The 72,089-nt window shown below is 33.5% G+C and overlaps 4 protein-coding genes across 6 annotated transcripts; 2 read left to right on the top strand and 2 right to left on the bottom strand.

Moving 5' to 3' along the window:
* Positions 1 to 34,759: 34,759 nt before the first annotated feature.
* Positions 34,760 to 43,445, bottom strand: LOC109788506 (Calcineurin-like metallo-phosphoesterase superfamily protein). 3 transcript variants are annotated; one of them, XM_020347246.2, is made up of 14 exons: positions 43,143 to 43,445; positions 42,533 to 42,598; positions 42,196 to 42,374; positions 39,512 to 39,647; positions 38,324 to 38,420; positions 37,717 to 37,821; positions 37,535 to 37,632; positions 37,326 to 37,366; positions 37,162 to 37,219; positions 36,779 to 36,853; positions 36,546 to 36,706; positions 36,182 to 36,448; positions 35,364 to 35,621; positions 34,760 to 35,224 (listed from the first exon to the last, which is right to left on the bottom strand). In XM_020347246.2, the coding sequence occupies exons 1-13, from the start codon at positions 43,281 to 43,283 to the stop codon at positions 35,390 to 35,392; spliced, it is 1,656 nt and encodes a 551-aa protein (XP_020202835.1). In that variant the 5' UTR covers positions 43,284 to 43,445; the 3' UTR covers positions 34,760 to 35,224; positions 35,364 to 35,389. The 3 variants fall into 3 exon arrangements, with proteins under 3 accessions (XP_020202835.1, XP_020202834.1, XP_082930976.1); XM_020347245.2 differs by having other exon boundaries at positions 35,353 to 35,621; XM_083074850.1 differs by having other exon boundaries at positions 34,760 to 35,621.
* Positions 43,446 to 47,076: 3,631 nt separating this feature from the next.
* Positions 47,077 to 50,767, bottom strand: LOC109788503 (tyrosine-sulfated glycopeptide receptor 1). Its single transcript, XM_083074851.1, has one exon. The coding sequence runs from the start codon at positions 50,577 to 50,579 to the stop codon at positions 47,268 to 47,270; it is 3,312 nt and encodes a 1,103-aa protein (XP_082930977.1). The 5' UTR covers positions 50,580 to 50,767; the 3' UTR covers positions 47,077 to 47,267.
* Positions 50,768 to 59,983: 9,216 nt separating this feature from the next.
* Positions 59,984 to 64,764, top strand: LOC109788505 (transcription factor-like protein). Its single transcript, XM_020347244.3, has 4 exons — positions 59,984 to 60,290; positions 60,867 to 61,396; positions 62,735 to 63,643; positions 64,187 to 64,764. The coding sequence occupies exons 1-4, from the start codon at positions 60,132 to 60,134 to the stop codon at positions 64,470 to 64,472; spliced, it is 1,884 nt and encodes a 627-aa protein (XP_020202833.1). The 5' UTR covers positions 59,984 to 60,131; the 3' UTR covers positions 64,473 to 64,764.
* A 3,879-nt stretch (positions 64,765 to 68,643) lies between these two features.
* Positions 68,644 to 70,929, top strand: LOC109788504 (3-oxo-5-alpha-steroid 4-dehydrogenase (DUF1295)). Its single transcript, XM_020347243.3, has 3 exons — positions 68,644 to 68,966; positions 69,062 to 69,325; positions 70,291 to 70,929. Exons 1-3 carry the CDS (start codon positions 68,730 to 68,732, stop codon positions 70,768 to 70,770), a joined length of 981 nt encoding a protein of 326 aa, XP_020202832.1. The 5' UTR covers positions 68,644 to 68,729; the 3' UTR covers positions 70,771 to 70,929.
* Positions 70,930 to 72,089: the final 1,160 nt, after the last annotated feature.

Below are 72,089 nucleotides of genomic sequence, written 5' to 3' on the forward strand. Positions count from 1 at the left end.
TATTGGATGTTGGTATCAAGGCGAAAATCGAAGGTCAGCATTCCGCGTAAATGAACTGGGTTTCGTCCATGCAATCAACATCTTATTATTATTATTATAATTATTATTATTATTGTTATTATTATTATAATAATAGCAAGAAGTGATATTTGGAGAAGTTCACATAATTGTATATTAAAGAAATAATACGGTTGTATAAAGTGTCTTTCAATATTATTTTTAACAGAATCAAAAGTTTACTTCTAGATTCTGGTAAAGTTTGCATCAAATTTTAAAAATGTGGTTGAGGTTGAGTTTCATTTATCATCCACAAATGGATGGACATTCAAGGAGGACAATTCAATGGATGAAGGATTTTTTGAGGGTTTGTATTTTGGATCATCTAAGTAGTTGAGAGAAAGTGTTGCCTCTAGTGAAGTTTACACATAACAATTGTTTTCAGGCCAATATTGGGATGAGTCTTTTTTAGGCATGGTATGATAAGAGGTACAAGACTCCATTATGTTGGTACCAGGAGGGTGAGTCAATGGATGTAGAACTCGAATTAGTTCTACAAATTATCGAGAAGGTGAAACTGATTCAAGAAAGAATAATAACTACCTAGAGTAGGCATAAGTCTTATGCGGACAGAACGAGGAAACCATTAGAGTTTGAGGAGGGGAAACATGTATTCCTGAAGGTGACACCCACTACTAAAGTAAGAAGGATTGTAAGGGCCAAGAAATTGACTCCAAAATTTATTGATTCTTACCAAATTTTTTGTCGTGTAGGTCTAGTGACATATCAGTTAGCAATTTAGAGTTTAATACCTTTTTCTTTTTCCAAGTAAGTCTATTTTTGGGACGAAAATTCTTATTTGTTGGAGAGGATTATAACACTATATGTTTTAATCACTAGTACAAAATAGGTCTTTTACGTCGGCTATTTTAAGGCTTTTATGTCAGAAAAGGCTCCGACGTTAATGCGGGAAACGTAAATTTATGTCGCTTCTGAGACACGACGTAAATTTACATCGGACATGCCCTATGCCCGACGTAAAAAGGGCCTAAGATTTTATGTCGGCCAGTGCTAGGTCCGATGTAAATTTACGTCGGACATAGTGTAGTCCGACGTAAAATCTGGCATTTTTTTTAAATTTTTTATTATTTTTTTATTTTTGATATACCCAATATAAAACCTGCATATATAAACCAGGCAATCCAGAATACAAATTCAAATTATATTTCAAAATTGAATGACAAAAAGAAAATAATATATAAATTTTAAAAAGCATAAATTATGACAATGTAAATCCTATTATCCTAAAAAACCTATAAAACATATGTTTGTCAATCCTATTAAACTAGAAACATAATATCTAACTAACTAAACTTAGAAATTTAACTATTGTATACTTTGAAGAAAAAAATTGTCCATTGTTCTCTTATCTTGATGATCTCATCTTCGGGCAATGGAGATGGATCTTGAAAGACCTGAAACATTAATTTAAGTGTCATTAATATGCAATGTTAATTATCGTAAAGGTAAATATACTTAAATAAAGGTAAACATAATATCTAACTAACTAAACTTAGAAATCTAACTATTGTATACTTTGAAGAAAAAAAATTGCCCATTGTTATCTTATCTTGATGATCTCATCTTCGGGCAATGGAGATGGATCTTGAAAGACCTGAAACATTAATTTAAGTGTCATTAATATGCAATGTTAATTATCGTAAAGGTAAATATACTTAAATAAATTTTTATGTGAATTACCTGCACCCAAGAATCAGTAATACCCGCAGAAACTATGGCTCTCATCCAATACATGATGTAATAGCCACATTCAAACGAGTCTTGTTGCTTATTACACTAAAATGAGAAACAAATAACTATTATTTCCAAAGTCAATAAATTTAAATATTATTGCCTGTATTAATTAATTTGCTAACCTTAGGGTATATGAAGTGCAATGTCTTTGATGATCTGCTTCTTCCACTTAAAATATTAGCTCCAGACACGATTCTAATTAATTGAAATAAAAACAGATGTTAGCGAATATATATAATTACAGTTTTAAAACATAATGAAAAATTTTAGTTACCCTTGTAATTGACATTTAATTTCGTGGCTTGGTTTTCGATGTAGTGAACAAAACCCCACCACGGTGTATTCCTTAGGAATGATTACCATTAACTGCCAATGGGACCTATATTGTATGACAAACAAATTAGTTATAAAATTACCATGATTAAAAAACCAATTAAAAAACTAACCCGTCAATGTATGGAGCCATGTATATATATCTTCCTGATTCACTCATCCATGTTTGCATATATTGTTGGATGTGGACCTGAGTGTTTCCTGATTTTTGGATGGATTGAGGCTCAATAAATCCATATACTTGTGCTTGTGCTTGCTCCACACTCAATTTGTCCATGTACCTAACACAAATAATTATTAAAAGTAAAATGTAATTATTATAAATTTAGACTCATAAAAGAAAATATGACTTACATGGCCCACAGTTGTATGATAGATATATTTAACATGGAGTTTCCCCCAACAATCTCTAATGCATCAGGCAGGGATATGTATAGTGGAACATCAGAGCTATCAACTCCAAAAACTCCAATGTCCCACTGCAATTGAATTGGATTCTTCTTTAGTCGTGGTAATATGGTCAGAAGCCTAGATATGAGATCATCCTCAGCTTCTGCGATATTAACATGATCAACATGAGGTTCTCTCATGACCTCCTTACCACGATTGATAAAATCCTAAAGAAATAATCAAAATTAGTTAAAAAATAATAGAATTATAAGAATATAAAAGAGCAATAATAGAATTACCTTTGCTCGTGCTGAAAGCGGCATCACCAAATGTTTTGGCCAAGCTAAGAATGTGCCGGTTGCCTGCCCCACTAGTTGAACCTCTGTATTGGGCAAAGGCACTGGAGCAGCAACATCTTGAACTTGGTCAACCACAACCCGTGTCTAGTCTGGTTGTAGAGGGACACCATGGATGGTTGAGCCACCCTCAAATACTCGGCCAATAGCCACTAAGCGTGGGGGGACATCCTCAACATATAACTCACACTGGTTTGGTACATCAGTGTGAGTCTATTCCCCTGAGGGATATGGAGCAGCACAACTCCCTTTAGTGTTGACTCAAACACCATCATGAGCAACTGTAGTCTGTTGCTGAGAACGAGCCAAAAGTTTAAACTTATGTTCAAACTCTTCTCGAATGTTCTTCAATTTCTCTTCAAACTGCATCTCCATTCTCTGCATAGCCTCTTGACTACAAGAGTCAACAGTACTGCTCCTCGATGATTGTGCACTAAAGAAATCTCGGTGGCTCCAAGAACCACCAACACCATGCACACGGCCTGCGTGCTCTAGCCTTCCTATGACCGTTGGGAGGATATCATCCCGACCATGGAAAACAAATGAGCCTTGGGTGGTCTGCTCAACTAAACCCTCCTACAATATATTAACAATACGTATACGCTAAATTACACTTATGAATTAAATGAGTTGAAATGAAGAGTCTTAATTTGTATATTTTTACTTACTATTTTATCAGCAACAACCCTTGCAGACTCAGAAGTCAGTTGTCCATCTGATTTTGTTCGGGCTGCTATCCACATCTCATCGCGGGGAGGTGACTCCACACGGTCAGCAGACTCAACCCCTGCTGCCTCTGCCCTAGCCTTCATCATTTTCTTTTTTTTTTAATTCATATCCCCCTCTTGACAATAGATGGGGTGCATCATTCTTGCTCTATCGTTCTTGGGTAGCTATTCTTTTGGCTTGCAATAATACAAAAAAGAAAATGAGATTAATTAAAATATACCTTAAGTATTTGTGTCAATGTAAGAGTTATCAATAACTAACCTGCCAAGAAGGGCCCAATCGAGTGGCACGAAATTGCATCCACTCCTCATCAGTGATCTGGTACTTTAGACAGGGAGTCTCATTTTGTCGCTCTCCAAATACATACTCCCGTGTCAAGGAAGTCTTGAAGTCTCTCCACCTGGTAGCAAGTGCAGATAACATCTTCCTCCTTATGACCTCAGTATTGGGAATGTCAAAATTTTGCTATGAAAATAACAACAAATAATAAATAATGTATTTAAGTTATATAATATTGAAGGGATGTGAAAGTATATACCTGAATATCCTGCCACATGAGGTTCTTGTTAGCCTCCGGAACGTCATCCCATGATGGAATGATAATAGAAACATGTCGTCGAGCTAGGACTCCCAAATAGCTCTTAAATTTGGCAGCATTTGGGCCTGACGCCTTGCCAGAACGAGGATCCACCTCAACCGGTGTCCTCTCCTTGGCAATGCGTCCAGCTGTCAACCCAGACAATCGGGTGACAGATCTACCTTCCCTCCTTCCACTACCAGACCCTGAATCCTCCATAATCCTGAAAAAATTAAACTCTCATTATTAAAATAACGAATTAACTGAATAGACAAATAAAGTAAAAATGACAATAACAATATAACAACAAAAAAACTAATAAAAAATAAATAATACACAAACAGAAACCTAAGATTAATGCCTAAAAAGTCTTTCTTTAATGCATCTGGAACGGCCCGTACTGAAACCAGAACGGGCCGTTCCAGATACACAATTAACATAGATTTATGCGTCTGGAACGACCCATTCTAAAATCAGAACGGTCCGTTCCAGATGCAATACTTTTGTGTTAATTTTTTATCTGGAACGACCCGTTCAGGTTTCAGAACGGCCCGTTCCAGATCAACAATTAACAAACAAAACAATCAAGCAGAACGGCCCGTTCTGGTTGGAGAACAGGCTGTTCCAGATGAACATTCAACTGAAAATGAAGAAAAAATTGCATAGAGAATAAGATAAGAACTAACCTCAAACGTGCAATGTGAAGATTCCTAGAGACTTAGAAACGTGCAATGTGCAAACAAAGGCGTAGAGAATAAGAGAAGAATGTTTTGAAAACAATGGCGCGCGGGGGAAGATACTGAAAGGTTAGGGGGAATATAAGCACTAATGTACGTCGGACAAGGGGGGGCCCGACGTAAATTAGTTAGCTTTTATTTACGACAATGCCACCGCGTATTTATAACGTCGTATTTTGGGTTTTCTGACGTAAATAGGGTGATGTAAAATCCTATTTTTGTACTAGTGAATTATTATCTTTTAGAAATAATTATTTATCTATGTGAAGTTGAGGTGTGTTGTGGGGCTTTGAAAGTTGAAAAACTCTTAAGAGTCTGGTTAGTTTTGGAGGTTTATGATCAAAGATTTAGTTCACTCAAAGGGAGGAAAGTATATAAGGTTTCTAGTTAAGACTAAGTCTCATAAGTTCATATCCTTACTAATCTTAGAGAGAGGGAAATCTAGAGAGATGGACTTTGGTTCTTGATTTCCTTCTTTTCTCCTCTTCCTCCTAGATTCCTCTGGTGTGTGAGGAGTGTGATTACGTGGTGGATTTGAAGCTCGTGGCTGATGATTCAAGGCATTATGGTGTGGAGCTCTTCAGATTTGAAAGCTCAAAGCTAGTTCCTCCTTCTTCCTTTTCTTTGTTCTTAGCGGGCTCAAAATCAATGCAATGGAAGCTAGAACTTGAATGTTATAGTAGAATTTGGTGTTGCATGTACCTTGGTTTTGGTTGAATGCTTGTTGGTTTGCTTAATTTGGGGTGAGAGTTGGATTTTAAAGAACTTGTTGTTCTTGGCATTCTTGGTGAAAAAGGAAAGATTTGAAGATCTAATTTGTGTGTTGTTGTTACATGTTTGATTTTCTTCAAAATATGAGTTATATGTTGCTACAAGTGATAAATATTGAATTACAAGCATGAACTTCTGGTTGAATGAGAGGATTTTGGAGATTTGATAGTGTTCATAGTTGTTGGATTTGTTCTTCATGTATGCAAAACTTTCTAGGTTTGTGATGCTAAGCGTGAGCCTCACACTTAGCGTGGTGATTGGAGAATGCCTCTGAAAAGCTGGTTGTATTTGTTTTTATGACTCTTTGGGAGGCTAACGCTCAGTGTGAGTTTCCATGCTCAACGTGAAAACTTGTATTTGTTTTTATAACTCTTTAAGAGTCAGTGCTTAGTGTGAGTTTCCACGCTAAGCATGAAAACTTAACCAAATATTGTCTTCTTTGTTTGAATTGGTTGCTCACATGATGTATGATGAAGGTGGCTTATATGTTATTTGTTTTTTTATACATTGATCTAGGATAATATATATTAATGACTAATTATTGATTAGTGAGTTGGATGGTGAACATGAATAACATTGTTTAATCTATGCATATGTAGGATAATGATAATAAGCATTGACATGTTATACTTATGTAGTTGAAATGGTGATGAGCATTAATATGTTATGTATGATTGATATATTATAAATTACATGGTTGGAGTGTTGAAATTGGCATTAGTACGTTATTAATGAATAAGTTGTCGAGCATTGGTATGTTAATTTTGGATGAATTGTGGAGTATTGATATATATGCTAAGTATAATTGGTGTGATTTGATCACTATATGCATTGACCTAGGGTAATTTATATAAATGATGTATGTTGAGGCATTGGTGCTGAGAATGTTGTAGGTATTAAATCATATTGATTGACTTAGGATTAGAAGAAAGAGTAATGTTTGAATGTTAAAGATCTCAAATATGAAATCTTGTTTTTGGTGTTCTAGGAGGCCTATTATTAAAACCCTCATTGAGTAGGTGTAAAACTCTTAGAGTGAATTTTGTTGAGTCTCATCTAGGTCTTTAGTTAATGTGGAGTAAAGTATGAATTCGAGGACTACAACCCTTAATTAATTACTAGAAAGGTTATGTGGTTCCTTGAGGATAGCTAGTGGGCTAATTTCACAAGTGATGTGGTTATGCATATATACCATGGTCATGGTACACATATACCCAATTATAATATTCCCAAATAAGAATGATAGAAGAAAATAAAAAAGAAATAAAAAAATAAGTAAATAAAAATGCAATAGAAGAGTCCGGATTCCAAACTCAAAAATTCAAACTTGATTTAAAAAGATCTTTCTGATTATCGAAGAATGGGGACAAAAGGATTGATCGAGAAATAATTCTTGTTCTTATTTTCGAATCAAATTTTCCTAGTGTAAGTGGCAAAACTTGAGAAATCAATGGAGAGATTGATGTTCCATTATAGTTGTCAATCTAATAGGTGCATTGGGCATGAAAAAAATCATGGTTGGTTTAGTAGGGCCAAAATTGCTCAAGTGTATTAGGAGATCTTTGTAGGTGAATGCATGATGATGCATTAGTTGTGGAGTATGCATATGATGTGGTGTGAGTTGTTCTTCATATGCTTTGGATGAGTATGTTGTTGTGTGATATGATCATGGTGTAAGTTTGATTGCTTAGGTGTTTTAGCTTTCAAACATGGTGATTGTTGTTGGATGTGAATCTTGTGATGTGCTTGCTTGATTTGCATGATGTTGTTGAGTATAAATGCTTAATTCCTATATTTGTTTATTTTAAAATTATAGCTTACCTTTACTTGTTTTCATATGGTTGGATTGTGATGATCAAACTTGGTATGAGAGCAGAACATGGTTAGACTAGTAGAAGTGCATAGTGGAGGTCATCAAGTGAATGTGATACTTGTGAATGTTGTGTTACTTCATGTGATAGTTGTATAGTTATGTTTAACCAACACTTAGGTCATATATTTAACTTTTACTAGACGATTGTACTTATGTCATTTATATTTGTATGGTTGTCTTTATACTTATATGCATGTTATATATTACATATTTAAACATTGAATGTATGACTTTAAGTAGTAGTAATTTTACTGCTAGTAGAAGATTTCACAAGATATACCGATCATATATCTCGTTATAATTAAAATATGTGACTTTAAATTTGTTGTTAATGAATTTATGTTAAATGATAATGTAGTTAGTAAAATGTTACATAATCATGTAATTAATAAATGAGAATAAAAAGAAAATTGATACATGCATATAATATATAATATAAAAAAAAGGTAGAAATATATATATATAAGAAAAATAATAAGAGATCGATGAAATTAAGTGAGTTGAAAAAAGTATAGATATTTTTGTTATCATTTCCTTTTATATTTTCTATATACATTAGTCATACTAAAATAGAATTTATATCTTCATCAATATTACTTCAACTTCTACAATTAAGTTTACCTTAATAGTTACATGCATGTTACCATAAAAAGATGTTCATGGCTTTATCCAACATGTTGCCATAAAACTCTCATTTTAATTTGAGGTCTACTTACTCCACAGTGGGAGCTAGGGTTCTTAGCTTTATCCAACGTCAACATTTAACATTGGATTTCCACACGTGCAAAGGCTTGATGTGGAGACCAACCAACCACTATTGCTTTTACAATTTTTCTTCCCGATAAAAGCTAATGCATCACAACATATAAATGAGGAAAATTTTCTTAACTAGGGCAACAAACCTGTCATGTGACATTAATTTTTCATTTTTGCCAACCTTAAAATTCACTTGCAAGTCACTTTTTACATCTCAATAAAGTTTTCCTTGTAATATCAGTCATGGCATAACCTCTCATTAATTAACAAAGACTCATCAACATGAGAGACCAAGGTTAAGTTACTTATTTTAATAAAATGGGGGATTAGATGCTTATGTTGGTAACACATTCACACAATGCAAGCTTTATTTATTTTGATAAAATATTTTTTTTAGTCAAGTGCAGTATTATTTTAAACTCACATTCAGTTGAAAAATGTTTTTCATTGATAAATTTTTAATATATTAGAATTTACTAGAAATTTCCTATTGACCAAGTTTAATTTTGATTAAAATTAATGTATTCAAAACTAAATTTATTATAAATAGTTGTTTGATAGTAACAAGTTATTTGTTCGTGTAAAATATAACTAAATCTCTTAAATAAAATTTTGAATTTGAGTTTTGTAAATAAAAAATATGTGATTAGAATTGAAGACATTACTCAAAATTGTCGATTAATTTTTTAGTAAAAATTAATCATTAAAAAATCAGTAAATATTTGTTATCAATAATATGATTAAAAAAGAAATACATACCTAATAAATAAAAATAATTTTTTTTAACTGTATCTAAAAATAAGTTGTGTAGAAATCACATGTATCATTGGTAGAATATTATTTCTAGCTAGAATTCAAAACTCAAATATTTTATTTAACAAAATTACACATATAACATCTAAACTTGAAAGTTAGTGAATTAATGTATGTGGTGGATTGTTTGAAAAAAGATTTATATGCATTAGGAAGTAAACAAGTTTGGGAGTGATTTGGGCATTTTGCTTTAAGTTAAAGGCATTGGATTAAAAATGATATGCGCGTCCGTCATGTGAAAAAAACAGCACAACTATGTACACCAACATCGTAACAGACAGCATCTATGACATGATATATAGCGTTCCACGTTCTCGAACCAATCTCTTTCTGATGTTGACAATTAAGACTTTCCACAAAGCAAACCAAATCTGCAAATATACGTGTTCATTGCGTACTCAATCCACAAAATGTTCCCAGAAAAGCTATATTGTAAATTAAATAAAAAAAGGTTACAAAGTCACTATATAATTTAAAGTCGTTGGTGAGTTTGTGGGTTTTGATTTTAATCTAATTGTATTTTTTTAAATAAAATCTATAACATGTTAGAATATGTTGTTCTTTTCAAAATTGGACCAAAGTAAGGCTAAGAAATTAATAAGATTTTTGGGTTATTGATTATCTTGTTGACGAGAACAATGAAAGTTGCATGAGGTAAAGGGGAAAAAAGAATAATTGATTGTGTGGGCCATTTGTTTTATGGAAGAAAAAGGGTTATATTTTTTAATTGAAGGAGGTAGGAAATAGGGCAGAACATGTTGCGTTCTTTGTCAGACAAGCTGTGATCAACTGCCACGTAACATGCCGCCAACAACCGCTCACTCATCTCACCCACAAAATCACATTCATGTGCGTCGGTGCCTCTTTTATCATCATTCACTCTTTTTTTTCTTCATAATATATTATATTTTCAAAGCAACTTTAAATATTTATTCATTCAGTTTTAAGATAAATTTGTGTTAGCCATCTCCAATTTAAAATTAATATTTTTAATTCATATAATTTATAAATTATTATTTTAACCTCTTAAAATCTACAATAATATAATTGATAATAATATATTAATTTAATAAAATAATATTAATTTAATTTAATTTAATATTTTTATTGTAACGACCCACCTGGCCGTTTCACAACAAACAACACCACGCAAAATAGAGTATGCATGTATAAAAATAAAATATATACACATATGTCTAGCCTGGGGCTCAACAAGTCAATATACAAAATACAGTCAGAATGCTACACTAAGTAGCCTACAACAACAAAATATCAACTCTATCTGCCAGCTACAGACCTGCAAATGTCCTCCAACCTAACCCTGCTCTGCTCCCATACACAGTATAATCATTGCAGTCCAATCCACATGGAAACATACAAGGGTAAGCTAGTGAAAAAAATCAGCATATATATATATATATATATATATATATATATATATATATATATAGAAAATATAAACAGTTATAGCTTATCAGCCCATCATTAAGTTCAATAAGATCAACATACAACACATCACATATACAGCTCACATCATTAAGCAAAAACAACATCAAACACACAATACGTCGTCACGCATTTCAGCTCGGAAATCTCCTACAACAGCTTAGCCTTACGGCCTATAACAGCTCAGTCTTACGGCCTACAATAGCTTATATTCAGCATTCAACACAGCACAACATAGCAGCATTAACAACATAAACAACATTAACAACATAACTTCATACAGCGTAGCTTAAACATCATACGACATTAACAACTTAAACAACATACAACTCAACTCGGCTCAACAACATAATTCAGCATGAACACCTCACAGCACAACTCATCATTAATCAACAACATACAACATTAACAGCTTTAATCAGCACAACTAAAACAAAGCACATCCGCGCCCGGCGTGGACCAACCAGAGAGCTCCAAAGCTCTCGCGCACCCGGCGCAATTCCAATTGCGCCCAGCGTGCTAGAAGGCAGAGACTCTCAGGAGTCTCACCCACCCGGCGTACCTAACCCGCGCTTGGCGCTATTAAGGCAGAGACCTCCCTAAGGTCTCACGCCCGACACAATACCAATTGCGCCTCGGTGCCCCCCTGGCAGAGACTCCCAGGGAGTCTCCACGCCCAGCGAGACATAGTCACGCCTGGTGCCACAAACAACATGCAACCATGAAAACCTCAAAAACCCCAAATTTTCACCATGACCCCGAAAACACCATTTTTCATCAATCAGCTCATCAATTGAGAATCAAACAATCCGTGAGTTTCTAACCCACTTCCAAACAACCAGTACGAATCTAGCTTCCCTTACCTCGGGGAGGGGGGGGGGGAGAAATCCGAGCTCCGGGAAGAGAAAGGAGAAATGGAGAAATGGAGAAAAGTATGTCCGCGCTCTCAGCTAGCAATCACCCTCTACTCAGCACCACCACCTAATGGTTCCAGAGAAATTGAGACCAAAGGCAAAGAGAGGGAGGAGAGATATGAGAAAAGAGAAAAGGGAAAGAGAGGAGTGTTGAGTGAGAAAGAAAGAGTAGCGGGAGGGGTCTCACATTTATTAATAATAATTGAGTTTTATTTGACATATTCATCAATAATATTTAAATATAATATCACATAATTTGATAATTAGATCAATTAAATATGTATTATATAAAAATTATTTGAAATATAAGATTTGATGTAAATTATTTAACTTAAACTTGATGTCAACACATTCTGAATTATATATATATATATATATATATATTATAAACTTAAATTTAATATTTTCAATCATTTTTCATTAATTTAAGTTAAAATGTTATTTTATTTATGTGGATAATAAATAATATTATAGTAAATTAAGTATTAAATTAATAAAATGAAGTAAAATATTATATATTTACTTGAAAATTGTTCCGATATCGGGGATCGCAGTTAAAGAATCCTTAACGATACAAGTACTAAGAAAATCTACCAATTGTCCTGGCCTAGAATATTCGATGAGTGTAACATAACCTCTTATAGACCTAATCACTCTCTATATATTGATATGGCATTATAGAGACACAAATCATATGCTTATTGTTACAATTCCGCAAATTGAGTCATATTATTATTGTCATTAATAGGTTCATGATCCCAAAATTTATGATTATTATCTTGACCTTTCTAAGAATCAAATAATCTTGTTACATGCTGCTAGGATGGGGAAATGGGTCGTTCGACACCTGAGCCTAACCACGAGCTTGAGAGACTTCTAGGCATAAAGGACGCTTCGTTCATATGTCAGTTTGTGTTGGTGTTGAGTAACTAACCGTTGTCATCCGACTGACATTTTGATGATATGCTTCTGGTCAGTCAAAAGGAGACTACCTTGATACATAACAATCCAGGTTAGCACACTAAAACACAGAGTTTATGCTCTTGTCAGATCAACATTTTGATGATGTACTTTGGATTGATCAGAAGGAGACTACCATGGTACAAAGCCTTCCAGACTTGAGTACTAAAGTGTGAAGAGTCTTTACTCTCATCGAATCGACATTTTGATGATACACTTCAAGTCGGCCGGATAGAGACTATCACAGTACATAGCCTTCCAAGCTGGAACACTAAAGTGTAAAAAAGTCTATGCTCTTGTTGGATCGACATTTTCATTATGTATTTTGGATTGGTCAGATGAAGACCACTAAAGTACAAAAATATATTGTATTATATAATTATATTGATATATTTAATAATGTTTGTTTTTTATCTCACTTATTCATACTAAAAGATATAAAACATGAGACATATTGACTTTCAAAGTGAAAGTTGTCGATCTTACTTTTCATCTTATAATCATAATTTTACTTAAATTTAATTTTAACTATTAATATATAATTAAAAAAATTATATATATATATATATATATATATATATAATATTTAAGCGACAAATCTAAACAAAATAGTCTTTTCCTTTTGTCAGTATCTTGAAGCATAATATTGATGTTGTCTTTTTTTTTTTTTCATCTAAAACAACTTTAATGCTGATATGTGTTTGAATGATAATAGCAGCCGGTCTTTGAAAGCATTAGTGAACCACAAAATATATTTGTTTAGACATGTAAATGTAAAGTTATTAATTTTTATAAAATCATTAACCAATTTGAACTTGATTGTAAGTATATGTGGATAAGATTCACATTCCTTTTCCACATCTATCATGTCTAGGAGACAACATTGTCAAGTTAACTTTGTTAATCGATAAAAATTTAGTAGCTCGTGGAGTATATCTTATATTGTTGAACATAAACGTTTGGTGTGAAAGACTAGAACAACCTAATGAACCATCTACCTATATATGTCATATTAATTGTTTTGTCTTATATCGGGTTTATAGGGTTAAGCTTTTCGGTTTTCACAAGTATGCTGGTAAGAGGTGGTTCCTATATTTTTCAAGCGAAACATTAATCCAAGCTTAGATTACAATACTGATCCTGTTTTAGAAAGACGTAAGCATATGATTAACTAACGTGAACTTAATCTCATAACCATATATGACCCTTCTAAAACAATTGAACTCATGGATGATGACCACGATAATGAAACTTAGATCAAATTAAATGATTATTTTTGTATCTTTATTTCAAATGATGTCACTTTTTTTCATTCTTTTTAAATGACAATATCCAAAGAAAATAAGATAAGATATTACAGATGCACAAATTGTAACTGTCATCGGACAATATGTTTTTTACACAAAATTGAATTTTCTTAGACATGATGAACGTGAATTCTCCTCTCACATTAGATTCAAATTATATAACATGGTCGAACTACAATACATACACACTTGTTTCCCAAAGTTGTTTTTGCTCAAATCGCTTAGCGACTAGACACGATCATATTTCTCTAGTTCTCTTTTCTTGGTCTCCTTGAATTTTAATTGATCGATCGATAAACTGCATATATTGACCCTACTCTAAAAATGGATTGGAAGTTAGATAAAACTAATTAAAAAGAAAAATTACTCTTAAAATAAAATTATTTACACAATTCTAAAATAAAGTAAAAAAATATGACAATTACCTATTAATTAATTAATATCCAAAAACAACTAAATAAGAGAATTATCAAATTAAACATAGTTTCAAGCCCCCAAATTGTGATATACAGTAGTCTAAAACATCCTACTATTTCATCTAAACTTTAATTATAATTTTCTGACTTCTTAATACATAATCTGTTAGGGAAAAAAATTCTCTTTTTTACTTGCAACAATAATAAGAATAGACACAAAAATGTCATAAAATTAAAAAAAGTCATACAATTTTTTTTTGACATGATCTAATAACTTTTATGTCTATATTCACATGGATGTTCATTATCTTATAATGTGTTATATTTATTTAAAAACCCTCCCTTCAAATTTTATGAGTAAAACTTGAAATTAAAATCCTATCTTTATAAGTTTTATGAGTGAAATTAAGAAATCTTTCCTCACAAATTTTATTGATAAAATTTGAAAACACTTCCCTAAGTTTTTTAACGAAATTTGACAAACGCTCTTTCACAAGGTATCTAATGAAATTTGGCAAATCCTCTTTTAGAAGTTTTTTGATGAAATCTAGTAAACCCCCCTTCATAAATTTTTTTGGACACAATTTGAAAACTCTCAACACAAGTTTCATGATGAAACTTGATAAATCTTTTTTTTATAAATAATTCACCTTCATTTAAGGTGATGACCTTTTTCACAAGTCAAGTAATTCTTCTCAAAGTTTTTATTTATTAACTTAACATCTTAATCTTATAAAAGAAAAAAAAATCTTAAAATAAATGCAATATTTTATCTTAAAGACCTATAATACCTTTTGTTCTTACTGGAGATCGGTCGAGAGGGGCGATCTGTTGGGCAAGATTGGTGAGCCTTCCTTGTTGGGTACGTCGGCTACTCCGAGATGGGGGTGGTACCTGCAAAAGAGACTCCGATGCTAAAATTAGTCTTTGATAGTGTAATCGTCTCATATATATAGTGCATGTATACCTTGTTGTGAATTAGGGTTTTCCTCTTAGGCGAGGGTAATGTCGATCTGGGCCTAAGCCACGGCTCGATAGATAGTGGGCTTTTACTCTGGCCGATGTCACGTAGCGCCTATCCGATGTCGTTCAGTGCCTTTGTGCCGAGCTCAAGCTCGGCTCCTTGACGCGGATAGTACACTAGCCCCCTGAGCTCTGAAGACCTCGAGTCGAGGAGCTGATACCGAGTTTGGTGGGGGGTCGTGACTCTTCGCCTCTGCCTCTTGGGTGAAACTCCATGTGTCATAAAGTGTCGCCTCGTTTCACAAAACGCATGGGCGGCTTGTAATGAAGGGTGACATCTTGTAATGATGGGATGCACCCTGTCATTATGACCCCATTTAAACCCCCTTTTAATGCTCTACCTCTTTTGTCGTTTTCTTCACTCTTTTGAAATACTTGTTACCCTTCTCATTTTTCGCATTTGCTTTCTTCCTCATTTGCTTTACCTCTTACGTTTTGAGTGTTCTGTGCTCCGTTTGTCTTCCTCGTCGTTACTTCCAATTAACGTTGTCATTGTCAGTCGTCATCGATGCTTAGTGTGTTGTCAGTGTTTGAGGAGTACCAGGTACTTCTTTTCCTCCGTTCCCACTTTTCCTTTTGTTAGTGGTATAATGAGTGATGGCCAGTGAGGGGGAGCAGGGCCTACCGCCGCCTAGGGTCGCTTCTGGGCAGGCCAAGGGGAAAGGTAAGGCGAAAGTGGCCGCCACTGACGGCGAGCCTAAAAAAAAGAGGGGGGGGGGTAACAACCCCAAGGATTCACACCCCGCCATCTCCGTCCCTGGGTATGAGTGGGTTAGAGGAGATGTGGGTAATTTCGAGAGTAGGTTCAGGTCTTATCACGATGTGAACTCTGCGTGCAGTTCACTCGTGATTAGTAGGTCGCCCGTTTTCGAGCTCATTCGGGTTGAGCCTTGCCAACTTGGAGAGCGTGTGTATATGGCGAGTACTGTGAACACTCCATTCTTCTACATGTACCGCTGTTTATTTAGGGACCTTGGTGTTTTCCTACCCTTCACCGAGTTTGAGTGTGGGTTCCTTAGATTTATAAACGTGGCCCCTTTTTAATTTGCATCCCAACAGTTGGGGGTTCTTACGGGCCTTTCAGGTTCTGTGTTCGGCTTTGGGGATGAATACCTCTTTTCCCATCTTCCTTCATTTCTACCAGCTTAAGCTGGGCGAGCCTCCTCTTGGTTGGGTGTCTTTGAGTGGGAGTAAGACTGGAGGGTTATTTCAACTTTACTCCCAATCGTACAAGAACTTTAAAGAGGATTTCTTCCAGATCAAACCTATAAACAACGATCCGATGACTGAGGAGGTGTTTCATTTTGGGGGGAACCGAGATTCCCCTTCTTCTGGAAACAGAGCCCGGTAAAGTTCAACGGGTCAAGTTGTGTGCGTTTGTCAGACTCAGACAGGGACGACATTGCTGACCAGGAGGAGTTGTCGCGCCCTTTGGATAGCAAACTCGTGTTGTCCTTGGCAGGTTTGAAGAATAAAGAAAAGGGGTTGGAGCGTGAGTATTTGGATATTGTATTTGTTGTTTTTCTTCTGAGTTGTGTTGTTGTTCTAATCATTGTGTTTGCAATGCTTGTTTGCAGAGTTAATGGGAAAAAGTAAATGGCGCGAGCTTAAGGCTAGGTACAATACCGAGGAGTCGGATGTGCCCGAGCCTGGCGAGGTGGAGGTCACCCCCTTGAAGACCAACCGAAAAAGAAAGAGGGATCCTAAGGTGTGGTTGGTGAGGGCTCCGGCGCCACCCCCAATCTTGAAGAGGCGTCCTAGAGGGTCACTGAACCTGTTTCTCTGATTGATCTTACGGCAAGTCCTGGAGCTGAGGTACTTGTGGAGGGGCTCGTGCTAGAGGCTACCCCGATCCGATAGGTACTTGTGTTATCTTTTGTTGGTTTACACGGATAGTGTGTAACTTAGGAAATTTTTTTTTTTGAAATGTATGTTATGTTTGTAGGTGGCTCTGGTGTCAACTTCGGCTAGGGTTGGCGAGGACAATCCTAAGTCGTCCGCCCTTCCAACGTCGTCCCCTCAAACCATGACCTCGGCAAACCCTGGCACGTCCTTAGCTTCGAAGTCTAGGTGCATCGTCCAGCGCTTCGACGTCAGTCGGCCCTTGGCGAGGTTGGACCATGTTAGCATGTCACCTGATGTGACATCGCTGTGGAATGCCAATCTTACCACCGAGAGGTTCTATAAGGAGGATCCGAAGTTTGTGGCCGACAAGGCCATGATAGAGAAGGTGGGGTCGGTGGAGGGTCTAGACTCGGCGAATGTCTTCATGCAGAGGTCTATCGCCATCATGGATCACTGGAAGCGGCGTTGGCAGAAGCATGATGCCGAGCTAGAAAGAGCGCAGAAGGGCGTTACTGAGCTTCTGGCTTTGAGGAGGGATTTCTCCAAGACCCAGAATTCGTTAGAGGTAGCTGTGAAGGCCAACGAGGCTTATGTTGCCCAAGTTGGCGAGTTGGTGGGTGCCGTCAAGTCGACCAAGGGCAAGGCTGAGGTTTCCCTAGGTCGAGTGCGACTACTGGAGGAGGAGAACACCGTCTTGAAGGCCAAACTACGGGCGGCTGAGGAGAAACATCTCTACGATGAGGTCCTTCTTGTTGGCAAGGGCGAGGAGGTTAGTGCCTTGAAGTTGGACCTTGAGGCGCTGGCTTTCTCAAAGAAGGAAGTGGAGAAGACGTTGCACAAGACCGAGCGCGCCGTGATAGTTGAGCATAAGAGGGGATTTGCGAAGGCGGCTCGCCAGGCCCGATTAATTGCTCTCGAGGTGGACTTCTCGCTGATGCACATTGAAGATGTGCAAGATGGGCTGTTGGTCGATGAGGATGACCTATCTGAGAGCTCTAGCGAGAACACAGCTACATAGACTTTTCTGATTGTTGCTCTTAGGTTATATAATAACTTAGTTTATTTTACTTGCTTTTAGCATTGTGTTGAACTCATTACCTTTTGAATGAATCTGCTATATATATATATATATATATATATATATATATATATATATATATTACTTTTCTCATTGTTGTTTGAAAGCAAGTTTTTTCTTTAAGCGTTTGAGGTTCAAACTTGACCTTTAATTTTCGTGTTGGGGCTCGTGTTTGGCCTTAAGGTTCAAACTTGACCATTAACATAATTTGCGCAAAGGTTCGAATTCGACCTTGGCTTAATATAAATCGTGCCAAGGTTCGAATTCGACCTTGGCTTAATATAAATCTTTCCAAGGTTCGAATTCGACCTTGGCTTAATATAAATCGTGCCAAGGTTCGAATTCGACCTTGGTTTAATATGAATCGTGCCAAGGTTCGAATTCGACCTTGGCTTAATGTAAATCGTGCCAAGGTTCAAATTCAACCTTTGCTTAATATCAATCGAGCCAAGGTTCGAATTTGACCTTAGCTAAGTATAGGTTAAACATCGTGAGATTGAAGAAGTATAAGTAAAGTGAGTCATTTTTATTGATGTTGTTGGTGTTCCTCGTTAAAATTCCTCTCAACCAAAACCCATTTTTCTATTTTTTTGGGACAAAAGACTGAGTAGGGAAAAGAGTGCAACAACCCATTTGTACAATTCAGCTAAAATAAAACTTGAAGTGAGTGGCATTCCAAGTTCTTAGGATGGTTTTGCCGTTGAGTTCCTCTAGTCAGTATGCTCCATTTCCCAGGTCATCGATTACTCGGAACGGGCCATCCCAATTAGGTGCGAGTTTCCCTTCTGATGGGTCTCTCCTTGCCTCGCCTTGTAGTCTCCACACTAGGTCTCCGACTCGAAAAGAGCGAGGTCGAACTCGCGTGTTGAATCTTCTGGAGGCTCGGAGTTTGCAAGCTTCTTCTTGAATCTGAGCCTCCTCTCTGAGTTCGTCTACATGTCAAGGTTGGTTTCTGTATCTTGAGTGTTTTGCTCACTGTCAAAGGTGTTACGCCGATGAGACGTCTCGCCGACCTCGATTAGGATCATGGCGTCGACTCCGTAGGTCAGCCTGTAAGGAGTTTCTTAAGTCGTGGATTGGGGGTGCAATGATATGCCTAGAGAATGCTGGGGAGCTCGTCAACCCATTGTCCCTTGGCGCTCCCTAGTCGCTTTTTGAGTTCTTAGAGTATGACCTTGTTCGTAGCTTCGGCTTGGCCGTTGGTTTGGGGATTCTCCATCGAGGTGGGCAGGTGCTTGATGCCGAGCTCTCAGAAGAAGCTCTCGAAGCTCTGTGCGATGAATTACCTACCATTATCGGTGATGAGGGAGTGCGGGATACTGAACCTGCAAATGATGTTCTTCCAGGTAAACTTTTGCACGTTCTCGACGATGATTTTGGCGAGTGGGCAGGCCTCGATCCACTTGGTAAAGTAGTCGACAGCGACAAAAAGGAATTTTAGTTGGCCTTTCGCAGGGGGGAATGGTCTGAGGATATCCATTCCCCACTGGGCAAAAGGCCATGGGGATGCCTATTTGTGGAGGACTTTGGGTGGCTACCGATGTACGTTGCCGAACTGCTGACATTCTTTACACCTTTGTACTAATATTTGCAGTCAAACTTCAGTGTGGGTCAGTAATATCCAGCTCGGATTACTCGGGCCGCCATAGAACGCGCCTCGGAATGCATATCACATATGCCGCGATGGATCTCCTCGATGACATAGGTGGCTTGGGACTTGGTTAGGCATTTTAGCAGGGAGCTGAGATGCCTTGTTTGAAGAGTTCACGTGCGATGATGACAAACTTGGATGATCTCACTCTCATCTTTCGAGCTTTGTCTTTGTCTCTAGGTAGTATCCCCTCCTTTAAGTAGTTCCAGATGTTGGTCATCCACTCCTTATCTTCAACATCGTTGACGATGACGACCTTGGCGTCCAAGTTGGGGGAGTTGATGGTCTCTTGAATGATGGTCTGATATTGTCCAGGGGGTTTCGTGCTGACGAGCTTGGACAGGAGATCGGCTCTAACATTTTATTCTCGGGGCACATCATGTATGGTGAAATCCTCTAAAGACGAGGTCCATTGGGACATTGTGTGATAGTACCTTTGCAATAGGGTGTCCTTGGTCTGGTAGGTCTCGCTGAGCTGTTCTACCATGAGCTTTGAGTCACTATTGCAACTTACCCTTTGTGCTCCGATGTCTCGTGCTAGCCTCAATCCTGCTAGTAATGCTTCGTATTCTGCTTGGTTGTTGGTGATTGAGAAACCAAACTTGAGGGATTGCTCAATGATGACCTGGTTGGGGCCTTCGAGTATGATTCTTGCGCCTCCTCCCTTAGCGTTGGAGGACCTGTCAACGTGTAGGGTCCAGGTTAGACATTCCGGTGATGGGGCCGGAGTGAGCTCGACCACGAAGTCTGCTAAGCATTGAGCTTTTAGGGGTCTCGGGATTCATATCGAATGTCGAACTTTGACAGCTCTACCGACCATGAGATCATGCGCCCTGCAAGCTCTGGTTTTCTTAATATCTGCTTAATTGGGTAGTCGGTCTTGATGATGACCTGATGTCTCAGGAAATAAGGTCGGAGGCGTCATACTGCCGTGATGAGTGCCAATGCCAGCTTTTCAATTGTTTGGTGCCGTTTTTCTGTGTCTTGAAGGACACGGCTGATGAAGTATATGGGAATTTGTTCCTTGTGGTGTTCTTGAACTATGACCATACTAATTACGTCCTCTACCACGGCCAAGTAAAGAAGGAGGTCGGCGTGATAGTTCGACTTTTGCAAGACCGACGGGGTGGCGAGGAAGCCTCTAAAGCTCTTGAAGGCTTCTTCGGCTTTTTGACCCAAATAAATAAAAAAAAAATACACGAAATAAATTACAAAAAAAACAATTTATCAAAGTAGGTGATTTTGGATAGCGTGGCGCCATCTGGATCAGAAAACGTAGGGGGGGTGGGCGTTTTTCAGAAAAAGCCTCCCCCCCATGCGCCTTGTATGGCTGATGTGGCACCTGGCACACGTGGAGAAGAAAGAGCATGAGGTAGGCGTTTTTCAGAAGGAGCCTCCCCCCCAGGCGCCTTCTGTTGAGGTGATGACACGTGGCAGGTTGGAGAAGAAAGAGCTGGGGACCCAGGCGTCATTTGTTCTACGTTTGACACGTGACACACCTTCCCCCATTTTCTGATTAAATGTGAGTCCTCCATTTTTAAATTTGTTTATTTCTGTACTTATTTAATTAAAAATATAAAAATTAAGTTTTTAAAATGAAAGGTTAATATTTAAAAAATAAATAATATACAAAAATAGTGTCGTTGTTCATAGCGACACCTATTTTTCCAGTTTTTTAGTTTTTATTTTATTTACTTATAATAATATAATTTTATTTAAATTATTTAATTTGTGTTTTTTTAATTAAAAATTTTAAAAAAAATTTAAAATAAAACGTGATTATTTGCAAAAAAAAAATTATACAAAATGGTTGGCGCTATAGCCCATAACGACACCAAATCGCTATGGCCCATAGCGCCTCTTTAAAAAAATTCATATAATTTAATTTAAAATTACATTTTTAAAAAACTTAATTTTATTTTTATAAATATATAATAAATAACTCAGTTTATTATTTTTATTTTACATTTATATTATTTTTACTTTTTTATATTTTTTTCTTAATTTTATATTTTTGTTTGACACGTGGCTGTTTTTTTTTTGTTTAGGCTAGACTGGAATGAGTCACACCAGTGTCGTTATAGGCTAGGCCAACACACTTGATGGACTAACAAAAATAATGTAATTCATAGCGACACTGTGTAAGAAAAAAATATAAAAAAAGAAAAATAATAGAAATGTAAAATAAAAATAATAAACTGAGTTATTTATTATATATTTATAAAAATAAAATTAAGTTTTTTAAAATGTAATTTTAAATTAAATTATATGAATTTTTTAAAAGAGGCGCTATGGGCCATAGCGACTAGCGCCAACCATTTTGTATAATTTTTTTTTTTGCAAATAATCACGTTTTATTTTTAAATTTTCATTTTTATATTTTTAATTAAAAGTACACAAACTAAATAATTTAAATAAAATTATATTATTATAAGTAAATAAAATAAAAACTAAAAAACTGGAAAAATAGGTGTCGCTATGGACAGCGACACAATTTTTGTATATTATTTATTTTTTAAATATTAACCTTTCATTTTAAAAGCTTAATTTTTATATTTTTAATTAAATAAGTACAGAAATAAATAAATTTAAAAATGGGCGACTCACATTTAATCAGAAAATAGGGGAAGGTGTGCCACGTGTCAAACGTAGAACAGATGGCGCTTGCCCCCCTGGTCTTTCTTCTCCAACCTGCCACGTGTCATCACCTCAACATAAGGCGCTTGGGGGGAGGCTCCTTCTGAAAAATGCCTATCCCCCTACTCTTTCTTCTCCATGTGTGCCAGGTGCCACGTCACCCATACAAGGCGCATGGGGGGAGGCTTTTTCTGAAAAACGCCCTCCCCCCTGCATTTTCTCATCCACGTGGCGCCACGCTGTCCGAAATTACCTAGTTTGGTAAATTGTTTTTTTTTAATTTATTTCGTGTATTTTTAATTTTTTTATTTATTGGGGTCAAAAAGCCGACTTCTTCACATTGGTTGGTCCACTCGAAATTCTTAGGCTTCCGCAACAGATTGAAGATAGGTCCTGCTTTCTCCGCCAACCTGGGGATGAAACGAGAGAGAGACTAACCTTCCTGCCAAGCGTTGGATGTCCTTGACATTTTGGGGGCTCTGCATCCGTATGATGGCCTTGCACTTTTTTGGGTTGGCTTCAATACCCCTATGGGTGATCATGAAGCCGAGGAACTTACCTCCTTGGACTCCAAAGACGCACTTTTCGGGGTTTAGGCGCATGTTGTGTTTTCGTATCTGATTGAACACCTCGGCTAGGTCAGCAACATGGGTGTTGGCCGATGTGGTTTTCAAGATCATGTCATCTACGTAGACTTCCATGTTTCGTCCGATCTATTGATGGAAGACCTTGTCCATCAGCCTTTGATAAGTGGCTCCTGCATTTTTGAGGCCGAAAGGCATTACGCGGTAGTAGAAGTTGGCGTGATCGGTGATGAACGTCGTGTGCTCCTCGTCCGGTGGGTACATCATGATTTGATTGTATCTAGAGTATGCATCCAGAAAGTTGAGAAGGGCGTGACCGGATGCTCTATCGACCAACCTGTCAATGCTTGGTAAGGGGTAGGCGTCTTTGGGGCAAGCTTTGTTCAGGTCAGTGTAGTCGACGCACATATGTCACTTCCCTGAGTTCTTTTTTACGAGCACTGCATTGGCTAGCCACGTAGTGTACTCGACTTCTCGGATGAATCCTGATCTCATCAGCTTTTGTGTCTCAGCTATGATGGCTTCTCGTCTTTCTCCGCCGACTTTTCGTTTCCTCTGAGCCACTGGTTTTGCTTCTTTGTGGATTGTCAATCTGTGACAGATGAGGTTAGGGTCTATACCTGGCATGTCGGCACTGGATCACGCGAATAGGTCAGCATTTTTAGAGATCTCGGCTACGAGTTATTGTTGCAATTTCGGGCTAAGATGTTGGCTCATTTTGGTGCATTGGTCGGGGAGTTTTCCAATTTGAAGATCAGCTAGCTCGTCAATTGGGCTTGGTCGATTGTCATGGGAATCCGACCTCGAATTTAGGTCAGTAATGTCGGCCTGAGTGATGTGAGTGATAGTGGGGGAGTCACCTCGGCACTGCTCCTCTACTGGTAATGATGCTTTTAAACTTTCAGCATAGCATTGCCGAGCTGTTCTTTGGTTTACCTTGATCGAGATTATCTGGCCGTTACCTCGTGGGAATTTCATCTTCAGATGCGGGGTGGACACCACAGCTCTGAGTTGGTTTAAAGTCGGCCTCCTTATAATGATGTTGTATGATGTGTTTGCATCGACGATGAGGTATTTAACCATGGTTCTTCTTGAGTTGGGAGGTGTCCCAAAAGTTGTCAGCAACTCTATGTATCCCCGAGTGTGGACTCATTCTCCTGCAAAACCAACTAGGGGTTCCGTGTGAGGTTGAATGAGAGAATGAGGGATGTCTAACCTTAGGAATGTCGGCCAGTATAGGACGTCTACCGAGCTTCCTTGGTCGATTAGTGTCTTGTGGACCTCCCAATTAGCTACCTCCACCGCAATGACCATGGGGTCATCCTGGTTTGGGCAGATGCCAACATAGTCGTCATCCGTGAAGGTGATGGGTGGCATGTTGCTATGGGGGCTTGACGTGTCCGCGTGTACATTGTTGATGCTTTGCAGATGTCTCTTGCGTGCTGAGCTACTAGAGCCTCCTCCTGCAAAGCCACCTGCAATTGTATTGATGACTCCACGCAAGGGATTCGTTCCTGTGTCATGACTTACCTCGGCCTGCACTTCTCTGCCGATGTTTTGCTAGGATCCAGAGGATTGGTCTACTCGAGCGCCGGAGCCTCGGCCTCGTCCTCGTCCTCGTTCGTGTCCATGGTAGCCTCCCCTATGAGATTGTTGTCGTTGGACGTTTTGTCCAAGGTGCCCTCCTTGGACGAGTTCCTCGATGCGGTCCTTGAGTGTGCAACATTCCTCGGTTGTGTGACCATAGTTTCTATGGTATCAGCAATGCTTGGATTTGTCTGCGCTACTGGGGTTGTGTATGGGTGGGGCAGGGTAATCAGGTCGGTGTTACTAGCCTCCTCTAGTATGTGTACTCGGGGTGCGTTCAAGGGGGTGTAGAAGTCATACTTCCCACCCTTGTTCGGCCTAGTCTTTTTGAATTGACTGTCATTGGAGACTCTCATCTTATCTTTGTGGTCGTGGTCTTGCTTCTCCTGTGGTTTCCCACGGACTTGGTCGCGGAACGTCGTGTGCTCTTCCATCTGAATGTACTCGACAGCTCGGGCAAGGAGTTCGTCCATGTCCGAGGGAGGTCGCCGACAAAGACTGTCAATGAAGGGACCCGGCTTGAGTGCCATGAGCATGGCGTGTAGGGCGACCTCGAGGTTCAGGTTGCAGATCTTGATGGTGATGTTGGTGAATCGCTCCATGAATTTGCGCAGCGGCTTGTCGTCACCTTGCCGAAGATTGGCTAAGGCGGCCGAGGTGATGTGGTGGGGTCGGCTTGTTGCATATTGTGCCATAAATCGCCTAACCAAGGCGTCGAAGTTACTGATCGACCCTGGTGGTAGTTGGGTATACCATGCAAGTGTCGATCCTTTCAGTGAGGTCAGGAAGACTTGGCAGAGGATGGAGTCATCATTGGTGTAGAGGTTCAGCTGGGTGACATAGAGATCTATGTGCTCATCGGGATCGGTGGATCTGTCATATCGATCGATGTTCAGGGGTTTCCAGCCGAAGGGGAGAGGTGTCTTCATGATGTCGTCCACGAAAGGGTGGTAGCGGACATTGGCCCGTTGTGACGGAGCCAAGGTTAATGCATTGTTGACCTCTTGATCCGATCTTTGCATCGGTGCACGTGACCGATGTGTCGCGGATCGGTGGGTGGCTATCTTCGACACTGTCGGTGATGGAGAGACCGATTGGTGCTCCTCCTCGTGTTGGTTGCTTGGCTGAGGAGGTACATGTGGGGGTCGTTGATGGAGTTGAGCACGAATGCGCTCGTTCTCTACCCGTAGCGCCGCCAAGTCATCTTCGTCGCGTGTACGCATATTTTCCAAGTTGGCGGTGTGTCGCTGCTGCATCTGTTCGACTTGTTCGATCAGTCGTCATAGGGTCGCTTCTCCTTCCATCCTGGGTGCTTGCTCTGCTTCGTCTGTTGCTCTTCTACTATGGCTTCGGGTGAAAAACATAAGCGTGGCCGATAAGAGAATTCTTGATCGGCCCCACGGTGGGCGCCAAATGTTCTTACCGGAGATCAGTCGAGAGGGGCGATCTGCTGGGCAAGATTGGTGAGCCTTCCTTGCTGGGTACGTCGGCTGTTCCGAGATGGGGGTGGTACCTGCAAAAGAGACTCCGATGCTAAAGTTAGTCTTTGATAGTGTAATCGTCTTATATATAGTGCACGTACTTTGTTGTGAATTAGGATTTTCCTCTTAGGCGAGGGTAATGTCGATCTGGGCCTGAGATTGGCCACGGCCCGATAGATAGTGGGCTTTTACTCTGGCCGATGTCACGTAACGCCTATCCGATGTCGTTTAGTGCCTTTGTACTGAGCTTAAGCTCGGCTCCTTGACGCGAATAGTACACCTTTATATCTAAATAACATCTTAGATATTTGAAATTAAAATTTTAAATATTTTTTTTAATGGTATCCTATCATTACTTTTTATTGAAAGAAAAAAAAAACAATTATTTGTTTCATTTCTCTGGGACTCTTTGTGTGGGAGGGGGCGAGAAGGGAAGAGATTATATCTAACTAGAGTGGGAGGAATTGATATTTAACCTACAATTATATATAATAAGTGGCATTCATTTCTTTTTAGAGTTCAAGAACGATGAATCTAAATCATACAATGTATATACATGCATGATCCGAATTAAAAGTTTTTTTTTATTTAAATAAGAGTAAAAATTAGCTAATTATTATTACATATTCATTTTAAAATAATATGCATTTATCCTTTAATCTTTAACTATTTAAATAATATGCAATTGTCTATATTCATTGTTCACATTTCTATTAATAGTTAATCAAGTCCTCCTCCTTATGTATTAATAGAAATGTGAACAAACAGTTTCTCCTTGCCAATATCTATAAATCAATACTACGTCGCACCTCAATAATATTTCCATTCATTATTGGATGAGATTTCAGGGTCAGCAATTCAATTTTAACAGCTGAGAAACTATGAGAAGTAATGTGAGCAATTACAACGAAGAGAGCTACAATCACACACTAAGTAAAACATGGAGAATAAAAATGTAATTAAACCAATAAATATAAATATTAAGACAAATTTCTAAGCGTATGAAGAAAAAAAAATGCTGGGAGTAACAAAATTTACTTTGATAATTTTTATACTTCAAAAGAAGCTAGTTTATAACTATGAGTTGGGATATCCATTAAAAATGTTAATTTTATTTTTCAAAATTATTTTTTTATTCGTTCACTCTTTCAATAGTCAGAGGGGCACTTGCTCCTGGGTATGAAGGGGACAGTAAGATCTTACATTATCATCACACAAATTCTTTGACTTGGCCATTTTTTGTTTATATGTTTACTTTATCTTACTCCGTTCAACAATATTTGCATTTTCTCTTCTTATTACCTATCTAAATATACTGCTAACTATTTTATTGAATTTTGTATCATATGCATGGGATAGAATAATTGATCTTTGTTTGATGACAAAGTTGTTACAATGTCTCTAAGCTATTCCTCTGACTTATGTTTGTCTTCTCCAGCACCTACGACCCAATTTGATCCTAAGCCTATGTTGTTCTTTCTCAACCCAATCTCATTATCGAAGCCGAACTTGTTTTGGTCCAATGTTAAGCCCACAAATTTGGAACAAAAATGTTGGCCCAGTGCGCAGTAGCCATTCGGCCCTTTATATAACACAATGGTTGATGATATATACACCTCCTTTTATTTATTTATTTTGATAAGTATATCTCTTTTATTTTTATAAAAAAATTTAAAATATATTTTATTTTTTATTTTTAATTTTACACTTTCAATTTTTAATTTATTTATTTTTTTTCACACACATCCTTCCTTCTCTTTGTCTTTCATCTATTCTCTACTTATTTTAATAAGTATTTTTAGTTCTTTTAATTTTTGTATTATTTTGTTCTTCTCTTACCTCTTTCACATTTCATATGCATTCGGACCGTAGAATTGTGTGCAACAACATTGTGGACACATGCGAGCTTTCTTTACAATTTCTGTCAAGCTAAACCTACATTTTTTCTTTCAACACTTTTTCTCTTTTTACACATCCAAAAATCTTAACATTAAATTTAGTGTTATTAGAAAGACATTTCAAAACAACAATTTCACTATTTTCAAATACTTTCCAGAATGGTAAAATTAGTTTTTCGGAATTGTATTTTTTACATGTTTCTAAAAAGTACTCCTAGAATAATAAATTTAGTGTTTTGAAAAAAAGTATTATTCGAAAGTATGTAAATAACACACTTCCAGAAAGTACTTTTTGAAACATTAAATTTACTGTTTTGGAAAGAACTTTTCAGAATTATATAAAATACCACACATTCGGAGAGTACTTTTTCGAATAGTAAAATTAATATTTCAGAAAGTATTTCTCAAAAGTGCGTTATTTTACATAATTCTAAAAAATACTTTTTGGAACAGTAAATTTACTATTCTGGAAAGTATTTTTCGAAATTATGTAAAACAACACACTTTAAGAAAATACTTTCCGAGACATTAGTTTTTCTATTTTAAAAAATATTTTATAGAACACTAAAATTATTATATATTAATATACTTTTACAAAAATATAATTATATTAATTAGAAATATACATATCTTATCTAATATATTTATATTTTTGTAAAAGTATATTAATATATACTAAGTTATATTTATCAAATTATTAGTTTATCTATAAATATACTAAAAATATTATTGATATTAATTTATCAGTAATATTAAAATACTAATAATATATAAGTTTTATGTATTTATTAATAATAAACATATATTATTTGATATATTAACAAAATTATAATATACGTTAACTTAAATAAGCAAATAATTGTATAATTTTAAAATATTATATATATATATATATTAAAATTTTAAAATTATTAAATTTTTAATAAAAAAGATTAAAATCGCACAATTATAATATTTAAGAGATTAAAATTGTCTAATTAAAAATTAAGAGACTAAAATTAAACAATTATAATCTTTTAAGAACTAAAATTACTCAATTAAAATCTTAGAGATCAAAATTGTATAATTGCAATACTTGAGAGATAAAAACATAAGTCAAAAGAAAAAATACATGTATAAAACACATTTATATACATTCATTAAAGTTAAATCACATGTACTATTTAGAAATAATTAATTGATTAAATTTTGACATGATTGACCAAGAATAATATATAAAGAGGCTATTCTCTATTTTGATTTTTTTTTCCAAACGATGTACCTTTAATTAACTTTAGGGATGTCTATCTAAAAATAAAAGATGTAACCACTCTTTTTTCTTTATTCTCTTTTCACTAAGCTCCAAAGTAAACTCTTACACACTAATAAGATCTTTCACGATATTTTGGTATGCAAAGATGCTTTTAACTTCTTCTATTAATTTCTATTTATTTTTATTTTTTTAAAATAAATATGTTGAGACATGATGAAGTGCATCTTCTCCTATGCTGAATATAATATGAAAAATATCATACACACATTTAACTTCATTCAGCTTATAACATACTTATATATAAAATAGCGAAAAACCTAATTTAAATAATATTACAATGTAATTTAATTTAGAATTAAACAAGATAAAACATCACAACTATAAGCATAATGAAGTTTTACGAATAAGCTCGTGTACTATATATACATCATTGTAACTGTACATAACTTGCAAAACTGCAAATTATCTGTACTTTACGAATAATGTCGCTCTCTTTTTTTCTTTTTCCCTTTTCTTATAACATGACCTTTGACACTAAAGTTACAAATTCTCTTTCTTTTCTCTCTCTCTCATATATATATATATATATATATATATATATATATATATATATATATATATATATACTTAATAATTTTCTAATTGATACAATATGAGTATTATTTGGTTTATAAGCATTTTTAGAAGAAGAAAAAAATGAAATAATTTTTTCATATATGATATATATATATAAATTAAAATTAGTTTATACATATACTACTTTATAAAATCTGTTTTACATTATCTACTCTAAAATTTTATTTTTAATTAATGCATAAAACATATTTGAATAAGTTTCTACAAAACACTTTTAAGAAAGAAAAATAAGAAGAAAAATCAAAATAAATTTATAAAATGTTTCTATGAAAAATATTTTTGAGAAACAATTATTCATTATTCCTAAAAATGTTTTTTTTTAAATAATAAACTAAATATAAGAAACTAACATTTTCAATTTCAAATTTACATGTACCAAAGTCAAAGTATACATTAAAAAAAAATGTGAGTATAATTTGTCCCGTAAAATAAAAGTATTATGAACTTCCTTTACATAACAGATATCTATTTTGTACAATTAATTCAGAATGGAAAATGGAATCATATCTTATAGATCCGGATCACATTTTCCACATGACTAAGTTCAAATTGATGTGTAGTTTGAAAAAGAAAAGGAAAATATATCTAGACGCCAGCACCAAATCAAATATAGGTAAAAAATTGTCTCCTAAAAAGATCTTACTCAATATTACACTTTGGAATCCAAACTCTTTGGACATCAAAAGCTGGAAGCCAGCACCATCTAACTTCCAACCAAAACTGAAGAAATCTACTTTGACTAGCATCTACTGATTCTGATTTCCATATCTTAATATTATCTTTCTCTCTCTCACGGTGTCTCACACAAAAGCATAGGATAAGTACTCCAGATGACACTTCAGCTTTGCATAACACATGAAAATTAATGGATCATCAATGTAATCTCACAAAGGGACAAGATTAATTAGATCAATCAGTAAACAAGGGGAAGTAAATCCAAACGTATCCTTTCTTATTATATGATAAACTAACTTATGTTTTCTCTCTTCATCAGCACGAAAGGATTAAATCCAAACATATCAACATAATCAAAGATTCATCCTATTAACAAACTGTCATCAATAGATAAAAATCTCTCATCAAACAGCTGGCCATTTGCCTTAATAATTTGAAGTAAAAAAGATGTTGATTGGACTTGGTCGTTGGAATTTTATATTCTAATAATTAACAAACATTATTAAAAATATATATTAACTATTTATTATTAGTGAGCTTTATTTTATATGATAACTAAATGAACTTATTAAACTATCAAAGATGATATGAACTTAAATTAATGACCAGATGTCATTGTTATCCATTGAGAGATAATAATAAGAACCTTCTACATCGAATAACATATAAAACATGATTTCTTCCTATCTGAAAAAAGACTAAGGTCTCATTGAGAATTCAAGAGATTTGGTTGAAAACAACCATGAAGTCATATGTTCTGTATAATTCACCTCACCAGAACACTTAATTTAGAAATTTATAGAATCTAATTATTTATCATCCCCTTAATAATCAAACATGTTAGATCCTAGGACTTTAGTAAATTATTTCACATTAAGAATAAAGAATATTAAAATTTTAAACACTAGTGACGTGAAGCAAGATAGAATCCAACAAAACCTCCAACTCACCTCAGAGTTGAGGTAACGTTGCCGGGTGCATGTTCCCGTGGCTGAACACTCCACTCAATGCTTTGTCTGCATTATTATACTACCAATGTCCCCTCTTTTCATGCTCACCTTTGCCACTTTTCTAATTAACCCTCCCTTGACTTACATAGGTAACACAACAAGTACATTATTTTATTGCTGTTGCCAACACCCACGTTCATTCCCCCTTAACTTCATTGAAATTTAAACCCCAAAAGCCTGCAAATCCCTCAGTTTTCGAGCATGCCCACGTTCACCTAATCACTTCCATTTCACTCCACCCAGTCAACCTTTGCGTGAGCCATTTGCTTATATATATATTGCAGCCTCCACGTATAGTTCCTCAGGCTGTGTAGTGAGCCTTTTTTTTTAGGGTTTTCCCTTTGAGAAAACACAAGGCTCAAGCTACTACTACTACTACTAGTATCCATGGCTGAGTTTGAAAACTACAAGTGCAAGCAAGGAACTAAGATTGCTGCAAAGAGAAAGGGATATGGTATTAGCAGCAAGTGTGCTTCTTTGGTGAAGGAGCAACGTGCTCGTCTCTACATACTACGTCGATGTGCCACCATGCTACTTTGTTGGTATATTCAAGGAGATGATTGAGCTCACTCACACCTACTCTTACTTCATGCACCCTCTTTAGGTCTTCTTTAGCTATGTGTAATATATATGTCATGAAGTTTAATTACTATCTTCTAAAATGGTGACATCTTTGTTTGAAGGAAGCTCCTTGCCATGCATCAGTTGGGCTATATGGCTTCACTGTGGATCTGTCATTTTAGTCTCCTTTGGCCTCTTCTTTTTTTTACCCATTTGGAGAAGCCCAATGGGTTTTTGTGGGGAAAGGAGAGTTTTATAGACACCCTCAGTGATGCTTTTTCAACAATATGTAGCATGCGAGGAGTTAATTAACTGCTGATGTTAGAATAATTGGAATGTTGTCCTTTACATGGAAAAGACTATAGCCTTTTGGTTTATACCAAAACCCTTTTATCTTGTGTTGCATATATATATATTGTTCTTTCTTTGACGATTGACACTATTACTTAAAAAATAACGTTTGGTACCACCCATGCAAGCTTGAAAAATGCAGAAGGGAAACTCAAATGTTGTATGTTATATAGAAGACAAGTTGCAAAGTCACTACCGTTATTCATAATAAAGTTGTTTCGTCTTGAGAAAGATTATGTTATAGTGTCATGTGAATACTAGGGATAGCGTCAAGGCTAGGGGCAAGCTTTTTGTCCAAGACTCTTATATTCAAAAGTTATATTATTTGAGTTAAGTGAATCTATTTAAGGGGACAAAGGTTTCACTGTCCTTAACCTTGTTTAAAGAACAATACAGTCAACTATATATAAAATTTTAGCGGTGGTTTAACAAAGGATAAAATTTACAAGCACTACTGTGTATTGTTAGTGCTATTTTCAAATTAGAGTTTCACTTTTCTAATAAAAAGTTTCATGAAATATTTACATGTATTATTGAGGTTAAATTTTAATTCTAATCGAAGAATAGTACCATCAGCACTTAGAGTATAGGTTCTGTCTTTTAACGAACTCGATCAGAGAATGTTGCTGCAATTTCACTCTACATGTACAAAACATACCGAGAAAAGGGTTTGATTAAAATGATTGCGAGCTTTGTAGCCGGTGTGAAAATGATTGTGAAGTGAAGATGATGATGCTTTGACAACTTATCTGGAAGCATCATGGAATGTTTGAAGAGAGGTTGATTTGACAACACAAATGTATTGGCTCTAGCTAGCTAGTCTAGATTTCCATTATATTGCCTGGCCTAGCAAAGACAAACATATCTCTTGATCCATGTTCTTTATCATCTTAAGTTCGTAACACAAGATCTTAGGTGCAACAAGTTGCTTCTAAAATAAGCAAGTCATGTGGATCTCATTTTTAATTTGGAAAATGCTACTAATACAAATCCCTCGTACGCTCTTTTTGCTTCACATTTTCAGAATGGACCAGATGAGTCCTTCACTATAAAAGTCTTTGCCATTATAATTAGTCTTTTAATAAGTAAGCAAAGTTGTTCAACTCGTGTTACACTATTAAAATTGTTTCTAACAATTATTTTCTACCTTTGTAGAAATATGTAATGATCTTTTGTAATATTTTTGTGAGTGAATTTTTTTATTTGGCATAGACCACATTCTTTAAGTTAGGTAGCATCATTATTGGTTATGAAACTCTTCTTTCAAGTATTTAATACATTTGCATATAGACTAATTATTAAGTTGAAACAACTTCAGGCTAATTGATCCATGTGTGTTCAATGCAACAAGTGAATTAAAAAGAAATCTCAGTTTCTTATGTATATTATATGATAAAACAAATTATAGATTTCAATTCTCAGCAAATATAACAAATACAAGGGAATATCATGAGAATATAAAAAATGTTCACCATCAGTCCAAGAAATGGAAACTTCAAGTGTCTTCGAAGAATCATGTAGATATCTAGTATGCTTAATGCTCTGGAAAAGGGTGTAGTCCCATGCAAGAGCTTCGCCGCTCAAATCAGTATTTGTCAGCGCCAAGAGGTGATTTTAAATTTTAATCATCTTATATTACTTTTTGGTGTCTCCCTTTCATTTTTTTATTTACAATTTTGATCCTTTATTTTTAATTATGTTTAGTTTCTTATTACTACCTCATTCTCCCAATACACTCCTATTTTCGAAGTAGAGCACCACTTTCTCACTGCGCTAATTCATACCTGTCATCATTCACACTTCCTTGCTACGGTAGTAGATATTACTTTTACTCGAGAGTTACAAAGTAATTTTTGTAACACTAATAATTTTATTGCACTTTACCATTGACTTATTGTTATCAAACTTATTGATTATAGGATAACAGATTACTAATATTGATTGATATTTGATATAGGTTGATACTAGCATAGTTGCCTACTGAGTTTGCTTACCTACTTGAAATTTTACAATACACAATGAAAACGTATTTTTTTCCTTGTTACAGGGAAGTGACTTCGCAATACACAATGAAATGTATAATAACACAATACACAACAAATACATGTTTCTGATTTGTATTGCCAAGCCACACCCCTGTAACACAACGGAGACAAGTTTTCGTGGTCTATTGTTCACGTGTTTCAAATATCTGCTGACCAAGTCAAAACTAGTAATAAAAAATCTCATTAAAAACTATAAAAAAAATGAATTTAAAGTAATTAATAAAATTTCATCTTTTGAAATATCTAACAAATAAATGAAATACAAAAATGACATTCTTTATTAGTTTGCTATGACAATTTAGGAAGTGAGGAGGTTGTCTTATTTCAAGAACATGGCACACACCCGAGGCTTATTACAGCTAAGGCTTATCACAGTTATACAATACACGTCTTAATTAGTTACATATAATAGTTGTAGCTGTTATATTTGCATCCATATCTGATATCTTGATTCCTCCTATAACATTATTTTATGACAGTTGAGATTCTTTTTCTTACTGATACGAGGGACAAGGTAGTATTAAAAAAATAAATGAACAAATGAAAGAATACATTAAAACCGAATGACTATGCTATGTAAATTTTGATCAAACTCTGCAAATGACATGACTTCAGAGGAAATCTCAACAGCAATAGAAACAATAACTCAAACACATCTGTTATACTTGATGTTCCGTATGATCATGACCATGTCATGCATAATTAAAGATGGATTTCAAGCTGCCAAGTAAACATAAGAAGCATCGTCAACATATGATTAATTAGATCATGTTGATAGCAAGTATCTTCTTGAACATCTAATTGGATCTACAAATTATCATTTAAAAAAAAAAAAGTGAATGTAAAACCTGAATGATACCACTCTGATAGATAGGAATTTCATCTTTATTTGTCAATCCAATCCTTGAACAGCAACATCATGTAAAGAGGGACATTCACTGCTGCAATGACAGTGAGCATTCGCAGTGTGCGTATCAATCTCTGGATTATAATTTTTGTCTTTGATTTGCCAGTTCTGGGAGGGATTCTTGCTGCTGAATCCATATCCACATTCACAGAGTGATCTCCTTCCTGAGCAGTATTTTTTCTAGCTGCTGCCCGCATCACAACATTACCCCTGACAGCAGATAGAAAAACAACAGGAAGATGCTAAAGTTTTGTCCTCAATGTGCAAGAGTTTGCGCACAATAAATCAAATACTCCCTTTGGTCCATTATATATGAAACAAATGAATACATTCTTTAATCCTAATTATAAGAAACATACAATACTCATGTATTGATTGTTAATTTCTTTTCATATTCTTAATTTATTGTGAAGTCTATTATTGAAACACTCACTCATTCTTCATGCAGGTGGATGCATTCATTGACCTCTATTAACAATATAAGTCACTTGTTGGAGAAAAAAATTATCTCTTGAATTGTGAACAATGACATTAAATATAACAACCACTCAAACTATTTAATTTTATGAATATTTTTGAAGTAAAATTTAAATTTACTATATTATTAATTAAAATTAACTAATTTATATGTTTTCATACGGTTTAATGAATCAGTAATTTGTTTTTTATATAAAGGACTGAAGGCAATATAATTCTTTTATAGGATTGAATTTCCGCACATATTTTCCATATACAGAGTAATAGCAGAGAATATGAAAACCAAAGTTTACCTTTCTCCGGAGCTTCGGTCATTTGATTTTACAGTAGATACATTCAAGGGTTTCTTTACAAGATGCATTGTTCCTTCTGCATCCCACATCATCTCATAATCATAGTTAGCATCCTCATCCTTGTCTTTTGTTTCACTTCTAGAAAAGATGCTAGCTATTAGTTGTTTACAACAGCCAACTACGCCACAACACTGATGCCAGAAACTGGTGCTACTTGTTGGCCAAAATAGGGCAGCAAGAAGGGTCATAATAAATAGCACAATATACCTGACAATTACAGATCGTTAGAACTCATTAAGAAAAGGTTGAATCAACAGATTAGGTGAACATTTTATTCATATCATTATAATAAGCATTTAGGTACCATATGTAAATGTGTGTTTGCATTGGAAGGTAGCATAGATGAGTCAACAAAGCCTTTTCTTCTGGAATGGAAGCATTTGGATGAGTTGAGTAATCAACTGATAACAGCATGAAAGAAGGATACAAGTTTCCTTGTTGCCAACTTATAGTACCTAGAGTGTGCTGCACACACTACTGTCAGTTTAATTGCCCAAACACTCAGTAGACTGTTCAGTGTGGAGATCAAGTTTTTACCTCGATTACAGGCCCATATTTAGATTGATGCGTGATGGTGCACTGATCATGATCATGACCAGATAAAATAAACTTCTGTCAAAATGAAAACTGTTAATTCAGAAAGCAGTTATCCTCACTATAGTCACCAATCTCAGTTCCCCTATTTTCCTAGCCATCCTCTACTTTCCAGAAATCTTGATTCTCGACAGAGAAAATGAAAATTACTCGAGTATTTTTATCACTAGTCACAAGGTCTTTTAAAAATGAAAGACAGATTGAACAAACCATTGTGGGGAAATCTTCAGGAATTCCACCACCCACCAAAAAAAAAAAAAAAAAAAAAACATGTCAGGTTGGAATAGCAATTCACAACAATCCAAAAAAGAAGATAGATGACTCACAGGTTTGATTGTATCCAGTAAATACTTCGATGACTCCTCAGAAACATAATTTTGATACCTGAATGAAATAAAAGTCAAACCAGACCTCAGCATCTATGTGCTATTTGCAAAGAGTTCATGTAATTTCCATGCTTCTCATATGGTTTGAAAGATTAGTAACTTACGATATATCATTACTATTACCATTTACAGTGTGATGTACCCTCTGAAAATTAAAGAGAGATTTGTTAATATTCTTCAAGAATGGCATGTATGAAACATTAATATTTCAGACACAACCCAGTGCACCACACTACTGTGATGGCCAACAACACCATACTGCATACAATATGCTTATTATAGATTTATTTCAAGAAACTGAAATAAACTTTACCTGATTGATAACTGGGGAACTACGATCAGGACCACAGTAAGTATCATCAGGTCGATATAAAGGAATATGTGTCAACAAGACTTTTGGACGAACCACATCTAGTAAAGTGCGAAAAAATAAGGATTACAATGGGACACATAATCCAACCTAACAATGAACTATATTCATTAGCCAGTTCATACCAACAGAGATATTCTTCACAACATCCCAAGTTGAAGAACCCAAATAATTTGTTGGGTGTTTCACAAAATCCCAAGTTTTAGAAGTCAGATGATTTTGTGGCTGTCCTGTAGAAAACATAAGTAGTTCAGCATTTTCCGCTTTATAAAAATTTAGTGACATGTATATATAGCATATGATTGAAACTTACAATATTACAGTTAGATAACCTATGTTAGATATTTAAATAGTTAAACTGCAATTACTTGTTTAAATAAGAAATTTTTGTCAAAGAATAAAACAAATAATCTATAAAGAGAGCCTCATCCAAAATGGAGAAATGGTCATTGTTAAAAGGCATGAAGGAAGAATAAGTTCCATGTGAAACATAGTATATAGGATGTGGCAGAAAACATATACAAAATCATTTATTCCAACTGGTACAGCCGAGAAAGAGAAAAGGGTTTGATCAAATGAAAAAAGTTGAATCCGATAAATCAGGAATACATATTGTGCTGAAAATGATACAAGCGTGATGACTTGGTACCATTAATTAAGAGTACTAGTAATTACAGCATCACTACTTAAAGAACTTGACAGCTAAAATTCATAAGGAAAACCCCAGTTTACCATCCAGAGTTTGTGCATCAACAGCAATAAAATCCACTGTTCCAACCATAAATCTATAGTTTCTAGTCCCAAATGTTTCCTCATAGCGCTGGATAACCTATGTTCATGTAATGATAAAAAATGTTAAGAGCAAAGAAGGAGCCAAAGGAGAGAAAACAATTGATGGAAAGTGCAAAACTAGTAAATATGTTTGTTAAATTTCATAAATTAGATTGTGAATTATGTAAAATTGAACTGAAAAAACTTGATTAAAGAGCCACTTGATAAAGTGTTTTGAAACATTTAAGATGTAGTTTAAACTTTTAAGCTTGTTTTATACGAATCACAATGAAAAAGACATATCTGACATGTTGTTTATACAAAATCCCATCTCACCCAATCAACAATCTGTACATGTCATCAATAAGTCCAAATTTTAAAATGGGGAAGATTATACATCCTAAACTTTAGCCTGATAACAAATAGACACCTTGAACTTTGTTTTAATTCCAACTACCCCTTTACCTTCTTGTATTAATATAATAAATCCTTCAGTTAACCTTCCATTAACTCTGTAACACACAACTCAAGCTAACCCTTCATGGAGATTAAATCTAAGCCATTTAGTTTATTATTATTATTTTTAAAACTTACTTTACTGAAGTCACATGTGTGGTCTCCGAAGTCTTTCTTCTTTTTCCTTTTGTTAGTTTTTCTTTAGATTTTAAAAACATAAAAATCAGGGAAATGTGTTTTAGAAATAATAATAGTAATAGAAAAATAGAAAGGCTAAGATTTAATCCCAAAGATGGATCAAGATTGGAAGTTCACAAGTGACTTAACAAAAAATTAATAGAAGGTTCTATTGCATTAATATTTAATACAAGATGTTTAAGGAGTAATTGGGAAGAAAATAAAGTTCATGGTGTATAGCAAGCTAAAGTTTGAGGGGTCTATGTACTCTTTTCCTTTTTAATATTGACACTCAACAACCCTTAGGCACAATAATGTAATTCATCATCCCAAAGGTCTTGAGAGTTGAGATAAATGTAACCAACTAACCATGAATACATTCTCAGACTCTCAATTATGTCTTTGGGCATTTCACTCACTTACAGTTGTAGCTATATATTGTACATGTCAATATAAGCAACCTAAGAGCTATTGGACCTTGGGCATCAAAAGTTGAAGTATAGCATGTTGAAATACCTCCGGCTTTAGAGAATGAAGACTTTCATATCCAATATCATGGTTTCCCGGAATGTAGTAAACTTGCATGTCTGTGTATTTTCCTTGTGCATTCAAACCAAATATATGTCTGAATCGACTGAAAGAATCCTGCCATCTGTCCATCCAAAAGATTGTATAAGAATTCCATGATAGGTAATTTGAGTGAACAAGATTAAAATACAACCCAAGAAAACAGTCTTTCAAGATAAATGAGTCAAACCCAAATTACTTGAAATTAGACAGGTCCTTAGCAAATAATCATATAAAAGAAGTTGACTTATCTTTTCATATTTTTGACAAAATGGAAATTTAAGCTAAATCTGTAATTAGTGACTAAATAAACAATCAACTTATCTTTTCAATTGGTGGACACATTTGCCTCATTAGGTCAGTTATTCCGTCTCTCCCCCTGTTCTATCTGTCATTTTTCAAAGTCCCTAGGGGGGGTTTGCATAGCAGATGAATAAAATCCAACGTAATTTTTTGTGGGTGCCCAAAGGAGATGAGAGGAAGCTCAGCTGGATAAGGTGGGAAAAAGTATGTTCCCCAAAGAATAGGGGGGTTCTTGGGATTAAAACATTAAAGTGTTTAATAAAGCTCTTTTGGGAAAATGGTTGTAGAGATTTGCAACAGAACAACAAAGCATGTGGGGTAGAGTGCTTATAGCAATGTATGGGGACACAGGGAAGCTACAAGAGGATTATGTATATAACTCAAGTAAGCATTCAAAATGGTGGAATGATACGCGAAAGGTGTGCAACATTGGGGAAATAAATTGGGGCTGATTCTTGCAAAATCTTAGGAGAGATTTGAGAGAAGGAAAAGATGTGAGTTTTTGGCATGATCATTGGACCGGACAAGAACCGCTATATTTTATAGCAATTCTATTAATAAACAAGGGATGATTGCTGACATGGTGTCATGGATGGGTGGAGAATGGCAGTGGAATATTAATTTGAGAAGGCTATAGTTTGCTTGGCAGGAAGAAGGTATGCAACAACTTCAACAACAAATTCAATCAACATTGTTAGTGGAAGGGAGACAGGACGGATGGAGGTGGAATGAAGGGGCTAATAGATCATATGTTGTAAAAGAAGTATAAATCTTTTTTGTCACAAGTGGGGGATGAAGATGCTGATTTCTTCAAGAACATTTGGATGATTAAGGTCCCTTCCAAAATCAGAGCCTTTAAATGGAAGTTAGCTAGCATCAGGATCCAAACAAAAAATAATCTGCTAATGAGGAGCATTATCACTAAAACCGTTGATACATCATGTGTATTTTGTAAGCAGGAACAAGAAACAGCATCACATCTCCTATTTGGACGTATCTTTTCTTATGAGGCATGGAACAAGTGCTCTTGATGGGTGGGCAAGGAAAGAGTTTTCCTGTTAATTGTAAAGATCATCTTAGACAACATTGTGGAAAACAGTTCCAAAGTAGGGTGGGTGATGCTTGGATGATGGCATGGATGGCTGTAATATGGACTCTATGGACACATAGGAATGAAATTTTATTTAAAGGGGAAGCACCTAAAATTGATAAGGTGATGGACCTTTTTAAATATAGGTCTAGGAGTTGGCTCATAGCAAGAACAAAAATTTTAATAACTCCCTCTATGAGTGGACTTTGGAGCCAATTTATTGTCTAAAGTCAATCATTGAAGGCACACCACTCCAAGGATAAAGTCAAATATATCCTAATCTATCTGTTGCAGGGGAACACAAGAGTGAACAAGGTAGGGAAAGATATATATATATATATATATATATATACACACACACACACACACACACACAGGTGGAAAGAAAAACAGAAGCTGCTATCAGCAATTTGACAGAATTTTTTGTAATCCAGTACTGATATAGTGATATGACCATGTTATTGCTGTTTGTAAATTGATGTGGCGGAAAATTTATTAAGTTGTTGTTTGAGGTGGGGCTTGGGTACATATTCTTGAATATTTGTAAATCCCAAAACTTATTGTTCTTATCATTCTTTTCTTGGATTGATTACACCTTGTGGCAATCTTTGGGAAAGAAATTATAATTATAATACATTGCATTTGTCGGCTTTTCGAAGAAAAAAAGAAATAATTCAGAAAACAAAAGGGTTAAAACTTAACATTAAGCACCAAAGAATCATTTGATGATTTGATTTCAGTATTCCACTCAAGTCTTCAACAGTTTGACCAGAGACTAATCCAAAAATTTTCAGTAGGATTCTATGTGGACTGTGGTGCTTGTCTAATCATTTGTTCAGGGGGACTTCTTTGTAAAACATAAAGAGGAACTGAAGACCCCACTAAAAGTGGCCAATCTGGTTCTTTGACGAGATTAATTATTGACAAAGTTGATAGATACTTCACATCAATAAAATGGTTTCCAAAAAAAATAAATAAAGAGAAACTGGAAATATCTCTATTCGTTTTTTTTATCTTTTTTGTCCAAAAAATTCTTCCTTAGAACCAAATAAAAATAAAGAAGAATTGATGTCCAAACCATAAAATGTCACCAGTTCTTTGGTCATGTTGTTTTTTGAAGTAAAAGGTTTATATTGAGTTCCAAATCAACCTAGAAGGAAAAGGCTAATAGGAAAAAATTATACTATAAACTTGTACAGAGCGAAATTAGCAAATAGAAATATTTATTTTTAGGACTTACTCTTCATCTGATAAATAAGGACCTCCATCGAAGTAATCCCCTAAAAACAATATGACCTCGGGTTTGAAAGGTAGGATAGATGAAAAGAATGATCTACGCATGTTTAAATCAGTGTAGAATTCTGCAAGTTCCAGTGCAAGAGATTTTGCAGGAAGACCGAGGGAAGTTTTATCCATGAGCTGTTATGTTAAAAAAAAAATCATATTAAATGATGAGAGAGATGCATATCCAAAGAAACATACATTAAGAAGTGCATAAACACTAAACAGGCATATGCAATGCTGGTATATTTTTCACAAACATGTATGCATATGACCATAAGAAAAGAAATATTAACCTGTGGATCTGCAATAACAGCAACTTTTACATAATCAGCTTGATAATTCCCATTGTCTGTTTGAGTCTGCAAGCAAAAATCACAAAACCAGGTCAGTTAGTAAGTTATGCATTTTATTGTGTTTAGTATATGAAATTGTAATTGTAATGTAGACACATTTTTAAATATGCTGTAAAAGAAACAATCATGCTGGGTTGGGCTAGGTTCCATTCCCCTTTTCAGCTTCAACAACCAGGAATCATCAAACATTCAAACTCTTCAACATTCACCAAAACCCCACCAATATTTTCCAAGAAAACAAAAATAAATTTTTTAGATCCATCCAGCATATACCCTCCCCACATTCCTTGTTGGAATCATTCATTACATGTAAAAACCAAAAACTTTACATTTGAATATACCAACTAGCAGACTACCTTAAATTTCATAATTCACAGAACCAAAAAAAATTTCTTTCTTATTTAAGATACAGCTTCATTGTTCATGAACTCCCCACCCCATAAGCAGCATCCAAATAAACGAGACATTTTTGGTTTTAGTGTTATGAATGCAAAATATTGAGTGTGACCCAGAAACGAAAATAGTGAAAAGATGAAGACTTTATAGTTACCGTTGAAGAAGAAGAGGAGTGGAGAAGATGGGGCCAGGAACAAGTGAAGATGGGTGGAAGCCAATAAGCAAACATCTCACCGTAGAGAAGGGTTAGTGCCCAAATGAGGCACAGTAACAGAGTTAACTCGTGTTGCTTCATCTCTTCACCTATACAATCAAATCAATGCTTCGTGGCTTCACTCATCGCAAACTACACAATCAAATTACGCTACCGCCTCGATCGATGGATCAACGCATTATTTTTGTGAGAGTTTTATGTTTTAGTCAAACAACTTGTTCTGAGAACCAGCAATCAACACTCCAGCTAAATTACACTTACTATAAAACCACTTCAAAAATAAAATTAAAACTCGTGTTGTTAATCAAATTTTGTAAATTCTATAAATAAAAAAAATAAAGATTTGTAAATCAAAATTTTATTAAAATAAATGTCGTATGTTGAAAACAAGATTTTCATTTAAAATTAAATAAAAATTCGATCTAATAATCTTAAGTTGTTAAGTTTAAATCTTATTTCTACATATTAGAAAAAAATAGTTTAAAATAAAAAATATATAAATATAAATGCCCGTATCATACAATTACTATTAATTCAAATTAAAAATATATATTAAATCACAAGTCTCATTTTAAAATACAAGTTTCCTCTTAAATATTTTATTCCTCAAACACAACTAATCTAACTTTTTATTTTTTTTCAAATATACTCATTTTAGAAATTTTGTAAAATATTATCAGGTATAAAAAAGCTGTGTATTTGTCTTATACAAATATCACTTGTCAAACATGTTAAATCCAATTCCATTGTAAGAGTTATCGACATTCAAAGTGACATATTATTAAATATATTAAGTTAATTCTATTGTAAGAATTATCCACATTCAAAGTGAGCTATTATCATATATATTAAGTTTATATATAATTATGATTCTCAAAAAGAATTAGTCACATGTAATAAATACTTTGTTACAATATCTTTTTTAGTAAAAGTAAAAAAGAGAGGAGGAATAATGTATTTGGGATATTTTTAGAGAGCCTGGAATTTTTATATTCCTAAAAACCTTAAAATAGAAATCTTAATTTTGTATGTTTAGTAGTTATTTAAAAAATATTGATGAATATAATTTTTAAAAAATTATTTTCATCTTATTTTTTCATAAAAAATATTATTATGAGAAGATAAGAATCTAACTTTCTCAAATTAAAGGAAAAGTTTAATATATATATATAAAATCATAGTATTTTCTTTTTGTAAAACATACAATTTTTCTTTTTATCTTTCTTTTTATTTCTCTTTCTCTTTATGAATCTTTATCTTTCTAAAAATTAGTATCCTTTTCTAAAATATACAATTTCTCTTTCTGTCTTTTTTTTTATTTCTCTTTCTTCCTCTCTCTCAGCGTGTTTGGATGCGCGTTGCATCATGCTAACGCACGTATTTTCTTCAAAAAACGTGATTCCTCTCTTTGAATAGATGTTTGGTTTTTTCTTCTTTACACAATTTCAAGGGTGAAAATCAATTTTGCCTGAAGCTGATAAAAATAGCTTCTACGTTTAGAAAATTGATTTTGATAAATCAATTCTTAAAACGCAACACCAAACACACGCTCTATCTCTCTCAAAATCTCACTCCCCCTCTCTTCCTCTCTCCCTCTCCCTCCCTCCTCATTTCTCTATTTCTTCCTATCTCTTTTTATTTTTATTTATCTTTCTCTTTCACTTTTTCCCCCTCCTATATCTTTATTTTTCTTTCTTTCTTTATTTCATTATTTTTTTATCTTGCTAATTTTAATAATATTATTAAAGTTTTTTGTTTATGTAGTTTAATGGTATTTGTTAACATTTTTAATTTATTTAAATAAAATGAAATATATTTTTTTATCCTTCATTTTTCTTTATTTATTTATTTGTTAAATTCTGTATTTAAATAATTTTAACTATAAGTTTTTAACTTTTTAAAAATAGATTAATATCATATTTATAAAAAGATTTGAATAAATAAACATATCTAATAAATTTATTTTAATAAAGAATATTTTTAAAAAATACTTATATTTCTAAAAATATAATAATGTAATCAAACATGAAAAACTTTAATTTTTAAAAATTCATGAATATTCTCATAAACTTTACGAATAACCAAACATATTTTAATTATTTCAAATAATTATGATTAATAAGATTTGTAATTCTCATAAATCTGGAAGAAACTTTTCTCTTATCAAACATCCCCATTCCAAGTTTTAATACATGATTCCTAATTTGAATGTTAACTATTCAACTTTTGAGATTGTAATTAGGTATGTGTACGATAAATAACGAAATTATTGAAATCAATCTCTGATGTTCCTGTTAATGATTGTAAACCAAATTCCAGTTACCGTACTTATCAGGAGAAGCTTGCTTGAGGTTGGTTTCTGTTGACATTTGAAAGATGGAATAGTAGCTAAGCCACTATGTTCTGCTATTCCTATTCAATCCTCCTTCTGGATATGATTTGATGCACTTAGGGTTATTTTATTGTTTGATTCTGCACTCGGTGAATAAATGGTTAATTTCAAATATCATGCCCAGCCATTATGTGTTCACAGCCCCACCACTGAAAATGAACATCACGTTTAATGGGCAAGAAGGACTTTCTAGTTTCTACCGGAAACAGCCAAAAAGATGGATATAGAGTCAACCAATAATCATGAGCAATGTACATTGATGTTACATCTCCAATAACCTTCCAACATGTTCCTCTGTTGAGTATATATCACATCCCTCTAAACAATACATACATATCCAGTAAATATTAAATAATGGAGTGTATCAAGTTGTTGATTTTGCTACCTTTGGGCCATTCATCTCTTCAGTGATTGCGTGCACTTCTTCTTTTGGTTTTTAGCCTCAGATTTTGTCCTGAAGCATCTAATTTCGAATTAACTCGAGGAATCTAACAGTGAACAACTGTCAACCTTAAAGCGTGTCATCTTCAGTGTACAAATTCAATAGTGACATTTATTTTTTAAGCACAAATTGTCAAATCATGAAGTTAACAGTTCCTCTTCTGGTAGAACATAGTTTGATTGCTCAAGCACAATTACATCTCCTTTAGATAACAATTGTACACCAAAAATATATATGAATGGTTGGTTTTCTTTCCTAGTGTCATGTTATCACACAGGTATATGCACTAAACCAAGACCACTGATGGACGTGAAGGCAGAGGGTGCATAAACTGTTAATGTTACTTGTTTTAGTTATCCATTTCATTACTGATTTACAGAACAAATGGCATGACATGTGATTTGTGAACTGAAGTTATTCCATGTATCTTTTGATGGCAAATTCCTTTGTGGCATTTCTTTAGTAACAAAAGTAAAACCATTAGGAATGTGAAATTGGCTTTCAATTTGATATGTCAGTTGTCATGTTCCAGTACAAGTATGTATTCTCAAAAGTTTCATTTTATTAACACTTAATTACCTAGAATCAACTATCTCATTTAAAGCATGCAAAAGCAGTCTTGTCTTGTATAGTTGTATATACGGGAATGTGAAGTTAGAGAGTGGAATTTGTTAAATCAGTTACCAAGTAGTTCAATTGCCCTTGAACTATGTAGTGTCTAGGAATATAATTTGTCAAGAAGAATAAAATAAACAGTACTAGTGCGGGATGGAGTGAGGTATTATTATATAAGAAAAGTTAGCAACTAGCATATTTTCCCCTTTTGAACTTAAACCCTGCATATTCTGTCCTGATAAAAAGGGCCGGCATTTAGTAATGTAAAAGATAATAGTAATAATTAGAATCAGTAAGTTTGTACAGTGCAGTATTAAGATTGAGAAGTAAAGCAAGAATAATAAAAACATATTAGCATAGGCTTGCATTGTTTAGGATACTATACTTATCATCAGAAAGATTAATAACTGTTGAACAATAGAAAGTTCTGCAGTTCAAAATGGATGATCACATAATATAATTCACAAAATCTTTCTAGCAATAATGTTCTGACAAGGGAAGTCAACATTTACAGTGGTAAAAATGATAATCTGTATTTATAGAAAACAAAAAAAAAAATTTGCACAAGTATACATGTGTGAAGATTTGTTGAGGGATAAACATTTCCCTCCAGTCTTTATTTCTGTGTTGGCTGGCTGTCTGATCCTACATTCTTCAGCCATTCAACAACCTCTCTGATGATTGGTCTCTTGAAAGGATTGTGGCTGACACACATGCAAGCAACATCCAATACCTTCAGCATCTCTCCTTCAAACCCCTTCCCTCTCAGAAGAGGGTCAAATACTTGATCTTGTTTTCCTTCACACCTCATCTGCTGAACCCATCCAACCAACTCCCTTGACATTTTTGGCTTGCATACATCCACAGGCCTTCTCCCAGTGAGAAGTTCAAGCATGACAACTCCAAAGCTGTACACATCTCCTCTCAGAGTAGCCACCCATGCTTGTCCATACTCTGGTGGAATGTAGCCTAATGTTCCAACAAGTTCAGTTGTAACATGAGTTTGATATGGAAGAATCAATCTGGACAACCCAAAATCAGCAACATGTGCCTCAAATTTTCCATTAAGGAGTATGTTGCTAGACTTTATATCGCGGTGCACAATGTGTGGTTCACATATCTGATGCAAGTAGGCCAATCCACAGCTTGCACCTTGTGCAATCTTCAAGCGAGTTGGCCAATCAAGTTGAGAAGCACCATCAGGCTTTTCATGCAGCCAGTAATCCAGGCTTCCATTTTCCATGTAAGTATAGATGAGAAGCCGGAATCCATCATGCACACAATAGCCTTGCAATGCCACCAGATTCTCATGTTGTGCATTTGACAAAGCCTCTACTTCTGCTTTGAATTCCCTCTCCATGAGGCCTAAGTCTCCTGAAAGTTTCTTGATAGCCACTGTGGTTCCATTTGGTAATGTTGCTTTATAAACCAAACCAAAACCCCCACATCCTATTATGTTTGCCTGGCTGAAATTTTCAGTGGCTTTTAGGATCTCAAATATGGTAAGGTCCTTGGTTTCATTGTTTTTGTTGGGAAACAATACCACTAAGCTAGCCTCCTTGTCCACCTCAGGATGAATACCGTTGTTGGAGTAGGCAGAAATTGATTCCATTTCAATCTTGTCAGGCTCTCCTCCTGGATTGACCCTTCTCTTGGATAGTATCCATAGTGTCAACACTACTATCAGTGAAGCAATGCCAAAACTGACTCCAATGATAAGTACTATCATTACTTTTCTGCTTGAACTGCGACTAGCTGCGGTGCTACTACTATTTCGTTGAGGACAAGAACGCTGAATAACTTGACCACACAATTGTGCATTTCCTTCAAAGCTAGAATAGGAGAAAGTATCAAATTGACTACCAGTAGGTATCTGCCCTTGAAGGTTATTGAATGCTACACTGAAAAAAGACAAGAAATGTAATCTTCTGAGGGAATCAGGAATTTCACCAGATAGTTGGTTTCCTGAGAGGTCTAGCTTTTCTAAGTTAGTCAAGTTTGAAATCTGAACTGGTATACTGCCAGAGAAGTTGTTACTTTTCAGGTCAAGCTGATGAAGGACTTTGAGTTTCCCAATCTCAATAGGGATACTTCCATTAAGGTGATTGCTTCCCAGATATATTGCCGGAGGTAGGGCTGAAAGCTGATTATATTGCAGTAGGGAAACATTGTTTGCATTAGCAAAAACAGGTAACTCAAGGTAAGTCCTTTCTACTTTATCATTTGCCTGTTGTGATGTCATTGCTGGGAGTTCTGTGAGCTCTACTGGAAATACTCCTGTAAGCTGGTTAACAGACAAGTCCATGTAGAAAAGCTGAGGAAGTGTACCCAACCAAGGAGGAATTGAACCACTAAATTGATTAAAGGACAGGTCCAAGGCCTCAAGCTTCTTTAGTTTTACAAGCCAGCCTGGTATTTGACCTGTGAAATTACAACCTCCAAATCCTAAAACCTGGAGTTTTTGGAATCCATCTGGCTCTATTATGTTCACATCTTGTGGTATCATTTCATTGAAAAAATTCTTAGAGAGCATAAGGGTGCTAAGGTTCTTGAGCCCCCTGAGTATTGTCAGAGCCCCAGTGACATTCCTCAAGTTGTTAGTAGAAATTGATAGGAAAGACAAGGACTCTAGTTCAAGTATCTTGGGTGAAATCTCTCCCTCAAGCTGATTAGATGCTAGCCTCACTGCTGAAAGTGACTTGCATGCATAAAGGGTTGGTGGTAGAACACCAGTAAAAATATTGTTCCCCAGGTCAAGTGTGGTAAGTCTGAGGAATCGTGAGAAATTGAATGCAGAGAGATTTCCCTCCAAGCCGTTGACCCTTAAATTCAACACCACAAGATTGACACAGTTCATCAGAGATGGGGGCAAAGTACCTGTCAAATTGTTGACATGAAGGAGAAGCTGTTCCAACTTGGAGAGTTTACCAATATCAAGGGGAATGGAACCTGTGAAATGATTGGAGTAGAGCTCCAAAACTGTGAGATTGGTAAGGCTAACAATGCCATCACCGATAGTTCCAGTGAGTCTATTGAGGGGCAGTGAGATTTCTGTGAGAGAAACAACATCAAAAATATCACTTGGGATAGGCCCTGACAGAAAATTGAAACCTGCTCTAAACTTTTCCAACTTGGAACATGCTCCTAGTCCAGGCTGAATGGCACCATCAAAATCATTGGAGGAATAATCCAAGAATCTGATAGAGGAGGAGTTATGCTCATTAATGCAAAAGAGAGAAGTGGGAATATGACCTGTGAAGCTGTTATTACTAACATTCAGAGACACCAAACTCCCTCCAGCTGCAGCAGCTGCCAAGTGCTGAAGCAAAGAATTTGGAAGTGTTCCATTGAAATGGTTACTAGACAAATCCAGCTCCTGAATAACACCACCACTTGTGTTCTTTTTATTATCAACAACAAAAGGTGGCAATCCACCAAAAAGACGATTGTAGCTCAAATCAAGAACTACCAAGTGATTGAGCAATGAGAAAAACTGGTCTTGGAGATTACCATATAATCTATTATGTGAGAGATTAAGGTGAGAGAGAGAAGAGAGGTTTGTGAGAGAGGGTGAGATGAAGCCAGTGAGGCCTCTAGATGGTAGCAAAAGATGCGTGACTCTAAGATCTCCATCACAAGTAATGCCTTCCCAAGTACAACAATCAAGAGAATCAGACCAATTGAGAGAAGGATAAGGTGGAGAGGTGGATATGTTCCCAGAGAAGGCCAAGAGGGAGAGTTTATCAATTTGGTCACAAGATGAGACTTGAACAACAACCAAGGATAGAAGAAATAAGGGTCCTATGATAGAGACCATTAACTTGGAAACCATGTAACAAGTGTAAAGGGAATATGCAGAGGAAGGAGATGGTGATGGCATGAGAAAAACTGAGGAGAGAATGGAATGTTTGAAGTGATGGTTGGTCATGAGAGAGTGGAGAAGAGAAGGAAGAGGAGGAGGGGGACATATGGGGGTGAAGAACCAATGTAAGAAGAGATAGTTGGGGTGGCATGGGAATGAGGAAGACCATGACCATCCATCGACAATGGAAGCAAAATGAAGGGTGGGAAAGAGAGAGAGAGAGTGGAAGGGTGACGTTGACAAGTGAGGATAAATAGAAATCAGAAAATACTTACATAGATAGATAATATAAAGATTTTATTTCATCAACAATTTCGTGGGTAACTAAAGATTTCTTTATAATCGATCTATTTAAAATTATAGTAGATATCAATCTTAAAAATAACTTTTTCATATTTGTTGAAATTTATTAGAAATTATTTGATAATATTTATTAAAAAGTTATTTCTAATAATAACAAAAAAAAAATATTAAGAAGAGGTTTGTGTGAAAAGGGTAATACTTTTCTGAGTGAAAATGGATAATACTTTTCTATATGAAACATTGGAGGTGTTGCTTTGATTTATCACTCTTTAGAAAAAAAATTGTAATATTAAAGAAGAAGTGGATGGTTGGCATTAAAAAAATGAAAATGGGAGCGTTTACTTTTTGGGGTGGAGGGAGAGTGGAAATTCAGAAAGATGATGATGAAAAACATGATTGACAAGTACGCCAATAACATAACGTGTGGAGCAGACAACAAAAGATATAAATACAATACAAGGCTGCTCTTATGCTATGCTATTGCTGCCACCAAACTACCAGTTTCTGGTGGAGGTCGTCGTGGAAGGATTCATTATTATATTTCTTTTTTTCTTTCAATCTCATTTTTTCAAATCTACAGTCAATGCCCTGTTTGGATACCATATCAAAACATGCTTGGTCGGTCAAAAATCCCATACCTTTTTCCTTCGTGCCTGCACTCTGCTTAATTTTTAACTTTCTCAAATTTTCTTTTTTTTGGGAGATTTCATATTAACTAACAATGTGTATAAGAAAAACATAATTGAAAACTTAAAAATTGTGTATCAGTTGAAACTTGTTAAATTTACTTAATTGAAATACAAGAATTGAAATTGTATACCGAAATAGTTGATAATGTAAAATAATAGGACAAAGAGAGACAGAGAGAGAGATGTTTATATGATTTTTTTAAGCCAAATTTAATTTTATTAGATGTATAACATATTTTTAGGTAATTAAAATTTAAGTTTTTAAATCATTTTTAAGTCTGTAATTTTTATTTAAAGATCAATTATTTTAATTACAAATTGTACAAAAGAAAGTGAATGTGGGGGGGAAAACTTATCAAGCTGTGCTAGGTCAACAATGGAAAGTGTTGAGAGAGAGAGAGAAAAGCCAAAGAAAAAAGTTGGTTTAGAATAATGTTGTGTTAATCTCAAGAAAAATATATTTGAAAATGCATGAGGAAAAAAAATACATTTCCTAGAGATCGGAGGGGAAGAAAAAAAATGAGGATGAGCAAAAGAAGATAGACGGAGACTAGCAATGAGCCATACAAACTATAAAAATAAAATAAAATGTTATATTGTGAAATGTAAAATAAATTTAATAAATATTTTTAAAGATAATAAAATGAGAAGAAAATACAAGAAGGTAAAATGTTTTTTTATTGATAAAAATCAATATGACGGCAAGAAATCCTATACTAAATAGGCCTTTAAGTAATTATAAATCAATATATTTATTGGTATATAGGAAAATACTTATTTGACATCCTCAAAGGCTGACATGTCTATGCAAACCTAAACATACTCATTTGACATCTTTAGAGATTGATGCTCCTATATAAATATGAGGATGTTTATTTAGCCCTAGCACCTAGGCATATTCATTTGACACCCTTAAGAACTAACATGTTCTATGGTACCCAAAGCATGTTCATTTGGCACCCTCAAACATCAACATATTTTCTGGTATCTAAGCATGTTCATTTTTTACCCTCAAGCATCGATGTACTCTCCAACACCTTAGGAGATATTTGTTCAACATCCTTGGAGGTCAATACACTTACGTTGTTGAGTACAACAAATGGTTGTTTATGATAGATAAGGGTGATTAAATCTAATTATGGTAAAGAAAAAGATTATAAACATATTATTTAATTGATAACCTCTAACTAAGATTGATGAGAATCTGGATCCAACACAATTAATATAAATAATATTGTATATTGAGGTAAAGTTATTGTTCAAAATATATTTACATTTATTATATTGAGTGAGTTACTTACTCAAACACCAGAATGTTTTTTGCAAGTACATTTCTCTCGATATTGCGAGATGATTGGTTAGAAAAACAAAGTAGATAGAGGACATTGAAAAGAAAAAATAAAAGTACCACACTATAAGCACAAGTTCAAATCTAAGATTTAAACATAATACATGAATTTGACATGTATAAAGTAAAATATTATCTAAAATAAAGTCTCAATAGCACTACAAGTTATTAAAATAAACTTGTTTACAAACATTACTAATATTGTCAAATAAGTTTTTTAGCTATTTAAAAAAAATAACTTAAAAATATACTTTAAATATCAATTATAAAATTAAATGTTTATAAAAGTTTAATTATTAAAAAGTTATGCGTGTGATTATCATGTTTATATAGTATATTTTTCAACAATTGTATTTTTATAAAATTTGTACAATGTAAGAAGTTATTAAATTGATAAGGTGTTTTTAACCTAAATAAAAATTGATAAGTGTTTAAGGTTTGCACCTCAAATAAGTGGATTTTTTTTTTCCATATTAGTATAAATTATCATTTAACTTAATGATATTAAATTCGACATGGTTATCACTCAGTTGGAATACGGCTTGAGATCGCTTGTTCAATTAGTTTATCGATGTTTTTTTTACAGAAATAATTAAACATTTAAACTAATTGTTTACATTGAATATAAAACAATAAAAGTATCATAACATACAAAATTATTGAGGTGTTGAGAATGCAATTACATTAATTAATCATGGTTTAACCTGCTTTAGAGTTGGTTTCAAACTCATTAAATTGCATATAGCCTGTCCTAATTGGTACCAAACGTATTTTGACTTGAGTCAAAGGGTGACAATATAATTTGTCCTAATAATAATTCTAACAAATTTATTTTTTTCTACATTCACTTCAAAATATTATTTCTAAATATAATCTAGTCTTTTAACAATATACTTTTCAACTATATAATTTTTTTTAAAAGAATATTTTACTGATATTTGAAATAAGCTAAAGTTTTTGCAAAGCGATGGCGGCCACACAAAAATGGTAGTGAGATTTAAAATCAGTTTGCAGAGTTTTTAACTTTTTAAGACATAGATATGCTCAACCATTTAGGAAGTTGAGCTCAACATATTACCCCCTTTTGGGAAGATAACTATAATATATATAGAAAAGAAAGTGTTGAAATTAATATAAAAAAATTTACTTATTGTTTCTATAATTTAATAAACTTCTCCGTAGTTAATTATTACATTGTGAATATAAACATATTAGTAAATTTGCGAGAAAATTCAGCTTATGTTAATGAAAAAACTTATATCCATTAAAAACTAGATGCCAAAATAACTATAAAAAATTAGTGATCAAATTATACACCAATTGTTAGACCATTTTTAAATTGAGTCACTTTAAATGATTAAGATGTGACATTTTTACATGTCAAAATTAATGATCCTAAACATGTGTTTGATAAAAAAGAAAGAAATAAGTGAGAAATAGAGTTAAGAAAAATAAAAAATAAGAATAAATAGATAAAAAAAAATAAAGTAAAAATTTAATTATTTAGTTAAAGAGAAATATATGAAAAATAATGTATATATATATATATATATATATAAGAGGTGAGAGAAATAAATAAATAAAAATAAATAAAATAATAAAACTTATTACCTTTTAATTTTTCTCATTCTATTTTTTCTCAAACAAACAATCTCACTTATTTTTATTTTCTTATTTATACTCTTTCCATCTAATTTTTTACCCATTTTCTCTCTGCCAAACAAGATATAAATGTAAAGATTTTTTAGATGGTAGTTACTAGTTGTCATTGAGTTAATATTTTCTTTAATTATCAAATGAATTAGATTAACTGAGATGATTATTAAATTAAATTTTTAAAAATAATTGAATATATGATTAAATTAAGTTGTATTCAAATAAATTATACTTAAATAGACAAAAAAAATGTAAAAAAAAATATTATTATAATATTAAAAATATACTATAGAAATAAAATAATAAAATTATACCTTCCTTATATATTGATTTATTAGTTAACAAATTACAAAACTTTTAAACTTTTTTATTAGGCAGTTCTTTAATATTACTTCCATTTTTGCTATACGTATGTTGGAGGGAAAAAAAATTAGTCATGTCACATTTTGTAATGGGATTAATCTCACATAGGTCATGAGATACCTCTTCATATAATAGATTAATGCTTGTTTCACATTATTTGACTTAATTTTTGTTTTCCATCCATTGAAAAAAAAAATCGTATAATTCTCTTTTACTTTCTATTTAGTGTACAATGACAATAATAATATTTTTAATTTACAACCTCATACAAATTAATCAAATTTCTCACCACAAAATTGCAATAGTAGATTTATTTATCAGTCAACTTGACATATTTAATTATAAGGTGTAAAAAATCATATTGTGAAAAAGTCAACATATACAATACTTTGATTCTTTAAGTAATGATCCAATTTTTTAAGGCACGCAATTATCTTGTTTAATTTAATGTAGCAAACTTTAGAGAAAGATAGAGTTTTTTTTAGGAAGTGAAAGGTGGAGATTAATTTAAGAACTGACACGATTAGAGTTTTTTAATTGTTAGATGCCTAAGAATATTAAATTAAGAGCATTAGTGCTCCAATTATTAAAAGATGAAAGGAACACTGCAAAACCTCCAATACACACACGTTAATTTTTGAGGTTCTCTTGTTCAAGATTAATAATAATTCATTGTATAAAAAATATTAAAAAAAAATTCATTACGTGAATAAATCAATCTCTCTCTCTTACTGTGCATAAAGGAAAAGAAAACTTGTTGAATCATTGTATACTCCAATGGAATTTTATTTTGCTTTTCCTTTAAGAGAAAAACACAAACCTTGTTGACATTTTTCTTTTTAATTTCTTCATAAAACAAGTACGACTTTTTTTTTTTAAAATGAAACTATCATTAAACATTGGAATATCCAACGAAAATAATGCAAACTATTAAATTATAATTATCCATTCATATACACTAATATGTAGTTTGAAAAGGATTAAAATATATATAATGGCCGTTGACTTTCCGGCAATAAGCTATTTTATACGTGTAAGGATAATTGAGAGGGATATTTGACAGAGAGCAACTTGCTAACATAAAATAGAAGGAAAAAAATATTTTAAAACAAGTTTGTTTTAAAAATAAACAAATAAAAAACTTTCGTTTAAAAATTTAAAGTATCAAGATGATCGTAATTAGACATTCCACTGATACAAGTTTAGTTAAATACAATTATTACGAATGAGTTTTTTATTTTTATTTTTTTTATGTGAATGTTAAATATAGTTATATTTTTAAGAACTCGCCTTTAATGCAGTAAAAAAAAACTCACCTTATAATTAAATTTAAATAGCTTGAATTAATGATGGAGTCAATTTTTTAATATATTTTTAGCTTGAATTAGTCACTGCTGTCGGCTGTGAATACTCCATGAACGAACCTAAAAAAATTAATTTTGGCATTTGTATATATATAAAAAAGAAAATAGTAATTTTGAAATTGGAGGTGTGGTGAGAAGCTGATTTGAGAGGTAAAAAGGTTAGGTTTGGTTTTGATGTAGATAAACAAAAACCATTTGAAGTATATAGTATCGTACTATTACTATTTGGTTGGCGGTCAATAGTCAATATTATACATGCTATGCATCATACATCTTATTTAACCTTATTATCTCATTATTATGTGATTCGTCAATCAAGTCCGGAATTCTATTTCTTTAAAATAAAATACTATGCTTCATTCCTTATTAGTACAATTTTTTTATTATATTAAATGTTTTCTAGAATAACATATTATTTTAATATTTATCAAAAGACTACTTCTAACATACTACAACTACCGCCAACGGTATTCTTTTTATATTTAATATATATATATATATATATATATATATATATATATATAAAAGAGAGATTTATTTAGAGTTGTTTTATTTAATAATTTATGTTCTATTTTAAATTTTAACAATTTAATTATTGAATTTAATGTTTTTAATATATAAATTAAATATAAAAAAAAATTAAAAATTAAAAATTATTTGATATTTTGTTTCTTTAATTCAAATTAATAAATAATTATAAAATTATTTTATACATTGATTTTATTAAGTAACAAATTGAAGAAAAGTTTTTTAATGTTTGAACTTTCAAAATATTATAACACATATTCATACAGTGAAATATTTTAATATTTTTAAAATAATACTTCTTTTCTAGTTATGAGTTCACAACTGACAACATAACTCAACAATTTAGCTATACAATACAACTCGTTCTAATTGTTGTTCGGTGACAACAAGAATTTATATTTTTTTGACTTGAATTATTGTGTCGTAGTTTCAATAAGAAACATTTATGATTTTAATTGATAATTTCATATTACATATATTTATTATTACATGTATATCTAATAATTATTTGTATGTTAATCTTAGATAATTAGCATTATATTTTTTGTTATTATAATTATTGAATTATAAAGTATAAAGATGAATTAAGTCATTATTGATCATTAAAATTTAAAAGATTAAATAAGTGATTCACTTGTATATTAATTGATAGAATCATAGAACATATAAAATATATATAAAAACATTTGAATTGAATGTGTAAGACATTTTCGATAACAAAATGTTATATAGTAAATTTGTTAACATTATTATATTTTAAAAATTATATCAATAATAATTTTTAATTGATTGATATTGTAATCTTTTACTATTTCCTTTTACTAAGCAAAAGAGATTTATTAAAAAAGAGTAAAAAAAAAAATACTATAATCCATATATAGATATAATAGGTCAAAGAACACTTGTAGCAATTGTAATTTTTTTTTAATTACAAATTATAGTCAATCATAAAAAAATATAGATAATTAATTCAAAATAAAAGGTTGAAAATCGATATCAGAAATTTAAAATTTGATATGATGAATTAAAGAAATTCACAGGCGGTCGATTCTAGTTGTGCAAGGTCGTATATTGTCTTGATTTAAAAAAAAATTATAAAAGAAAAATAAAAGTAATACGCATGGTCGATATTCCCTAAATAATTCCCATTTTAGGCAAGTTGATTTCTAGGTCTTCTATTGGTACGGCGACAAAATTCCATCTTCAATGTATTCAATCTATGATTTCCAAATATACATTTATGATTTATGTGTGTCGTTCGTCCCACAGCTACTTTTATTGACTTCATATATTTTAATCTATCAATTTGAATTAATAAAATAAAATATTAAATAATTTTTATTTTTTTAATTTAATCTATATATTAAAAAAATTTAAATTTAACAATTAAATTGTTAAAATTTGATATAAAATATAAATTATTGAATAAATAAGATTAGATAAATTTTCTTTTAAAATAAATAGATATTTTCATTATATATATATATATATATATATATATATATATTATAAATATAGTGTTATTTGTATTTATAGGTATCAGAATTTTCCATCATAAATAAGAAGATAGACAGAGACAAGGAAAGTAAAATGGTGAACATGTGTTGAGAAGTAGAAGCACATGGAAAAAGGATGACGACAACGTCTGCTACAGAAATGTTACAGACTTTCAAATTACGTGGGCGATTATAAATAAATATATAAGATAACTCCGGGCAAAGCTGGAATTTTATTTTATTCAGAAAAAAAAATATTGCAACAACCAAAATTAAGTAACAATTAAATTTAACTTCTCATATCTCGTTATTAAACTGAAATAAGTCATTAATTATTGATATAATTTAAAATAATATCGTAATGTTAATTTATCAAAATTTACGAGTAAATATATTGTAGAACATTCATTTTTTAATTAGAAAGTTTATGATTTAAAATTAAAAAATAATATAATTTTAGTCATGTATTTTTTATTAAGTGTGTTTAAAGTTCTTGTTTATATATATGTAGAGAGAGAAAATGAGAGATTTACTTGTTTTAAAAATAAGTTTTTTTTGATGTACTTCGTTCGATAATATATATATTTAAAATTTGGTTCTTATTCTTTAAAAAAGTATATAAATTTAGTCTCTCCCATCTTAAAAAAAAAAAATGGTGGATTAAAGTAAAAAGACTAAAGTTGATTTTCTTTTTTTAAGAATAGCAAATTTATGGTAGGAAAAGTACAAAACCTTGACCATGTTTAATAAAAATTATAAGGACTAAAATTTGTCAGTTTTTTTTTTAAAAAATAAAAGAAATAAAATATTATTATTATTTTGAACTTAAGAATAACTTAATTATAAATTATGAGAGAACCACCCATCTTAAAAGAAGAAGAAGAAAATATAATAAAAATTTGTCTATTATCAATAATAAAGTTTTTAAACTCTATCGATAAATTATAATTGATAGAAAATAGATATTAAATTTGAATTTATTTTATATATTTAAAATTTAGATAGAGCTCTTATAAACTTTAGAGTAGGGAGAAGTCCTACTCTAAAACAAGAAAAGTCTCCCGGATCGACTTAAAAGTTTATACATAACTTAATATTTTTATTAGTATACATAATTTAAATTTGTAAAACTTATCTTATAAATTTATAAATTTAGGGTCTTACTAAATTACTAATCACTGCCTCAACTAGGAAGTTCTTTTTTTTACTGAACCTCAATTAGGAAGTTTTATTAAAGATTATGTTGGGTTGTTATTGGAAATCATTGAGGAATACACTTTTACACTTATTAATGAATAAAGAATCCAATTTTAATTACTAGACCAGTATCTTAGGGAAAATGGTTGACATTTTTCATAAATTATACATAATTTATCAATATAAATACTACACAATAAATGAGTGATAATTTTAAAAAATAAAGTATCTTCAACTCACGTTACTCTATCATCTAATTAGAAATAAAATTAGATATAATTTATAAAATAATTGTCATTAAAATGAAAAAAAACAGTATTTATAATAATTTATGATTGGATAATATAAAAACCCTTGACAGTGTCTCTTCTCCTCTCATCTCTGTGTGGATCTCTCTAAACTTGGGCTGGCATAGGTGGGAAGCCCATAAGATCCATAAAGGAGAAAAACAGAAAGTGGGCCCTAGACATTGTGAGCCCACTTCCATGTGAGAGACACCCAACAAAACACAAGACACAGAAATGAGCTGAGTAACACCAAGCTGTTTTTTTTTGTTTCATCATTCGAATTTGTTCTTTGCATTTGGGCGATTGAATTTGAGGGAACCATCGTCAATTTTCCCTTTCTGGGCACCCCAGAATTCCTTTGGTGCTTCAGTTGGAACGACGAAAAGGATGTCGGCGCGATTGATGAAGAAGGTTCTGAACGAGCAACACCACCTTCCCCAACACGTGAGCGAAGAAGAAGAAGAGAACGATTCCGAGTCAATCACTCGTTCCTCCATCAACCTCTTTGACCTCCTCAACGACCACGATTCTGAGCCCGAGAACCAGGTTTTTTTGAAAACTCCACCTTTTTGGTTTCGATTGAAACTTTAAATTTATAAAGCATTACCACCCTCTTTACCCTTTTGAATTTGTCATGTGGGTCTTGTTTTTCTGTTGCCATCATGCACCAAGGAGATTGAATCAGTTTAAAAATTGTAGCTTTGCCTCTGTGTTTGAAAATATGTTAGAAACAAACAACTATGGAATTTGAATTTTGGTTGGATATGATTTTTGTTGATTAAATGCCTCCCGTTTTAGTATTAGAGAATGGTATAGGCCCTAAGTTGATTAAATGTTCCACCAGTTAGATGAGAGAGCTTTTATAAAATTTAAGTACGCAAGTTATTTTAGCTTATGGGAGAAGCTCAATTCATTTTACATTCTTATTTTCTCCTCTTATAAGGGCTTATGGAGAAGCTTATTCAATCGGGCTATAATGTCATATTGATTTTGTACTAGAAAATTTCTTCGGTTTTTCGCCTAAAATTGATGTTTGGATTCTTGCTTGTGCAAAAGAAGGTAGGGATTAAGGAGTATGCTTGTTGGTTGTTACTTATCTGAACTTGGCTGTTTTGGCTGTAGGGAGATGAGTTGATGTCCACGGAGGAAACGTTGGCTAGAAACAATGATAAAGAGGAGTCATCTTGGTCGAAACCTATTTCTGGGGTTTCCACGTCCAGTCTGAAATCAAAGAAAAAAAAGAAGAAGAAAAACAAGGATAGTGCCGTTGCCAATAAAACAGAAGGTGAAAAAGAATTGGACTTGATTCTGGAAGGTTTATCTCTGAATGTCAACTCTGCGTCCGAGCAGCCTATTTCTACCAAAGACAAAAATAAATCTGCTAAACTGCACACAGCCTCTATATTGCAAGTGGATCCTAAGTATTTGAATGCTGAAAATGAGCTGAGAAGGATATTTGGATCCAAGGTTGTGAAATCATTTGAGAGTAGCAGTCAAGCGAGCAGTTCTAGGCAGATGCGAGGGGTGAGGGGGCGTGGACACTATACTCTTAGAAAGAGTGTTCTTGTCACTCCATCAGACAATTGGCTCCGCTGTGAGGATTCTTTGTCTATGCAATTTTTGGAAATAAAAAATGGATATAACTACTTTAGGTAAGGAGCTAAGGATCATTCTTGTTCAGTTGATTGATAACATTTTCTGCTCTGTTTTATCTTAACACCACCATCTCTGTATGCATGTATGACTGTATATGTCAAAGACTGAGGATTTAGGGCCCATTTGGGTAAACAACTCAATTAAGGTCTTATTGAATAAATACTTATTATTTTGTTAGCATTTATGTATAAGTTGTTTTCATAATGGAAGGGGAAATAGGGTTAAATTGTTTCTATATAAGCTGTTAGCTGCTTTCATAAACTGTCCTAGAGAGCCTATTGAAATAAGCTGAAAATAGTTTATGTACGTATCGTAAGCTATTTGCATAAGTTCTCTCAACACTTATAGAAGTGTTTATATATCATAAGATAATTACAAATAAGCTCTTCCAAATGGACCTTAGTTGCAGTATCCTATCTTCTATTGTGTTATGTGTGCTACCAATGAATCATAAACGGGTAAGCATAAAAATAAACACATAAAGAAGACACTGTCTGTTAGTGGGAAAGATAAAATAAAATATATAACATATACTCCCTATGTCTCATATTTTGTATTTTAAGTTAACACATTCAAAAAAAATATTAATTTCACTAATTACTATGATAAAGTTGATTGTTTGACTAAAATACCCTTAATAAATGAGTTGGAGTGTAGTTGTGAATGATTTAATATTGATAAATAAGGGTATTATTGGAAAATAACAATTAATGCTTTCTTGATGTTGTCAAGTGGCAAATTTTGAGACAAATCAAAACTCTCAAAGTGACATAATATGAGATGGAGGAAATATAGAAATAAAACTTGCAGAGAACTCTGGAAGCTGGACAAATTCAATTTAGGAATGACCTTGAATGGAATAAAAGTACCTAATGTTGAGTTATGAAAATTAGAGAGAAGAGGGAAAAAAATTATCCGACTTATATGGCATAGGAAAAATTAAATTATCAACTTTTGCCTAATTATTGGTTATTTTCATTACTGTCTCTCTCTCTGCTTTTCAATTATTGATGTTTCTTTCATTTTTATTGGAGGTTATGTATGATTGAGTCCATTACTTTGGGATTTTGTTATTATTTATTTTCATTGTGAATGACCTATGGGTTGGTGGAAACCCTCAATACTCCTCAACCTGCCTGGTTTATCATTTAGTGATTTATTTGTGAATTTAAAAATTGAATATGCCTTTTGTACTTTGTATCTTATTTCATATAGCCTTCATGGTTAAAAATTATTGATATGTGTGAACCATCATCATAATATAATAATTGCATCTTTTTGTAACCCTTTGAAGTTCTGTTCATTTTTCCTTATTGGTCGTTTTTACAATGTAGATATGTACACTCGCCTTCCTACTCCCAAACTCAGAGAGCATTTGAAGCTGCCAAAGCAATTAATGACATAAATGGCATAGCAAGCATATTACAGCACCGTCCTTATCATATAGATTCCCTTCTAACAATGGCCGAATATTTCGCAGTATTGGGTGAACAACAGATGTCTGCAGATGCTATTGCCAGGTGTCTATATGCCCTTGAATGTGCATGGCATCCCATGTTCAATCCACTGCAGGGAAATTGCCAGTTGAAGTTCAGACATGATACAAACAAACCTATATTCACAGCTCTTTTCACTCACATGAACAATTTGGACAGGCGTGGCTGTCATAGATCTGCCTTGGAGGTCTGCAAATTGTTGCTTTCGCTAGATTCTGATGATCCCATGGGGGCTATTTTCTGTATTGACTACTTTGCTTTAAGGGCTGAGGAGTATGCATGGCTGGAAAAGTTTTCTGAAGAATATAAAAGTGATAACTCCATTTGGTTGTTTCCAAACTTCTCTTATTCCCTTGCCATTTGTCGGTTTTACCTTGAGCGTGAGGCCTGCAAAGATGCTAGTATGAATGCTGAAAAGGCTTCTTCGTCTGATCTTATGAAACAAGCATTGATGCTTCATCCTTCAGTCATAAAGAAGCTAGTGGCAAAAGTACCATTGAAAGATCGCACATGGACAGATATTCTCAAGCATGCATTTTTCCGGTCAGATCAAACAGGAATTCCATCACAAGATCACTTGATTAATATATATGTTGAAAGAAATTATCTTATATGGAGGCTTCCTGATCTACAAAAACTGCTAAGTGGTGCTGCAAAACTAGTGATTGAAACACTAGAAAATAATAAAAGTGAAGTTAAGGATTGGGCTTGTGTCAGAAAAGAAGCGTTTTCATCTGAGAAAAATGAGTACGTGATTTTATTTATTTATTTGTGTGTTCACTTTGGTGCTTGATTTTGTTATTTTAGTGCTTGACTTTGTGTGTTCACTTTAGGGACATTTTCTGTAGATGTGAATCTAATCTTTGTCTGAATCAGAAAAAGCATCAAATAATTGAGCTTGCTGCTTTACAAACCATCCAAATTTATTGCCTTCAAAACTTGGTACAAAATATTTCAACTTGGAATGAGCATTTGGCAGTTGAACAATTGAAATTATGATTATGGACTTGCAGCAATATGCTGATCTGATAAGATAACAACATAACTGAAGAATAATAGTCTGATGAAGACATGAAGTGTTGAAGTTGCACGGAATAATTTTATTTATTTATTTTTTTTTTATGCTTACTCATCTCATGCAATTTAGAGAGAGAGAGAGAATTAATGAAAAGAAAGTAGCACGATGAATCTTATTCATTGTGAAATTTTGGAAGCAGTTCATTTGCTTGGGATATATATAATATACCAGCACTGTTTAACATCTATTCATTACACGTTCTTGTTTGTTAGGTATGGACATTTGTTGGTATCTGATTTCTCTGATTCACATTCATCAATTCCACGAGAAAATCTGCAACAATTTATGGGTGTTCCAAGGATGATGGAGGGTGTGCAGGATGAGAACCAATTTGCTAATCTACCTGGCAATGGCCATGCTCCTCGTGGTGTTGCAAATAGAAATGCATTAGCTGTCTTGTTCGAGTCAATGCTACCATGGGTTACTTATGAGGATAGGGAGGATGGTGGACCTGATGATGGTAACCAACATGATGACCACAGGCAGGACAATCAATGATTCTGGATGCTACTACCCTTCCTGCTCTAAAGGCCTTTTTTGGCTGGAGTGTTGAACTCAATGATGAGATGTTTTGTACAGAGCGATGCCTAGGGAGCTTGATATCTTCTGCTATTATGTTGATCATTGTCAACCATCTAGGAACTCTAGACGCATAAAAATGCCATAATTTTGTGCTGTCTAATTTAGGGATATTGCTTCCATTATGATTTTTCATTTGATGTGCTTCAAAACTTTGGTCAACATTGTTGTTTAATAATGTGCTGTCATACGAGTTTAAATATGATAACAACTACTTGAGGGCAAATTCTTTTATAACAACATAGTTGGATGATAGTGTAAAGTTGAAACATTATTTTGAAAGCTAACTAGTTATCTCATCTTGGCTAGAGTAGTTTGGAAAAAGTGTTGTGGTGTACCACGCCCCAATTAGTTCAAAGGTAAATACATTTTATCTTGTGTAACTGTTGGGTGTGGCATGCCTGTCTACTTCCATTGTTGAGGCATTGGCAAAACTTCATGGGATGTTTCCATGACATTATGATGTAAAATAAGCAATTGTCATTAAAGTTGCTCTTAGCCTATGCTCGTTATTCCTATGTGTGGGGATTGTTTCCGTTTCCACTCCTTTTTGATAATGCCATGGAAACAATCATGCTACAAGGAGTATACACAATAAAAGTATAAGGATATAAAAGTAAATTAGTTTTTAAAATTTCTCTTCTTTCCGTAAAGTTAACAAAGAAAAAGTACTTTCTTTCCTTTTTCTCAAGAGAATCGCAATATTCTTTGACAAACAAACTGAAACAGCGTCCGAACTTTTAAAATATTCTTACTTTTTAATAAATTCATTTTAAAATAATTATTTAATTTAATATTTTACTAATTTTTTTAAGGATTTGGAATAAGTTTCGGCACATGATTTCGGAGGATATAGAATTTCTCTTTTCTCAACTAAACAAACAAAATTTTTAAGTCATTCTCTCTCCTTCCTTCCTCTTCTCTCACCTCCTGTCCCCTCCTCCCCTTTGAACAAAATTTGGGTGGTAGTGTGCCGATGGTTCATGGTTGTGCTTAATTGTGAATACAATGGCTACAAAAAGTAGTATAAGAAATGATAGAACACCCCTAAACATATTATTTTGAATACACTCCATTGTTGATTAACACTTGTTAGGAAATGATAAAAAAAAAAAATCGAGTCTCATTTTTTATTTAATAAATATATCGTGATTTTGTAATTTTTAATAAAGTTTAACTAATAATAAACCATGTGTTAGAAGAAGCATGTCAAAAAATGTATTACTAATATTCTCTGTGATCAAAATTAGTAGATAATTTTATCCTTCAAACATGTGGTTAATGGTTTGATTTTTGTTTCACATATATGAAAAAACAGTTGTTAAGACAGTCTGTTGATCCGCCCCACATAAAAAAAAACCTTATAATAGTACTAATAGACTACCGAGAGAATAAGATCTTACAATGCTGCTTATTTATTAAATTAGAACTTACATTACACAGTACGATATTCTAGACTTTAATGGCTATAATTATTTCTCAATGCAAACTTTCCACAAACTAAATGCAGAAAAGCCATTGAATGCGCCGGCCTAGGCATGCTGGGGAGGAATAAGAAATAGTTTCCTAGTCCTATGGTGGGTCGAGCATACTTTCTTATCGGTCCCTCAGTCCCTCCAGCTCAAGCATGCATGGCGCTGGGACATTCTTTTTTCCTTCTTTCTGCGTAGATTGAATGGATCAGGGGCAGACTAGCCTTCAAAAACAATACAAGAGCGTGGAGAGAAGTGGGGGACCGGGTATGGAATTAAGTTATAGTATGATAAAGTTATCATGTGAGTGGATTTCAACATATCATTAAGGGCACAAACTATATGCAGCTAACATCATTACAATACTGCTAAGCATTATTCTGCAATATCACATAGTTTATGGAGTTTTGGATTCCCCTACTGTCTGTCTTGTAAGTTGTAACCTCTTTTTCATGTGACCATCTGTCCATCACCATTTGTTTTTGTACCCTCCTCACTCTTCTTTCCCAACTTTGTGATGATGCTCAACCTTCTTCTCTAGAAGACTCCCACAACTAGTTTACTCCTTGCTTTAACTTTTCTTCACCACCTTTGTTCTTTATATATAATACATTGGTGTTAATATTTTGTGACTTTCTCTTAGGTGACTAATTCAACATTGTTTTCACTTGTTATTATTTGGTAGAATATCGACTTTCTCTTTTAACATTTTTTTTATTAGTTAAAATTTATTGAGAATCATAAATTTTGAGTGAATTTTTTTTATTTCTTTTAATGAATGAATCTCTCCATTGATTTAGTACAACATACTAAAATTATAATTTTCAAAATAGTAGAGAAAATATTAAAAAATTATTGTAAACATTTATAATTTGATTGAATATATATAGTCCACACAAAGTGCAATGCTACATAGACTCCAACTAGAAAAAAAATATATGATGATTTTGTACTTTAGAGAAAATTCATATTGCTTATTGAGGTTGAAATATTAAATGTTAGGATTTGACTTTTAAAGTAAGAATAAATTATTTACAAGAAAATTAATATTAATAGTTTAATATATTTATGTTATGTTTTGCATGTGCATGTATATTGATGATTGATTTTTTTCACTAACTATTAAATTACATTATTGTCTATAATGAATAATTTACTCTAAAAAGTCAAGACTCTAAATATCAATACTAACTTTTGATAAAGTGAAATTTTATATCAAAGATTAAATTTGACTACACTGTAGTGATAACCATTAATCAATAATTTAATAATTAAGATTAATTAATAAAACATACATGTATAAAATTTGTTATGAAAATATTAAAACTCTACATTTTATCTTCTAAAACAACCGTTAGAACTCTACATTTTGTTCACTAAAGTGTATTCTACAATTCATCCATATTAAGAGATGAATCATGATTCAACTATTCAAGACATTGGACATGTGTGTGAGAGTTACTTATTAGTTGCCTCTACGATTTCAACCTTATGTAAGATGCTCCATTTTCATGTACTTTAACCACACTAGATAAGATGATACAGCTAAATTGTTCTTTTGAAATTGAATGAGCACTTTATAACTCATCAAATTAAATGGAGCATGGACATGAATAACTTTAGAATCACCTAATCATTGTTTGGAATAATTAAGGATCATATAATAGATCGCTTGGCGAACATGGCTGTGTGGGGAACCACAAGCAGAAAGCAAGTTGTGCTAATCTTCGTTTTCAATGGCACTTATGATTTGGGAGGTTGTACTTTTTATTCTTTAGGAGGAGAAAGTTAATATATGTTCAGTAAGAGAAATCAATCAATAATAAATAAATTATCATATGCTAAAAAAGCTTTTGTATGATAATTTGATATAAAGGGATATATATATTTTTCATTGGTTAATTTTCAATTTACGTAAGACGGAACAGCACTTATCTATGTATGGAAAAAAATCTACACAAGTTGGATAGATTAAATTAATTATTAATAAATAAGTTATAATTTCACTCACATATTCACAAGATGATTTAATATAAGGTAATGATATATTTGTTTTTAGTTATGTATGTATTTTCAATAAAAAAAGAGAGTTATGTATATATATACTATAAAATAAAATTGGACTTAATTATGTTTTTAGTTCTTTATATACCTTTTTGTCACTAAAATTTAAAATTTGTATTTTTAGTCCTAAAATATATATATATATATAAAATTATATATACGCTTTTAATCTTTAAATTTTTGTCTATTTTTTTAGTCTCTAAACAATTTTTTTTGTTAATTTTAATTCTTCAACTTTTGCCAATTTTTAATTTTAGTTTTTAAATTTTTTCTCCTATTAACATTTAAGTTATTAATATAAAAAAAAATTTGCTCATAAATTTTTTTTTTGAAAAACTAAAATTAAAAAAAATTGACAAAAATTCATGACTAAAGATATATTTAATAAAAGAATCTAACACATTTCAATAAATAAAAGACAATTTTTAATTAAGTAAAACAAACATTTTCCTATTTAATGTGATAAAGTAATACTTAAAATAAAATAAAAGTAATACTTCACTTCATATCTTAATTTGAGTGAGATTGTGTCTTCAATATCCTAATTGTCGTGTATAAAAGAGGAAGGTAGAACATGAACACAACCATATAAGTGCAGGATCAAATCAATTTGATTGAAAGGGCAAGACACAGTTACAACATGGCCAACGGTCGCAATTTGAAGAACGCTGTGATAGCATTCTTGGTTCCTCTTCCCTCCATCTTCTTCTACCTCTCATTCCTCAACAACTACGACTCATCAAATTCCCCATCATCGTTTTGGTCAACCTTATGGTCATGGTGCTATCACCACCCTCTTCTTTTAGCCAACGCTCTCTTCTTCCTCAACGTCAATGTCCTCTTCTGGCTCATAGGCCTAATCCAATCCAGCCACTGGGTACGCACAAAGCCCCCGTTTTCCTTCTTCCTTCACTGCACCCACTTTCCCATTTCCTCTAAAGTTGACACCTTTTGCTGTTGGTGATGGTGCAGATGATCGACCCCTATTGGACTGTGATACCTGTGATGCTTGTTCACTACTATGCGACTCACCCTTTGGCTCACTGTGATTGGTGGAGGTCCAGGATCGTGATTTTGTTGACTTGGGTTTGGAGTGTTAGGCTCACTCACAACTACTTCAGGAGAGAGAGGTGGCAATGGGGTGCCAGGGAGGATTGGCGCTTCTCTGAGATGAGTCAGCAGTATGGAAGGCAATGGTGGTGGATTTCATTCTTTGCTGTCTATGTCTCCCAACAGGTAGCTTTTCCCATTGCACTCTTTTCATTCATTGGTTTTGAGATGATTGAAAAAGATTCAAGGACACTCACATAATAGTATACACATAAATAAATAAAAGAAAGGAAGAGAAGTGTAGATTCTTAGATTTCATCTTAAAACCAATGGGCATTGAATTTCAACATATATATAAGTTGCACCCCAATTATTGAAGCAGACAATGTAAACCTTCTACCGGACCTGTTTCATCGGCTAAACTTCAATAAATAGAAAGGAATATTGAAATAAGCTTTTTCATCGACTAAAACTAATTTATGTATAAGTTAAAAATGAGATTTTTTGGAAAAGATAATGAGAGAGAAGTTTTACAAATTAGTTTATACATAAGCTAATTTTAGTTTATGGAGAAACTTATTTTACTTTTCTTTTCTATTTTTCTCTCTTTAGTAGTGTTTCTGGAGGAGTTTATCTGTACAGGCCCAATATGTTGCAGCAAATAGAGAGATAGAGAAGAATAATGAGTGTCAATGAGGTGTCTGTACTATTGAGGTGTTCATATATAACTACTCTTAAATGAACCTATTGAGTTGCCTTGGATTTTATATTAATAAGTTGATCAGAATAGACTTGATATTTTGGTGCATGCTGTACGGACCTGATTCGGTTTTGATGTTGCCTTGTTATTTGGGTGGTTTGTTAGGTTGCATATTAGGGGAAGATGGAACAGTTTGTTCAAAGAGTAATCATTGTTCTCTTAAAAAATAATAGAAATCTTGAGTCTTGCTACCTGTGGTTGCAGGTTGCATTTACATCAGCCAAACCACAATATTTCCGTGTCTTTCCTAGTATTGTTTCATTGTTTTAGTGATGTATATGCTATAACAGAACACCCTGAACCTGCTTGTTGAATTACCTGTTTGGTTTGATCGTTGCTGTTACCCTTAATTTAGTGCTTTTCTTCTGGTCTTTGTTTCTTGTCTTTACAGATGTTTTTGATTGCATTGTCTCTTCCCTTGTATGCTGTCCATACTGTCAATCAGCCTTGGAACATATGGGACTTAGTGGCTACTGTTGTCTGTTTGTGTGGCATTGTGATAGCATACTTTGCTGATACACAGCTGTATGAGTTTGTGAGTAGAAACAACAAGCTGAAGGAACTTGGTAAACCTGTGATTCCTGTCCTTGACAGTGGCCTGTGGCATTACTGCCGGCATCCGAATTACTTTGGTGAGCAGCTGTGGTGGTGGGGGCTAGTTGTGTTTGCATGGAGCCTGGGACTTGGGTGGACCTTTATTGGAGCTTTGGTTAATACTATGTGTTTGGCCTATGTGACTAGGCTTGTGGAGGACCGAATGTTGAAACAAAAAAGTAGAGAAGAAGCATTTAGGGTTTATCAGAGGACAACTTCTGTGTGGGTACCTTGGTTCAAATCCTCTGCTTCAGGAGTTAAAAATAAGAATGCTTGATGCTATTCTTGGTTGATTTTGTAAAATTGTCATCTTGGTATCTTATCAAGTTTGCACTGTTCTTATTATTAAATGAAATCATGAATTGTATGTGTTCTATATATGTAGTTTGCTGTAATGTTGTATAAAATCTTAATGCATCTTCTACATTTCGAGTTATACTTCTTGAATCTGGCTTTTCAACTTCAAAATGATACCTGATAACTAGTGTATTAAAAAGTGGATATGCATGATGCATCCGCTGCTTCTTTTATCTAGGATTCTTTCTGTTCATGCAAAAGCCTGGAGCCATTTTACAATTATGGTTAAACCAATGAACCGTGAAATAGTGCCTTCACCGCTATAATGATGAGTCCATTTTTAAAAATATTGCTATTTGCATATGAAGATCTCATATTGTAAAATGGGCCATCAATTTGGATCTTCTCTCAAGGTTGCATATTGATATCCAGTCAAAAAGCTTTAGTTTTGGATTCTGAAACACGTATAGCAAAACTGTTTGCACAAGTCTGTTCATGACTAAAGTCCTCTCATGTTTGTGCTGACACAAGAATTGCATATTTCATGGTGGTAAAGGACACTAAAATATTTTCAATCAGACAAGGGTGACAAAAATTACATTTTTACTCATGAATATAGTGAATTTGGGGATGTTGTTGTGAGGGTAGTAAAGAGATGAAACTAGAATTTTGTTTTGATAGTCAGGTGATTCAATGAAGGCCTAGCTTGGGAATTGAGTTGAATATTCAACCTCTTTTCAATGTTCAGTTCTGATTGAACTTTTTTTTTTTTTTTTTTTTTTTTACGTTTCTTTGTAGCCTTATTAGTTGTATTGAATTTCTTGGAGAATTGTACCTGGGGTGTCTCCGGCCACTAACTTCTAGGAAACAAGTTTGAGATAGATTTAGTGGATCCTTGTTGAGGAATGTTCTGGTTTGGATCTACACCCAGAGTGGTTCATAACCATCAACTACACTTGGCCCAGTAGTGACCAACAATTTTCTGGTTAACCAACCCCCTACCAGTCCAAAAATCAAAGCATAAACCATCAATTTGGTCTCTCAACAATTACTCTCTTTCTTAAGTACTCCATGAAATAATAAAATTATATAATTAGTTCCTAAAGTATTGAATATACATCATTTTAGTCCCTAAGTTGATATTTTTACTAATATTTAAGGACTAACTTGAAATATTCTTTTTATACTTGAATATCCATCATTTTAGTCCCTAAACATTGTGGTATGTCCCAAAGTAAGTAGGAACGGGAAATCCCCTATTTCATTAGAGCCCTATCGGAAATGTAAGATGAGATATCC

The sequence above is a fragment of the Cajanus cajan genome, chromosome 5 (assembly GCF_000230855.2).
Source record: "Cajanus cajan strain Asha chromosome 5, NIPB_CcT2T_4, whole genome shotgun sequence".
Taxonomy (NCBI): Eukaryota; Viridiplantae; Streptophyta; class Magnoliopsida; order Fabales; family Fabaceae; genus Cajanus; species Cajanus cajan.

Excerpts from the sequence above, each read along its gene's own strand:
- LOC109788506 (XM_020347246.2), bottom strand. The coding sequence starts at position 43,283 with ATGAAGCAACACGAGTTAACTCTGTTACTGTGCCTCATTTGGGCACTA. Across the intron at positions 37,633-37,716 it reads TGTGAAGAATATCTCTGTTG|ATGTGGTTCGTCCAAAAGTC; the intron begins GTATGAACTGGC and ends GCACTTTACTAG. Across the intron at positions 37,367-37,534 it reads GTTCCCCAGTTATCAATCAG|AGGGTACATCACACTGTAAA; the intron begins GTAAAGTTTATT and ends TTTAATTTTCAG.
- LOC109788503 (XM_083074851.1), bottom strand. The coding sequence starts at position 50,579 with ATGACCAACCATCACTTCAAACATTCCATTCTCTCCTCAGTTTTTCTC.
- LOC109788505 (XM_020347244.3), top strand. The coding sequence starts at position 60,132 with ATGTCGGCGCGATTGATGAAGAAGGTTCTGAACGAGCAACACCACCTT. Across the intron at positions 61,397-62,734 it reads AATGGATATAACTACTTTAG|ATATGTACACTCGCCTTCCT; the intron begins GTAAGGAGCTAA and ends TTTACAATGTAG. Across the intron at positions 63,644-64,186 it reads TTTTCATCTGAGAAAAATGA|GTATGGACATTTGTTGGTAT; the intron begins GTACGTGATTTT and ends CTTGTTTGTTAG.
- LOC109788504 (XM_020347243.3), top strand. The coding sequence starts at position 68,730 with ATGGCCAACGGTCGCAATTTGAAGAACGCTGTGATAGCATTCTTGGTT. Across the intron at positions 68,967-69,061 it reads TAATCCAATCCAGCCACTGG|ATGATCGACCCCTATTGGAC; the intron begins GTACGCACAAAG and ends GTGATGGTGCAG. Across the intron at positions 69,326-70,290 it reads CTGTCTATGTCTCCCAACAG|ATGTTTTTGATTGCATTGTC; the intron begins GTAGCTTTTCCC and ends TTGTCTTTACAG.